General features: G+C 38.7%; 1 protein-coding gene across 2 annotated transcripts; it reads right to left on the bottom strand.

Moving 5' to 3' along the window:
- Nucleotides 1–19638: 19638 nt before the first annotated feature.
- Nucleotides 19639–63245, bottom strand: LOC308495621 (uncharacterized protein). 2 transcript variants are annotated; one of them, XM_081080590.1, is made up of 9 exons: nucleotides 62848–63218; nucleotides 59302–59416; nucleotides 58967–59140; nucleotides 53758–53864; nucleotides 52303–52440; nucleotides 49889–49959; nucleotides 41481–41514; nucleotides 38900–38972; nucleotides 19639–19899 (listed from the first exon to the last, which is right to left on the bottom strand). In XM_081080590.1, exons 1-9 carry the CDS (start codon nucleotides 63096–63098, stop codon nucleotides 19732–19734), a joined length of 1131 nt encoding a protein of 376 aa, XP_080936716.1. In that variant the 5' UTR covers nucleotides 63099–63218; the 3' UTR covers nucleotides 19639–19731. The 2 variants fall into 2 exon arrangements, 1 of the variants encoding a protein (XP_080936716.1); XR_013993016.1 differs by lacking the exon at nucleotides 49889–49959 and having other exon boundaries at nucleotides 19756–19899; nucleotides 62848–63245.
- Nucleotides 63246–72089: the final 8844 nt, after the last annotated feature.

Raw genomic sequence — 72089 nt, 5'->3', positions numbered from 1 at the left:
AAACAATTGGTTATATGTTAAATCCACCCAAAAAATGAAACAGTAGATGATTTTTAATGTCACAGAGGCTTTCTCATTTAAAATAGTTCACCCCACCATGTCTTAAATAGTGAGCCCCTACAGTGAATTTAAGAATATCTTTTAAAGATTAATAACTGGAGAATAGGCAAACTTTAATTAGAAGCCCACATCATTAAAATCAATCAGTAAGAGAAGTAAATTCCTAAATATTAATTCACATTATACACTATGAGTGTTACACATTGTGTTATACATTGATATAATTATCTGTTGCATCCAATTCTAACTTATTCAATACCCACTAGTAAGAGCAGACAAAAAATTAAATCATATTTACTGATTTCCTACACTGAAAGGAAAGATATTAGAAAGTTACTGTTTGTGTCCTAACAACCAAAGGTCCCATCCTGAGAAGATGTGATTCTCTTAAAAAGCAGTTGAGTTGAGTGCATGACCCCATTCTCTCCCTGAATGTAGACGCAGAGTCCATTACACAGAGGTCACAAGGAAGAATCCATCTCTAACCTTGGCCTTAGTGACCAGCCATACGGAACTGCACATTTTGAACCCCTGAAAATCATGACTCCTTTCACGTGAGCCTGAATCAGTGGCCATCATTTTTACATGGTTCATAATTTCAACTGTCTCATCATGTGATTCAGTATTTGATGTTACTTTCTTTTTTATTTAAGGGAGTTATAAAAATTAAAGGAGCAAACAACATTCAGGACTTTATTATTATTATTTTTGCCTCAATCCAAAGATAAAGTTGAGCTATGAATATCTATAGATTCTAACAACATTTTAAGTTTTGTAACTAGTTCAAATGTTATAAATATCATTCAGTTATGACCTTTTGACTCTAAAAGGCTAGCATGGAAGGTAATTTCAATTGGACTCTATTATATTATTAAAGCACAGAAAACCATATTATACTAGAAATTTAAAATTAAATTTCACATACATGTGTGTAGTTCTTTTCATTTCCATCAAGCCTCGCTTGTCCTTCCTCTGATGTCATTCCTAGGTGTTGTCCTGCTGACAAATCTATGTATTAGTTAAAACGAACTACTTAGAACAATTAGATAAAAGCTATAATCTTTATAAATACAGAAAATAACATCTTATCAACTGAGACTTCAAATTAAGCGTCATCTTTTCCTGAATATTTACTTTACTTAAGAAATACTTCTAATTAGCTAACACTTCTAATTAGCTAACAAACCATTTGGGAAATATGAGATGTCACAAAGTGAAAGGCATACAAACATGTCAAAAATTCATCCACAAATTCATTCAATGAACATCGATAGAAAAACAATCAGAAAAAAACCCTACAATTTAGAAATGCAGTACAAACACATCGAGTTGCACTATATACTCTGTTCTCTACCTCGTAATATACCTTTTGAACAACACCCTAAGATTCAACTGCAATGTCATTCATTGTTTCCAGAATGACTTACTTCTGATGCATTTATCAGTGTACACCCTTCCTTATATCTGAAATGTTTTCCTCTACTATTCTGAAAATTTCTTTTCACCTTTGAGGATTCAGCACTGGGGTTTAAGGAAGAAGACAGAGAAGAGGAGACAGACTGCGGACACAGCTGAGATTCCCATCACTGCTGGGAAAGTCAATTCTAAAATATATAAAGCCATAGAAAATCCAAGAAATATTTGATTGTTGGTTTCGGAAGGTGCTTTTTCATTTACAATACATACAGTTTTAACTGATACTTTTGAATTCAGAATATAAAACTAAAGCTAAGAAACTATGTTTTGTTTCACTAGGCAACCTTTAGATCTTTATGAAGTTTTCCCATCTGGTCCTAATGTTCTAAGTATAATTCTGCTGCCCACTCCCCAGAGTATGCTAAATACTAGTCTAAAGGAAATCACGCTTTCACCTCATTATCTTTCTTATTTCCATATGTTATTGTGGTTCAGGAAGAATGCCAATGTATTGCTAAAAGTCATTCTGTTTGGCTGTTAAGTTCCATAAACAGAGTAAACATGAAGTAGATTTTGACACAAAATGACTATTGGAAAGTCAGAACTACGATCAACCTACATAGAGGTGGGCTAGAGTTGAACACTTTCTGTTTCTTTATTTCCTTCTTTGCTTTCTCTGTTTTCTGGTAGCTGTGATTCACTCAAGTCATGGAGCCTATAATTACATAACAGAAACACACCTACAATCTGAGTCTCTAGTTTATCTATTACGGTCATCTGTCCAAACTCTGTGGATGCTGACAGAGTTTTGCTCATGGAGTGTGATGCAAATGGCCTTTTATCACCAACTTTCCAATCCCTGCATCTTTGACCAGTTTCATGATTGGAGGTCAAAGAAGTAGAATCCCAATCTGAATTCTGGGATTAAGTTTTCATTTATCAGGATGTAAAAATAACACAAAGTTGACTATCTTGTAAAACTTCCTTTTTCAGAGAAGCAGTCACACGTCCTCTTTTCCCCCAAACACACTATTCCTTCAGAATACATTTTATTTTAGGTGTCCTACACTTGCCATTTACATAGGTAAGTTTAATTAACTATTGTCACGCAGCAATTTCTATTACATAATGTGTTTCCAATTAAATATTTCCTTCTTAATAGTTAAGATGGTGCAGGGTATGCTTTTTTTTGTTACTGTCAAAAGTTATGTGTAACCACTTAAGTTTAAATATGCATGACAAACATGGGTTTACAAAAACTTTTAATGAATCGTACTACTTCAAATAAGAAACTATTTATTATAAGAAAATGGTCTTTTCTAAATGCTCCAATATCTTCAGAATTCGTTTTTAAACCTTAGATAAATAGATATTCATATGACAAATTACAGTCCTGGGCGACCTTATTGTTTCCAAGGAAAAATGGGATCAAACTGGGTCCCCATGAGCTCCAAAGAGTACAGGGCACCATGAGACAGAAAACAAATACATAACAAAACATTTTCCTTTTGCTTTTTAAACACAATCTCAGCTTAAATCTATGAGACAAGTGAAAGAAAACCACAACAACTGTAGAAGTGAAGCTTTAAAGCCTCTTTTATCACTTCACATCCAGGAAGCCCGTACATCATTTAAAACGGTGGTTTCCAATGTCATGTGAGAATCCGTGAAGTCCCAAGGTCTGTCAGTCGAGGGGCCCGAAAAGGTCAAAGCTATTTTCACAGAAAGACTGAATGTCATTTGCCATTTTCACTCTCATTCTCTTCTAAGTGTACAGTAGAGTTTTCCACAGCCGTGATATCACAGCTCTGATGGTGACATCATAGCTCTATGGTTACTGGGTCGTAGCTCCAATGGCTCACGCAATGCATGACTGTGTGTGCTCGTATTTTAAATTGTTCAGTTTTTATTTCTAATATTGTAACTTTCTATGGAGACTACCGACTTAAAAATATTCTTTGGAATTCTCAATAATTTTTAATAGCATAAAAGCATCCCAAGGCACAAAAGCTTCAGAATGCCTTTTTTCAAAGATTGTGTCTACCAAATATTTATTATCATTAATTACTTCTCCCATTTTTAATAATCGAAGACACCATAGGCGCACGTACACACATAGCCAGTGTCTGCTCAGCAGAACATCTGGTTGGCTTAAGACCATCAGTGTCACAACACTAAGAGGAAGTAAAGTTAAAACACAAATGACATGGTAGCAACTGAGGCTTACTTGGGTAAACGTCAAAATTCAAATGACCATTTGAAACGCTGGAAGTATCTTCCAGTTTGATTATTAACCTCTGAGAACCCCTATTAAGTACAGGGGTTCCAAACTGGGACATTTAGGATATCGAAACAAGAGGAGAAACATTTTAGTGAAGTCACCCTTTTAAAATCTTGTTTTCTTATTCCTGTCGATGTCTTTTTTCTCAAACATCGATACCAACAATGACATCACGTTGTTTATGTGAAATACTTCAATTAAATTTGTAACAAAGGAAAGTAAGTCTGAATAGAAGACTGTGAGCATGTCAAATGTCCTTGCGTACTCCTTCCCAAAATTAAATTGGTATTACACAGTGTACCTGGTCTGAAGGGTTGCACATCGTCCATTCCTACAGCTCTGTTAGGAACAGGATCTTCCACTTCAAAGCTCGGCTGAAGGGGTTAGGAAACAAGATGATTAGTAATTAATGGACACTTCACACCATCTCTAGTTAATAATTCAGGATGAAAATGTTAAAGTTATTACCTCCAAGAAAAGGATTTTTTGAAAAATATGTGTTTAAGCATATATTAGGTTCGTGCAAACGTAATTGCAGATTTGCAATTTTTTTTAACCTTTTAAACCTCAATTACTTTCACAACAACCTAATACTTTGATAAGTGTACTTGATATAACTGTTAAATATTTCTAATGACAGATTTGTTTTTTAGTGTTAAAACAAGATACTTGCTTGACATGGTAAGAACCCTTGGTGTATGTCCAGTTGAGTTTAGACAGAACATTTTAGAACCTACTTCATCTATGTCAACAAGAGCTAGGAAAAACCGAACTCTTATTTGACAAAAAATTTGATAGAAAAACATGATTGAACCAAGTGGCAAAGAGATAAGAAAAACTTTTCATTAAATTGTGTTTCAATAAATGATAGGGAAAATGTTATATATAGTTATGCAACTTTTCAAAAAAGTATAATAATTTCTAATCAGGGAAAAATAAGAACATTTATTTATTATAGTCATCTGAAATGTACCAGACACTTACTATGCACATTTTATTTCTTTTCCACCCAAAACAACAAATATGAAAACAGTTTGATGATGGTTACCCCACTTCCTGCTTGGTGGCCATTCCAAGACATTAGAATGAAATGATGAACAGATGTGATCCATTGTTGTCTCTGCCCAGCAGGTTTTGCTCCTAGATCTTCACATGACTGGCTCCTTCTCATGCTTCACTTGGCCGTTTTTGTCACCCTCAGAAAGATCTTTCCTGACCACCGAAACTGCACTCCCACTCCTATTCCAACTACAACCGTGCCCTCCCCATGACAATATTCTCTAACCCAGCATTCTCCATTCTCTTTAAATGACCCAGATATAGTGACTTACAATGGACTGTTCATTTGTTTTTCTGCTCCTACAGCTACAGCTGAACCCCTGAACTTCCCCATTCAGTGTCTAACTGCCCAGCACAAAGCTGGTATCTAACTAGAAATTTACTCAAGGTGAAACACTGAGCTCGCACCAACAGAGCCTCAAGTACCGAAACACTACACATCTACAGGGTATCGCCTATCACAGTCTCCTGAAGTTTAGCATCCCCCAGATTAGAAATCCACATGCCCCTTCTAACTTTTCCACTCTATTCTTGACACTACTGCCATTTGATTGTCCTTCAGGTTTACAGAAAGTGTCCTCACCATTTAGTAAGTCACTACGGCCCACTGTGATCATTGATTTTATATTTCTATAGCTCCCTTTACACTTCGCAAAGTGTTTTCACATTTGTTACCACATTAGTTCATTCCACATACTGAAAGGTAGGCATAAGTACCATTACGACAAATGAGGTCACTGACATCCGACAGGTTAAAAAGAAGTTTCCCCAAGATCCCACAGCTAGTAAGTGACCGATCCAGGATTCTAGTGTGTTCTTATCGTCAAACACAGTGTCTATACCAGTAGGCAGCCGCTGCCTATATCAGAAGATCACACCTTTCTTATATCTTTCCATAGCTGTCATCTCACATTGGCTCATCATTACATTGTACTTCTAGTACTACGAGTACGGTCGCCATCAAGTTACTCAATGCTTGCTATTTTAACTGAACACGACAGTTGTTACATATTAAAGCAGCACTCAGCCAAATTGTTGTTAGTGTAATCCAACATATTATTAGTATTCACCAGGCTTTTCCTACTGTAGAAAATGTCCTTGCGGACCTATTTGACAATACAAATATAATGATACTTTGATATCCCAGACATTATGTTTCCTAGTTCCAAGTTACAAACAAACCCTACTATCCAAATTCTTTCTGAATTTCATTAGGATATTTACACATCCACAAAAACCACAAAGTCATGCATTTGGGCATAGTTCGAACTGGAATAACTTTAATTTTTAGGTAAAGTTAACTTCACAACCCAAACCGATTCCTTATGACTTGGAAGCCTACATGTTTTATACTATTCCCAAGATTCTGTAGCTATTGAGTTACCCATCCAGGATTCCATTCTGTTCTTTCCTCAAACACAGTGTCTAGACCAGTAGGCTGCAGTTGCCTGTATCAGAAGATCACACCTTTCTTATCTCTTTCCAAAGCTGTCACCTCGCATCAGCTCATCATTACTTTGTACTTCTATTACTACAAGTATGGTTGCCATCAAGACACTCAATGCATGCTATTTTAACTGAACAAGACAGTTGTCCTGTATTAAAACAGCGCTCAGCTGATTACTGTTAGTATAATCCTACGTATTATTACTATTCACTATGGTCTTTTTTCATTGGAACGGTTTCTTGCAGATCTATTCGACATTACAAATATAATAATACTTTGATGTCCCAGGCATTATCTTTTCAAGTTCCAAATTATTAAAAAATAAACACCCTACAATCCAAAATCTTTCTTTCTGACTCATTAGGACATTTGCACATCAACAAAAACCACAGAGTCATGCATTTGGGCATAGGTTGACCGGGAATAATTCTTTAGCTTTTAGGTGAACTTAACTTCACAACCCAAACTGATTCCTTATGACTTGGAAGCCTTAGTGTTTTATGCTATTCCACACTGACTTTCTTAAGTGACACTTGCAAGTTAGCAGAATTGTACTACGCTGTCTTATTATATTACGCACATAGCTAGTTTATTCATTATAGGATAAACCATAAAAAATGATTTGTATGAGGAAATGCAGAGGCGAGAAAGTAAAGTCAAAGCATACCTTTTTCATTTTAACATCACTCAATGGTGATATTTAAAATAGTAATGATAATAATAATAGTGTAAGACAGTACCTCAGAATCCCAAGGTGATTCTTCATCTTCATCTTGTCCTAATCCTAATGATGACTTTATAACTATAAAATGTAGTCACAGGTACATTAATGTGAACATATATTACTATGCATTTTAAGTACACATTCAGTCGTGCTTATTTCCATAAAAGTAATAGCAGAAAAGAATTCAGGGGAACGAAGCATTTGCAAGAAGAAGCAGTTGTTAGTAGTGGGGATACTTTTGCCCAAAAGATAGGAAAAAATGCTTAAAAGAAATGAATATCACATTTGGATCGACACATGTTAGATTTCTTTATAGCAGAGCTTAAGCTAGAAAGAATTCATAGATAGTCACTAAATTACCACTTATATTATTCTGGTGTGCTCCATCAACACAAGTCAAATTACCATTGTTTGCTTGGTCTTGTGGAGCACTTTCAATAATATCCACACGATTTTCTCTTTTTCAAATTGCTGGCTTGGTTGCTTCTTTCTATTAAAAAAAGAAAGAAAAAAGAAAAGAAAAACCCAACTTCAGAAAACATCCTATTCATTTACTCATTGACTCACTCACTCAGTCCATCCGTAGGTAAGACAAGAAAACTTTACTGTAGCCGTCATAGGCACAGACCCAGGGGAAGCTGGAAATAGAAATGAAACATTTTGTCCTACATTCTAGTAGGAGTAGAGATATTATAATACATGAAAAATAACAACAGAAAAGTACCGCTCTCCACTTCGACACCTGAAGTGAATAAAGTATAGTAAGGGCACAAAAGAGACGACAATCCGTTGTATCAGGGAAGCTCAGCAGATACTGCAAAGATAGGGCTGCATCTTGAAAGTTATACAAGGTGCTGAGGGAAGGCATGAAGGGGATTCCAGAAGGGCAGCAGGAGCAAAAGCCGGAGGTGTGAAACAACATATTGTAAGTGAGGGCAGCAAAGGAATGAGGTAAGCCTGGAACTCTGAGAAAGGGATGGAGAGACAACTGCAGAATCAGAACCAAATCAAAGAAGGCACATGTTATGCTAGCAGATGAATTCTACCCTCACGTAATGGGGAGTCACTCAGGAAGCAGAGGTGTTGCATCATCACAATTCTAGTTTACAACAGCCACTCGGGCTGCAATTTATGATATTGAGGACTTCCGTTTCTTTCTAGGATCCTATCCATCAGCCTGTCTTGTGTCACAGCATAGCCTCTCCCCGGTGCCTCCAAACCCACAAAGGCAGCTGCCAACAATAGGTCACTCTGTAGCTTCCCCTAGGTGGCTCCCGGTTGGGCACAAGCAGCAGCTGACTTGGGCCTGCCCCACAGCCCCTCCCAAGAGGCCCCAAATCCAACACACCTGGGGATCAGTTTCAGCAACACCAGAACATCACCAAAATAGCTCCATAATGACACGCCCAAGCCATGGACTGAGCAGACACCGGAGCCCTGCTACAGCCGATCTCACTCTGTGGGGTCAGCCCACACACAGGGGTTCATCTACTGTAGTCACAGCCAGTCGTCCTGAGGGTCAATTCCACACCCAGATGTGCCAACAGCAATAAGGCTCAAGTACAACAGGAGGGCACACACCACCCACACGAGCTTCTGGAGCACCCGGCTCAGGTGACCGGGGAGACTGTACCACTGGGCCCCACACGACACCTGGTATGTAAGGCAATACTGTCAAGATGAGGAGAATTAGCAGATCTACAGAATACAGGAAAACAAACACAGAGAGGCAGTGAAAAAAGAAGAGAGAAAGAAACATTTCTCTAATGAAAGAACAGGATAAAACTCTAGAAAAAGAGGTAAACCAAACGGAGACAAGCAATATACCAGATACAGAGTTCAAAATACTGGTTATAGGGATGCTAGATGAAATTAGGGGAAGAATAGACAAAGTAAGTAAAACTTCAACGGAGAGACAGCAAACATAAAAAGGACATAGAAATCGTTTAAAAAAAGTCTGAAATGAAAAATACAATATCTGAAATGAATAATTTATAGATGGAATCAGCACCACATTTGGTGAAGCAGAGGTTCAATAGTGATTTGGTAGACAAGGTAGCACAAACACCCAATCAGAACAGAAAAAAAATGAATATAAATAAAAAAAAATAAAACAGAAAGTGCTTTAAGGGATTTCTGGGACAATATCAGGTGTAACAACATCCGTAAGGCTATCTAAAGGAGAAGAGAGAGAGAGAGCAGGAATTGAAAACCTATTGGAATACACAATGATGGAAACCTTTCCTAACCTGGAGAAGGAGATAGACACACAAGCGTAGGAAACACAAAGAGTTCCAAACAAAATGAACCCAAACAGGTCCACACCAAAACATATCATAATTAAAATTCCAAAGGGTTAGGACATGGAGAGAATATTAAAACCATCAAGAGAAAAGTAGTTAGTCACGTACAATGGAGATCTCATAAGACTGTCAGGTGATCTCTCAAGAGAAAATTTGCAGGTCAGAAGAGATTGGCAAGAAATATTGAAAGTGATGAAAAGCAATAATCTACAACCAAGATTACTATTACTGCATCCGGCCAGGCTCTCATTTCGAATCAAAGGAGAGGTAAAGACTTGCCAGAGAAAAAGATGATGGCATCAGCACCAACAAACCAGTATCAAGAAATGTGAAATGAGGACTTGAAAAAAGAAGTAGAAGTAGAAAGAGGAAGAGGAGGAGGAGGAGGAGGAGGAGGAGGAGGAGGAGGAGGAGAAATATGAATAATAAAATGGCAATAATTACATACGTATAAAAATTACTTTAAATGTAAATAGGTTAAATGTTTCAGTCAAGACATAAGGTGGCAGAATGGATAGGACTACAAGAGCCATATATATGACATCAAACTCAAAAATTTTTGCACAGTAATAGAAACCATCAACAAAATGAAAACACGACCAGATGAATGGGAGAAGATATCCAAAACACATAAGGAACTCATAAAACGTAACACCAAAAGACAATGCAATTACAAAATGAGAAGAGTACTTGAATAGACTTTTCTCCAAAGAGGTCACACAGATAGCCAAGAGACATACGAAAACATGCTCAGTGCCACTAATCATCAGAGCGATGCAAATTAAAAGCACAATGAGCTACCACCTCACACCTGTCAGAATGGCCGTCATCAATAAATCAACAAACAACCAATGTTGATGAGGATGTGAAGGGAAGCCCCGTGCACTGTTGGTGGGACTGCAAATCTGACCAGACACAATGGAAAACAATATGGAAGCTCCTCAAAAATTTGAAAACAGAACTACCAGGTGGCATAGCAATCCCACTTCTGGGTTTTTCTCCGCAGAAATCCCAAACACTGATTTGAAACATGTATGCATCTGTATGGTTCTATTTACATAATTTACAATACTCCAGATAAAGAAATAACTGAAGTATCCATCGTAGTGGATAAAGAAGAAGTGGTACATATACACAACAACATACTACTTGGCTGTAAACAAAGAACAAAATCTTACCATTTGCGACAATGTGCGTGGACCTAGAGGGTATTATTCGAAGTGAAAAAAGTCAGATAGAGAAAGGCAAACACCACATGATTTCACCTATTGGTGATATGTAAAAAAAAATAAATGAACATAGAAAAAAGAAACAAACTCATAGGTGCAGAGAACTAACTGATCGTTGCTCAGAGGGAAGAGTATCGGGGAACAAACTGAAAAGGTTAAAGGGTTAAGAAGTACAAATTGGCAGTTATAAAATAGTCATGTAGATGTCAAGTACAGCACAAAGATATAGTAAATAACACTGTAATAACTAAGTATGGTGTCAGGTATACCACACTAATCAGGGTACCACTTTACACATTATAGAAATGCCTAACCACTATGCTGTACACCTGAGGCTGACATCATTGAATGTCAACTGTAACAGAAATGAAAAATTTTACATTTAAACTAAAAACTTTCTGAAATTTGATATTTTATTATGTAGTTTTTAAGAATCACTGCTTTTCACCAGAGTAAAGAAAGGATCCTGTCTTTTGCAGACACGGCTCCTTTCTTTACTTTGGTCAATGCATCATGGTCAATGGGCATAAAATCTCACGGACATGTTTTTATAGGGAGCAGCTAAGAGCATCATCAGCTTTGGAGCCAAGTGGATTTTGCATCAAACCCTCAAACTTCTCCCTGGCTACTGCAAGACATGCTGCCTAGATTGCCTTGGACTCCATTTCCTTATCTCTGAACATGAGGATTCCCTTCCTTGACAAAGCTATTCTGAGGATTAAATCAGATCATGCTTGTTACAGAATAGGTACAGAACAAGTGTTGATTTGACTATGGAGTATTTCAGCATATCAGTTAAATGAAAATCTGTGTCGCTCTTGCTTATACGGGCGCAGGGGCCCACACATCAAAAACCATGTAATCAAACACGCCATTAAAACACTAAACTTGAAAAAAAAAAGAATCTCTGCTTTTCAAATTGGTTATTATTTTATACCAAACATATACTCTTCAATTAGATAAAGACATTTAAAATATTCACAATGCAATGATGTAGAACATAGTGGAATCCCTTTGTAATATGGGTTTTGAGATAGACAACATGAATTCTAAACTTTCAAAACTTCTACTATTATTTTAAGTCTAAATGATGAACCTGGTATACGGGAAACTAATATAAAATAATATGGAATGTCCACGGGATGTAAGTGAAAAAATAATGGAGAAAACACTCCCTCCTAACAAGTATACCCTACCAACATACAAAGCGTAAAAAAATAAAACTATATGTCATATGCTATATAGTTTTAAAACTGAAAGGTATCAGGAAGAATTCATGACTGTTACAATGAGTACCTGATCCATTAAAGATTTCATTTCGGGACGAGTATGATAAAAGTCAGGCTGGTATAACGTAAAAGTCACATTAAGAATCCTTACCTTTAACCAAATTGCATATCTCCGTCACTGTGGGAAAACTCCCTATAGAATTTTACTATCACTATACATTTCCCAGACCCTTCTTTTCTCAGCTCCCAACTTCGATACTTACTAAAGTTAAAAGAACAACAACAAAACAACGAAGCATCAAATGGTCATATGTTATAAAATGGTTCACGCTGACCAATTTTCCATAACAAACTTAAAACAATGATAGGTGGAGCACTACTAAATTTTACAACTCGGCGCTACACAAAACTATATTAAGAGCACAACAGTTAATTTCACACAGGAGCCTTTTACCTTGGTACCAACATCGAAGAGTCCATCGTCTGACGTAGACCATGAATCATCACTGCCAGGTTTCCAGGAAAGACTTCCGGGGAAAGATACACAACAGACACAAGTGAGTTCATTTCTTTACAAAGGCAGCAACAACAACAACAAAAAGAGTACAATTCAGCTATCTGCATATGAAATGAAGTTTCTTGATATGATTAAAATTTAGAGGATGTTCTAGAAAAGCTATCAGTTATCTATTGCTGCCTCCACCACTCCCAACTCGTGCAATATTTAATGAAGAGACACTCTAAGTTTCCATAACAAAGAATGACAGCAAACATGTTGGCAACACCTGAGAGTACCTTGTTTTCACCAAAAGTCCTGAAGGCTGAATTGAAAACGCAATTAATAGCTGACAATAGAAACCTGAACTGGGACAAAAGCAATGACCTAAATCAAGGTAGAACGATACACTGAGCCTTCTCAAAGGTCTGTCCCTGGTTCAAAGATTAATCTGTGTGGGTCAAAAACGGCAGTCTTGCTTCTTTAACATAGAAAGCAGTTACTAAACTTACCCCATTCCTTGTTTTCACTCAAAAACACTACAGTGAGGTCCCTGAAATGCATGAAATGTTTGCAACTTACATGTACAAAAGTCAAAGAACAAATATGTACGTTGTTAGCCTCCCCACTCCCAGATCACTTGTCCGCAAAGCTTCCTGGCAATCTCCAACCTTGAAAACTTCAGCCTACGAAGGCATAGACTCCTGAAACAAGGTTGGGCTCAAATGACCCACAGTAGGAGTTCTCTATTTCCCTGTTCCTGGAAAACAAGCTAAATGGAGCCTCAGTCATCCACTCCCAACACAGGCATGTTACCACCTATCCAACTCCATTACTGGTTTCACAATCAGTCCTCCCTCTGCCCAACCCTCCATCTCCATGGGAAGGACATCAGCGCGTTGGGCAAAGAGGTAGAGGTGACAAGACACCTGCCGTGGGCCATAGATCTATGTAGTTCAGCAATCTCCAGTGCCTTTGGACTCAAGGGGACCCCCTCTGTAATTTCGGGTGCAGGTGGATGATACCACATTCCTACTTGCTATAAAGAGAATGTTTCCAGAGGCTCAAAGGTTTAATATGTTTTCATACAAACCTTAAATTTTGCTGGTTCCTCCAATTCAACAAACAAAACAGCAGCAACCTGTTCAGGCAGGACGCCCTTGAGCCCCTTATTTTAATCTGCTTTTTTAGACAACTACCAACATCCTGTGTCCTTCCTTCCTGTAATTTCTCTTTACCTTGTCATACCCTCCCATTCTGATCTCTTTTCCTTCATCTGATCTCTATCTAATCTCTGCTCTAAGAGCCTTATTCCTATCCCAACCTGTGTTGTTCCTCTTGAAATAGATCCCCCTGCTAATTCCATTCTTAGCCTCTTCCATTGCATTCACTAGAGCTTTCCATAATTAAAACACTCACCCAAAGGATGATAAAGAAGGAAGTGTACTGGGCTTAGAAACCTATACTAATCTCATTTCATCACTCACTGTACTCAAAGAAGTCACTTCAATCTCTTACAGTTCAAACTCCTCATGTGATCAACCACTTGACCAAAACATTAATGGCAGCATGAAGTACTAGGGGGTGTTTTGAATAATTAATTGATAACATTCATTCAACACCTGGAATTCTATGTACTTTTGGTTCTGTCTAGAAAAATGGAGAATACTTAGCTGGCAGAAGTGGAAAAAAATAACACAACAACAGCAACAAAACTACCCCGAGTAAAGCAGAGAAAAAGGTAAAAAATCAAGAAAAGTCATGGAAGAAGGAAGAAAGACTCTGGAAAAAGAGAAAAAACTTCCTAGAACAAGGTAAAGGTATTAGCCAGAAGGAAAACACAGTCTGAGGAGTCAGTAAGTAGAGAAGTCAATTAGAAATATCCTCTCAATTTGTGCTGAATTAGCACAACAGTCTATACATAGATGATCTTCACTTACAGAACAACAATTCGTCCCAAGAAGGGTACATCGCATTATACCTGAAAACATTTATCTGATTAGGTCTTGCTTATGTACAACCTGTGGTTCTGTGGCCACAGCGAACTGACATCTGCCCTCAACACTGATGGTGAAAACAAGGTTCTCGTGACTGCTGCAATTGTCAAGTACATTAAGACAAAAGCTTGGGCTAACTGGGCTTGGTAGGAAACTTCTAAATCAGCATTAAGGCATCACTAAACGGGACTCTCTGAGGCCACCTGACGTGCACCTGAATCTTGAATCCAGACCTGTCCAGGCACTTCTCAGTACAGGCTGAGGGACAAGAGAACGGACTTGGGAAGCCAAGCAGGCTGAAGGTCACATCACGGGTCACCCACTTGGTAACTATGGAACCAAGTGTCAATTAATCCACCTCCTGGAACCACACTCCTCTAATGAATAAAAACGGCCAAACAGCACAGCTACTTTGCAAATCTACTGTGCCGACGACCTGGGATAACCAATGTTAGGCACATAGTATAGGGTCTAGCCCAGAGCAGAACACTCATTAAAGCTTACTGGCTTCTCTCCGCAGTCTCTTAGTTAACATGCAATTTTAGAAATCCATAAAATCCTACCTGCTTGCAGGGTCGCATTGAGAACACTCATTCACTGTTAAAAGAAAAAAAATTCAAATACATTGTAAATACACAATAGAAAAACACAGAACTTTGAAAGCGTCAGATTCAAGTGATGTAAAAATATTTGTTTGGGAACACCCCTGAAGACTATAGTAGAGTGAATGTTACTGATACAACTGGTGGGCAATTAATACATGAAGAACTTTTACTTCCTCTGCTGTATATCTGTGTGTGTGTGTGTGTGTATATTTATATTTATATATTTATATACATACACATATACACAGATATATATATATACACATATATACATATGTACCTATATATGTGTGCATGTATGCATATATACTCCCCAGGGTACGTGAAATACTAGTCTAAATGGATTCACCCTTTCTCCTTATTCCCTTTCTTATTTCCTTATGTTACTCTGATTGAGGAAGAATGCCAATGTCTTGCTAAAACTTATTCCATTTGGCTGTGAGTTGCGTAAACATAAAGCAGATTTTGCTACAAAATGACTATAGGAAATTCATAACTACGATCAACCTACACAGAGGTGGGCTAGGGTTGAACTCTTTCTGTTTTTTTTATTTCCTTCTTTGCTTTCTCTGTTTTCTTGTAGCTGTGATTCACACAATTCATGGAGGGAAGAATTATGTAAGAGGAACACACCTACAACCTGCGTCTTTCGTTTGTCTATTACGGGCATCTGTCCAAACTCTGTGGGTGCTGACAGAGGTCTCATTGAGTGTGTGGCAAATGGCCTTTTATCACCAAATTTCGAATCCCTGGATATTTGACAAGTTCCATGATTGAAAGTCAAAGAAGTAGAATCCCAGCTGGAAAAATCTGAAAATAAAATTTTCGTTTATGAGGAGGTAAAAATAACACAAAGTTGACCATATTGTAAAACTTCCTTCTTCAGAGAAGCAGTCCCACGTCCTCCTTTCTCCCAAACACTCTACTCCTTCAGAGCTCATTTTATTTTAGGTGTCCTATACTTGCCATTCACGTAAGTTAAGTTGAATTAACTATTGTCACTCAGCAATTTCTGTTATATAATGTGGTTCCAATTAAAGCTTTTCTTCTTATTACTTAACATGGTGCTGTGTGTGACATTTTTTATCATTATCAAAAGTTATGTCTAACCGCTTATCTTAATTTTAAATATGTGTGACAAACATGGATTTAAAAAACTTTCATTGAATGGTACAATTCCAAATAAGAAACTACTTATTACAAGAAAATGGTCTTTTCTAAATGCCCCAATATCTTCAGAATTCATTTTTAAGCCTTAAATAAACAGATATTCACATGACAAATTACAGTCCTGGGCGACCTTATTGTTTACAAGGAAAAATGGGATCAAACGAGGTCCCCATGAGCTCCAAAGAGTACAGGGTACCATGAGACAGAAAATGAATATATAACAAAACTATTTTCCTTTTGTTTTTTAAACAATATTCTCAGCTTATAACTTTTTAAGACAAGTGAAAGAAAAACACAATTGTAGAAGTGAAGCTTTAAATCCTCTTTTATCACTTCACATCCAGGAAGCCCGTAAATCATTTAAAACGGTGGTTTCCAATGTCATGCGAGAATCCGTGAAGTCCCAAGGTCTGTCAGTCGAGGGGCCCGAAAAGGTCAAAGCTATTTTCACAGAAAGACTGAATGTCATTTGCCATTTTCACTCTCATTCTCTTCTAAGTGTACAGTAGAGCTTTCCACAGCCGTGATATCACAGCTCTGATGGTGACATCATAGCTCTATGGTTACTGGGTCGTAGCTCCAATGGCTCACGGAATGCATGACTGTGTGTGCTCCTATTTTAAATTGTTCAGTTTTTATTTCTAATATTGTAACTATCTATGGAGACTACCGACTTAAAAATATTCTTTGGAATTCTCAATAATTTTTAATAGCATAAAAGCATCCCAAGGCACAAAAGCTTCAGAATTGTTATTTTCAAAGATTGTGTCTACCAAATATTCATTACCATTAATTACTTCTCCCATTTTTAATAATCGAAGACACCATAGGCGCACGTACACACATAGCCAGTGTCTGCTCAGCAGAACATCTGGTTTTAAGACCATCAGTGTTACAACACTAAGAGGAAGTAAAGTTAAAAAGAATTGTCATGGTAGCAACTGGAGATTACTTGGGTAAATGTCAAAATTCAAATGACCATTTGAAAACGCTGGAAAAATCTTCCAGTGTGATCATTGGTAACCCGTATTAAGTACAGGGATTCCAAACTGGGACATTTAGGGTATCGAACAAACGGAGAACTATCTTAGTGAAGTCACCGTTTTAAAATCTCATTTTCTTATTCCTGTGAATACCTTTTCATCAAACACCGATACTAACAATGACATCACGTTATTTATGTCAAATCCTTCCATTAAATTTGTAACAAAAAAAAGGAATGAGGAAGAGAAGACTGCAAGCATGTCACATGTCCTTGCGTACTCCTTCCCAAAATTAAATTGGTATTACAAAGTGTACCTGGTCTGAAGGGTTGCACATCGTCCATTCCTATAGGTTTGTACGGAACAGGATCTTCCACTTCAATGCTCGGCTGAAGGGGTTAGGAAACAAGATGATTAGTAACTAATGGACACTTCATGCAATCTCTAGTTAACAATTCAGGATAACAATATTAATGTTATAATCTCCAAGAAAAGGACTTTTTGAAAAATATGTATTTAAGCAAATATTAGTTTGGTACAAATGATAGTGCAGTTTGTGCAATTTTTTTTAAACGTTGTAAACCGCAATTACTCTTGCACCGAACTAATACCTTGAAAAGTGTATTTCCTATAACTTGAAATATTTCTAATGATACATTCTTTTTGTTTGTTTGTTTTTTTAGTGTTAAAACAAGATACTTGCTTGACATGGTAAGAAACCTTGGTGTATGTCCTGTTGAGTGTAAACAGAACATTTTAGAACCTACTTCATCTAGGTCAACAAGAGCTTGGAAAAACCAAACTCTTATTTGATAAAAATTTTGATAGGAAAAATGATTAAATAGAATGACAAAGTTGTAAGAAAAGCTTTTTGTTAAATTATATTTAAATAAACAATAGGAAAAACATTATATATAGTTATGCAACTTTTCAAAAAAGTTTAATAAATTCTAATCAGGAAAAGATAAGAACATTTATTTACTAACCATCTCAAATATACCGGGCATCTGCCATGCACAGTTTATTTCTTTTCCACACAAACAACAAATATAAAAATGGTTTGATGCTGGTTAGCCCTCTTCCTGCTTCCTGACCATTCCAAGACACTAGAATAAAATGATGAACCCACACGATCCATTGCTGTCCCTGCCCAGCAGGTTTCGCTCCTAGACCTTCAAATGACTGGCTCCTTCTCATGCTTCACGTGGCAGTATCCCACACAGACATTTACTTCAGGTCAAAACACTGAGCTCGCACCAACAGAGCCTCAAGTACCGAAACACTACACATCAACAGGGTATCGCCTATCACAGTCTCCTGAAGTTTAGCATCCCCCAGATTAGAAATCCACATGCCCCTTCTAACTTTTCCACTCTATTCTTGACACTACTGCCATTTGATTGTCCTTCAGGTTTACAAAAAGTGTCCCCACCATTTGGTAAGTCACTACCGCCCACTGTGATCATTGATTTTACATTTCTATAGCTCCCTTTACACTTCGCAAAGTGTTTTCACGTTTGTTACCACATTAGTTCATTTCACACCCTGAAAGGTAGGCATAAGTACCTTTATGATGAATGAGGTCACTGACATCCAACAGATTAAAAAGAAGTTTCCCCCAGATCCCACAGCTAGTAAGTGACCTATCCAGGGTTCTAGTGTGTTCTTATCTTCAAACACAGTGTCTACACCAGTAGGCTGCAGTTGCCTATATCAGAAGATCACACTCCTCCTCTCTCTTTTCACAGCTGTCATCTCACATTGGCTCATCATTACTTTGTACTTCTATTACTACAAGCATGGTTGCCATCAAGATACTCAATGCATGCTATTTTAACTGAACAGGGCAGTTGTTGTGTATTAAAGCAGCACTCGGCCGATTGTTGTTAGTATGATCCTACATAGTATTACTATTAACAATGCTCTTCCTTCCCTGGAAAAGTTCCTTGCAGATCTATTGGAGAATACAAATACAATAATACTTGCATGTATCAGGCATTATCTTTTCAAGTTCCAAGGTATAAAAAACCCTAAATTCCAAATTCTTTCTTTCTGAATCTCATTAGGACATTTACACAACCATAAAAACCACAGAATCATGCATTTGGACATACTTCAAGCTGGAATAATGCTTTAGCTTTTAGGTGAACTTAACTTCAGAACCCAACTGATTCCTTATGACTTGGAAGCCTTCTTGTTTTATACTATTCTACACCGACCGCCTTAAGTGAACCTTGCAAGTTAGCAGAATTGTACTACGCTGTCTCATTATATTAAGCACATATGTATTTTATTAATTATAGGCTAAACCGTAATAAAATAATTTAGGTGGGGAAATGCAGAGGTGAGAAAGTATAGTCAAAGCATACCTTTTACGTTTTAACATCACTGAATGGTGATATTTAAAATAATAATGATAAAAAATGACAGTACCTCAGAATCCCAACATGATTTCACAGCTCCTTTTCCGAATCTTAATGCTGATATTTTAACTATAAAATGTAGTCACAGAACATTAATATGAACATATATCACTACGAATTTTAAATACACATTCAAAAATATTTCCATAAAAGTAATAGCAGAAAAGAATTTCGGGGGGCCGAAGCATTTGCAAGAAGAAGGAGTTGTTAGTAGTGGGGATACTTTTGCAAAAAAGATAGGAAGAAATGCTTATAAGAAATGAAAATCACAGTTGGATCTACACGTGTTAGATTTGTGTATAGCAGCACTTAAGCTAGAAAGAATTCATAGATAGTCACTAAATTATCACTTGTATTATTTTGGTATGCTCCATCAACACAAGTCAAGATATCAGTTTTTGTTTGCTCTTGTGGAGCACTTTCAATAATATCCACACCATTTTCTCTTTTTCCAGTTGCCGGCTTGGTTGCTTCTTTCTATTAAAAAAAAGAAAAGAAAAACCCAACTTCAGCAAACATCATATTCATTTACTCGTTCACTCGCTCACTCAGTCCTTCTGTCAGTAAGACAACAAACCGCTATCGTAGCCATCGAATCATAGGCATAGACCCAGGGGAAGCTGGAAATAGAAATGAAAGATTTTGTCCTATATTCTAGTAGGGGTCGATATATTACAATTCGTGAAAACAATCAGAAAGGAAAGTACCACTCTCCAGTTCTACACCTCAGATGAAGAAAGTAGAGTACGGGCACAAAAGAAACAACAATCAGTTGTACCAGATGCTGCAAAAATAGGGCTGCATCTTGAAAGACATACGAGGTACTGAGGGAAACCATGAAGGAGAGTCCAGAAAGGGCAGCGGGCGCAAAAGCCTGCGTATAAAATAACATATTGTAGGTGAGGGCAGAAGAAGAATGGGGTTAGCCTGGAACTCTGAGAATGGGATGGAGAGACAACTGCAGAATCAGAACCAAATCAAAGAAGGCGCATGTCATGCTAGCAGATGAATTCTACACTCACGTCATGGGGAGTCACTCAGGAAGCAGAGGTGTTGCATCATCACAATTCTAGTTTACAACAGCCACTCGGGCTGCAATTTATGATATTGAGGACTTCCGTTTCTTTCTAGGATCCTATCCATCAGCCTGTCTTGCTTCACAACATAGCGCCTCGCAGGTGCCTACAAACTCACAAACGCAGCTATCCATAGCAGGTCACTTTGTAGCTTCCCCTAGGTGGCTCCCGGTTGGGCACAAGCAGCAGCTGACCTGGGCCTGCCCCACAGCCCCTCCCAAGAGGCCCCAAATCCAACACACCTTGGACCAGCTTCAAGTGACACCAGAACATCACCAAATTAGCTTCACAAATGACACGCCCAAGCCATGGACTGAGCAGACACCGGAGCCCTGCTACAGCCGATCTCACTCTGTGGGGTCAGCCCACACACAAAGGTTCATCTACTGTAGTCACAGCCAGTCGTCCTGAGGGTCAATTCCACACCCAGATGTGCCAACAGCAATAAGGCTCAAGTACAACAGGAGGGCACACACCACCCACACGAGCTTCTGGAGCACCCGGCTCAGGTGACCGGGGAGACTGTACCACTGGGCCCCATGCGACACCTGGTATGTAAGGCAATACTGTCAAGATGAGGAGAATTAGCAATCTACAGAATACAGAGAAACAACAATAAAGATGCAGTGAAAAAAGAAGACAGAAAGAAACATTTCTCTAACGAAAGACCAGGAAAAAACTCTAGAGAAAGAACTAAACACAAGAACTAATGGACACAAGCTATCTACCAGACACAGAGTTCAAAATACTACTTCTAAGGACGCTCAGTGAACTTTGGGGAAAAATAGATAAACGTTGTAACACTTCAACCGAGACAGCAAACATAAAAAATGGACATGGAAATCATTAACAAAACTCAACTATGAAAAATACAACATCTGAAATGAGTAATTAATAGATGGAATCGGCACCAGATTTGGTTGAGGCAGACGTTCAAATCAGTGATTTGGAAGACAAGATAGCAGAAAACACACAATCAGAACAGAAGAAAAAGATATGAAAAATGATTATGAGTAAAAAAAAAAAGAGAGAGAGAATACTTTAAGGGACTTCTGGGACAAGATAAAGTGTAACAGAACTCGTAGGGCTATCAAAAGGAGAAGAGAGAGACAGAAAGGAATTGAAAACCTATTTGAATAAATAATGACGGAAATCTTCCCTAACGTGTTGAAGGAAACACAAGTGTAGGAAACACAGAGAGTTCCAAACAAAATAAAGCCAAACAGGCCCACACCAAGACATACCAGAATTAAAACGCCAAAAGGTAAAGACACAGAGAGAATATTAAAACCAGCAAGAGAAAAGCAGTTAGTTATATACAAGGGAGCTCGCATAAGACTGTCAGGTGATCTCTCAAAAGTAAATCTGAAGGCCAGAGGAATGGGCAAGAAATATAGAAATGTGATGAAACGCAATAATTTACAACCAAGAGCACTGTATCCGGCAAGGCTCTCATTTAGAATCAAACGAGAGGTAAAGAGCTTGCCAGAGAAAAAGGAGGTGATGCAGTTCAGCCCCAGGAAACCACTATTACAAGAAATGTAAAACCATGACTAGAAAAAAAAGGAGGAGGAGAAGTAGGAGGAGGAGGAGGAAGAGAAGGAGGAGAAGACGGAAAAAGAGCAGGAGGAAGAGCAGGAGGAGGAGAAGAAAAGTGAATAATAAAATGCCAATAACTATGTACCTACAAATAATTACTTTAAATGTAAATAGATTAAATGCTCCAGAAAAGACATAAGGTAGCTGAATGGTTAAGAATGCAAGACCCATATACACGACAATCAAACTACAAAATTCCTGCACAGCAAAGGAAACCAACAACAACATGAAGTCACGAGCGGGTGAATGGAGAAGATATTTGCCAATGATATATTTGATAAAGGGTTGACATCCAAAACATATAAGGAACTCATAAACCTTAACACCAAAAGACAAACAATGCGATTACAAAATGAGAAGAGTACCTGAATAGACTTTTCTCCAAAGAGGTCACACAGATAGCCAAGAAACATACGAAAACATGCTCCGTGTCACTAATCATCAGAGCAATGCAAATTAAAAACACAATGAGCTACCACCTCACAACTGTCAGAATGGCCATCATCCATGAATCAACAAGCAACAAGTGTTGTTGAGGATGCGAAGAAAAGAGTCCTTGTGCACTGTTGGTGAGACTGCAAATCCGAGCAGACAATGGAAAACAATATGGAAGTTCCTCAAAAATTTAGAAATAGAAGTACCATGTGGCACAGCAGTCCCTCTTCTGGGTTTTCCTCCACAGAAACACAAAACACTAATTTGAAAAGCAATATGCATTTCTATGGTTGTTGCCGCATTATTTTCAATAGTCCAGATAAGAAAGTAACCAAAGGATCCATCATCTTGGATAAAGAAGAAGTGGGACATATATATAACAAAATACTACTTGTCTGTAATAAACAATAAGTACTTATCGTTTGTGACATGTGTGGGCCTAGAGGGTATTATTCTAAGTGATAAAAGTCAGATAGAGAAAGACAAATACCACCTGATTTCACTTATTGGTGATATGCAAAAAATAAAAAATAAATGAACATAGAAAAGAGAAACAAACTTATAGATGCAGAGAACTAACTGATCGTTGCCCGGTTCGAGAATTGTTGGGGGAATGCTTGAAATGGAAAAGGATTAAGAAGTACAAAGTGGCAGTTATAAAATAGTCATGAAGATGTCAAGCACAGCACAGAGAATACAGTAAATAACATTGTAATAACTAAGTACGGTGTCAGGGATACCACACTAATCGGGGTACCAGTTTACACATTATATAAATGCCTACCCACTATGCTGTATACTTGAGGCTGACATCATGGAATGTCAACTATAACAGAAATGAAAAATTTTACATTTAAGAAGCGAAACTAAAAACCTTCTGAAATTTGACATTTTAGTATATGGTTTAAGAACCTCTGCTTCTAAAATTAGTTATTATTTTAAGCAAAACATGTACTCTTCAATTAGATGAAGACAGTTAAATATATTCATAATGTAATGATTGAGGACATAGTGGAATCCCTTTGTAATATGGGTTTTGAGATAGAGAACTTGAGTTCTAAATTTTCAAAGTTTCTATTATTTTAGTCTAAATGATGAACCCAGAATACCTGAAACTAATATAAAATAATATTGAATGTCAACTGAATATAACTTAAAAAAAGAAAAAAAAAACATAGAGAAAACACTCACGCCTACCAACTATGTGATACCAAAATACAAAGTGTAATAAAATAAAAACTATATATTACATGCTACATAGTTTTAAAAACTGAAATGTATCAGGAAGATTTCATGACTATTACAATAAGTAAATGAATCCATTACAGATTTCACGTAGGCACGAGTATTATAAAAGACCCACTGATGTAATGTAAAAGTCACATTAAGATTCCTTACCCTTAACCAAATTGCATAGCTCCATCACTGTGGGAAACCTCCCAATAAAATTTAACTATCACTATGTATTTCCCAGCCCCTTCTTTTTTTCAGTCACCATGTTCAATACTTCCTAAAGTTAAGGGGAAAAAAGAAAGAGTGATGTCGTGAAAATGGCAGTGTGAGGTGTGCCTCTTGAAATCTTCCCTGGAATTTACAACAAGTTGAACAACTATCACTCCACAAAGGACTCCCTGCGCAGCAGACCGGCTAGACTAAGGGGCGTACTACTGCAATAGCCTACAGGTGGACAAATTGCTCGAGCGGTGGAGGAGAGAAGGGAGAAGTGCGGAGACGGGGCCATGCAGGCTCAGGACCCAGACCTAGCTTAGTGCTCCGAGCTCCCTGAGTCCCGGAACTAGTACAGCTACAGAAGAGGAAAGAACTCGTGCTACTAGGGCTCCGCTTATGGCCCACAGGGCTGAGAGGACAGCATATAACACAGCTGAACCCAACGTTAATGGCAGAGACCTCAGAGCAAAGACTGAGGGAAGAAGGATGAAAACAGTGGTAAGCCCTCACTGCAGAGTAAAGAATGGAAGACTCAGACACTGAGACTAGCTGCCCCCTCCCAACCCTCCCAGAGCTCGACCCGCCCCCACCTGCCCAGTGCTAGAAGCAGAACAGTAGCAGTGTCAGATCAAAAGAACAGAATATTTGCAGTTCTGAGAACTGTGGTCTGCAGTCAAGGACTCACAGCCCAAGTACTTCCAGCAAAGAGGAGGGAGCTGTGGAAGCAGGACCCGCTGAGGTGGTTGTCACCACCATTGCTCTGGGCCATCTCTCACAACCCACCGGTGCCACCCCTGTCCCCACCTATCTGGGTGGACCCCTGCAGGAATAAACAGAACTGCTGAAATGCAGGGGCTCTGAATCTGGTGCAGGAAGAGCTTTGGAACTTCAGAAGTTCTCCGCATTTCCCCACGGAGGCAGGGCCTTGTGACCCCAGCGAACTGTTCACAGAGGAGACGCCCGCCTTCCAGGGAATCCCACCACTGTGTGAGAAGCCGGAATAGCGCACAGAAAACATAACACTACAGTGTGAGACAGAACAAACGGCTGCAGTCGCACAGAAAATAAAACATTATCCCAAAACCTACTGGAAAGCAAAAGAAAGACCTCTTTCTATCAACCTGTTGCACAACCCACTCCTATAGATGTCTAGGAAGAGAAATAATAAATCATCAATTGCCATGAATAGCCATGGCAACAACACAGCTCAGAAAGAAATTGAAAAGTCTCCAGAAAATAAACTTAAAGATATGGAAATATGTGACTTAAATGACAGAGAATTCAAGATTAAAGTTCTGAAAAAACTCAATGAGATGCAAGAAAACACAGACAGGCAGTTTAATGAATTCAGAAACATAATCAAGAACAAAATGAGTATTTTACAAAAGAGACTGAAATTTTAAAAAAGAACCAAATAGAATTTCTGGAGATTAAGAAATCAAAAGAAATGACAAATGAAACAGCCAGTTTAGGTCGTAGAGTTGACCAGATGGAGGAAAGAATCGGTGACATCGAAGCTAGAAATCTGGAAATCACAGGGATGGAAGAAGAAAGAGACTTGAGACTTAAAAGAAATGAAAGAACTCGACAAGAACTTTCTGACTCCATCAGAAAGAGCAATATAAGAATAATGGGCATACCAGAAGGGGAAGAAAGAGAGAAGGGAACAGAGAATATATGCAAACAAGTAGTCGATAAGAACTTCCCAAACTTATGGAAAGAACTGGATCCTTAAATCCAACAAACAAATGGAACACCTAATTATCTCAACCCCAACAGGCCTTCTCCAAGGCACATTATATTGAAGCTGTCAAAAATCAATGACAAAGAAAGAATCCTCAAGGCAGCCAGGGAAAAGAAGATGGTAACCTACAAAGGAAAGCCCATTAGATTGTCATCAGATTTCTTTAGCAGAAACTCTACGAGGCAGGAGGGAGTGGAACCAAATATTCAAACTATTGAAAGAGAGAAATTATGAGCCAAGAATAATATATCCAGCAAAAACATCTTTTAGATATGAAGGAGAAATAAAGACCTTTCCAGACATACAGAAGCTGAGAGAATTTTCTAATACACGACCTACACTACAAGAAATGCTGAAGGAGGCTATTCGACCACCATCAACAGGGACAATTTGTGGCAACCAAAACATAAAAGTGGGGAGAGTAAAGGTCTGAACCGGAAAATGGGAATGGAGAAAGTAAGCATGCTGAAGAAAATGGAATACTCTAAATATCAAACTTTCTTTTACATAAACTTAATGGTAACCACTCAAAAAAAATCCAGAACTGAAATACATAATGTAATAAAAGAAGAAACAGAGGGAAAAATCATAGAATACCACCACATAGAAATAAGAGACAACAACGAAAAGGCAAAGAAACAATGGAGACACAGTCTTACCAGAAAAGAAAAGATAGAATGATAGGAAATCCTCACATATCAATAATCACCCCAAATGTAAATGGATTGAACTCACCAATAGAAAGGCACAGAGTAGCTGATTGGATCAAAAAACTAAACCCAACCATATGCTGCCTCCAAGAGGCACATCTCAGCTACAAGGACAAACATAGACTCAACGTGAAAGGATGGAAATTGACACTCCAAGCAAATGGTATCCAGAGAAAGTCAGGTGTAACCATACTGATTGATATCAGATGAAACAGACTTCAGGATAAAAAAGGTAACAAGAGACAAAGATGGACATTTCATAGTGATGAAGGGGACTATACAACAAGAAGACATAACAGTCATCAATATTTCTGCCCCCAATCAGGGAGCACCAAGATATACCAAGAAACTACTAACAGAACTAAAGGGAGAAATTGACCAAAACACAATTATACTAGGGGACTTAAATACATCATTGACAGCTATGGATAGATCATTCAAACAAAATAAATAAATAAATAGCAGCCCTAAATGACACATTAGATGAACTAGACATAATTGACATTTATAGAGCACTTCATCCTAAAACATCAGACTAAACATTCTTTTCGAGTGTACATGGAACATTCTCAAGGATAAATCATCTATTGGGACATAAAACTAGCCTCAGCAAATTTAAGAAGACTGAAATCATACCAAACATATTCTCTGATCACAAGGCTTTGAAATTGGATATCAACTGCAAAAAGAAAGCAGGAAAAACCACTAATACATAGAGATTAAACAACATACTTTTAAAGAACGACCTGGTCAAAGAAGAAATAAGAGGATAGATCAAAAGATACACAGAAGAGTGACATCATAGGAATGGCAGCAGCGAAGAGTGACATCATAGGAATGGCAGCAGCGAAGAGTGACATCATAGGAATGGCAGCAGCGAAGAGTGACATCATAGGAATGGCAGCACTCTTCTATGTATCTTTTGATCTATCCTCTTATTTCTTCTTTGACCAGGTCAATGGACTCTGCTCATCACACAGAAAAGGTAAGAGACTCGTTCGAGGATTACTTGAAGCTGGGCAAATTGGGCGAGCAGGGGAAGACAGAAGGGGGCGGAGTGGCGACCTCAGCCCGCATCTGCGGCTGTGGAGACACAGAGGATCCCAGGACAGAACAGAGACCACAAGAGCCAAGACATAGGCTCTTTCCCTGCATCCCACAGCTGATCTCTCCTGCCAAGAGAGCAGCATATCCAGCATTTGAGGCAGTCACCTCAGCTGAGACCTCCAGCTGGGCCCTAGGTCGGACAAAGGACATGATCAACACACCTGGGCCCCTCCGCCCACTCTCCCAATCCTACCCCTGCCTTTCCAGAGACTCAAGCTGGCCCCTGAGCTGAAGAGCAGTGTCAGTTTACAGAGGAGTCAGAGCACTCAGGATCTGGGAGGACCCGGTTTGCAGCTCTGACTCAGGGAAGAGGCTGGGAAGAGTGTGACGCTACTGGGTTGGGAGAGAGAAGACTCCTCCATCTCCAGCTCTCACCTTTTCTGGCCTGCCTAAGGCAGGGCAATTACAACTGCGGAGGCACTCCCAGGGATCAGCAGTAGGCGGCAGACGCAGCTCTGGGCTTTCATCAACTCAGAAATCTCCTGCCCTCCACACACACATAGGGAAGAAGTACCCTAAGACTCAGGAGACCTGGGCACAGGGCTGGCTGTGTTACTCTCAGTGCGCATATGTGCAGGCAAGAGAGGAAAATGCACTGACTTTGTAAAAACTGACATCCAGAATTTATGGCACCACACATCTAAAACTGCCGTCCCAGGGTCACTCTGGGCACCAGGTGAGCGTCTCTGCCTGCCCAAGACGCAGAGGACTCTTTGGTACAGGAGAGGACAACCTGGAGATTACTTGGTAGGCTTAAGCAAAGACTGACGCTGCTTTTTTTATTTTGTTTTGTTTGTGTATTTTTGATATTTTTGCCGGTGTTGAGTGTGGGTTATCAGTTGTTTTTACATGGGTGTATTTGTTTTTTCTTTGCTGTTGGTGTTGCTGTTGTGCTGGGTGATTTGCTTTGTTCTGAAATTGCTCTATACCAGGGCCCAGCTCAAGAGGCACAAGATTCAAAACACCCTGAGGCCGACTCCAGACCAAGTTAGAGTATTATCGGGTTTGACCTACAAGTGACACACCCAGAAGGAATTCTCTACAGGCACAAGAGCCCATAGGGGCCAAGCCTCATGTGAGCAGTCAACCCTCACTCAGCAGAACTACCACTGTGGGCAGAGCCAAGATTCACAACTAGGCAGCCTAGGAGTCAATCCCACCTACTGACCAGCCAAAAGCAATTAAAGATCAACTTTAACAGGACAATATACACAAAACGAGAGTCACCTTTGGTGCACACGCAGAGGAGAAGAAGGAAGTCATGCAAGTCAAATATAAAGGACGCATACTACGTAAGATAACCAATAAAAACAAAGACCCATAAGGGACCTACCTAATACATCAAAGCAAACACAGAGAGTCAGCCAGAATGGGGAAACAAAGAAACATGTCCCAAATAAAAGAACAGAAGAAACCTCCAGAATTGGAACCAAATGAAATACAGGTAACCAACCTGTCAGAGACAGAGTTCAGAACACTGATGATAAGAATACTGAAGGGGTTTAGTGACGACATAAAGAAGGATGGAGAAATCATAATGAACAACCAGTTAGAACTAAGGAATACAATAACTGAAATAAAGAACCCATTTGAAGGAATTACAGCAGGCTAGATGAAGCAGAGGATCGAATCAGCGACATGAAGACAAGTCAGCAGAGATCACCCACATGGAACAACAAAAAGAAAAAAGAGTAAAAAACAACGAAAATGGCTTAAGAGTCCTCTGGGATAACATCAAGCGCAACAACATGCGCATCACAGGAATACCAGAAGGTGAAGAAAGGAAGCAAGGGATCGAGAACATATTTGAAGTTATAATGTCTGAAAACTTCCCTAACCTGGTGAAGGAAACCGACGTATAACTCCAGGAAGTGCAGAGAGTTCCAACCAGGATAAACCCAAACAGGCCCACACCAAGACACATTACAGTTAACACGGTAAAGATTAAAGACAAAGACAGAATCCTAAAAGGAGCAAGAGAAAGATAGCAAGTTAAATACAAGGGAACTCCTGTAAGACTATGAAATGACTTTTCTACAGAAACATTGCAGGCCAGGAGGGAGGGGCAGGAGGTACTCAAAATGATAAAAAACAAGGGCCTACAACCTAGATTGCTTTATCCAGCAAGGCTATCATTTAAAATTGAAGGAGAGATAAAGAGCTTCCCAGAAAAGAATAAGCTAAAGGAATTTATTACCACTAAGGCAGCATCGCAGGAAATATTAAAAGGGCTTCTGTAAACAGAAGAAAGATGAAAACAATCTAACGACAAATTTAAAAATGGCAATAACTATGTACCTATCAATAATCACTTTAAATGCAAACGGATTATATGCTCCAATCAAGAGACATAGGGTGGCTGAGTGGATAAGAAAGCAAGACCCTTGTATATGCTGTATACAAGAGACTCACCTCAGATCAAAAGACACACACAGGCTGAAAGTGACGGCTTGGAGTAAGATATTTCATGCAAACAGAAATGAGAAAAAAGCTGGAGTTGCAATACTTATATCTGACAAAATAGACTTTAAACTGAAGAATATATTAAAAGACAAAGATGGGCACTATACATAATAAAGGAATTGGTCCGACAAGAGTACATAACCCTAGTAAACATCTATGCACCCAACATAGGAGCACCTAAATATATAAAACAGATATTTACTGACATAGTGACAGAACTCAACAGTAATATTATCATAGTAGGGGACTTCAACACACCTCTGACAAGGGACAGGTATTCCAGACAGAAAATCAATATGGAAACAATGGCCTTAAATGACACATTGGACCATTTGTATTTTTTTTTTTTTCGCCTAAGCTTATACGCACAGTTTAACAAAAGCAACAAGCCATAAGCATGAAGAAGTTCACTGTATGATCTGCAATAATGGAAAACTGGGAGCAAATTAAGTGTGTAAGAATAGAGTATAATTAAGTAATTTCACAGTACATTCACTTGGACCATTTGTATTTAATCAACATTTTCAGAGAATTTCACCCCAAAGCTGCAGAATACACGTTCTTCTCAAGCGCACACGGGACATTTTCCAAGGTACACCACGTGTTAGGCCAGAAAACAAGTCTTGATTAATGTAAGAAAATTGAAATCTTACCAATTGTCTTCTCTGACCACAGCGCTATAAAATCAGAAATCAACTACAGGAAAAAAACTGGAAGACAGACAAATTCATGGAGCCTGAATAACATGTTACTAAATAACGAATGGATCAACAATGAGATCAAGGAAGAAATCAAAACATGTCTCGAGACAAATGAAAATCAAACCATGACAAACCAAATCTATGGGATGCAGCGAAAACAGTCCTAGGAGGGAAATTCACAGCATTGCAGGCCTACCTAAAGAAACAAAAAAAATCACTAATCAACAGTTTATTTTCACACTTAAGGGATCAGGACAAAGAACAGCAAAATAACCGCAAAGGGAGTACAAAGAGGGACATAATAAAGGTCAGAGCGGAAATAAATGAAATAGAAACCAGAAAAACAATAAAAAACATCAATGAATCCAAGAGTTGTTTTTTAGACAAAATAAACAAAGTCAACAAACCTTTAGCCAGACTTATCAAAAAGAGAGAGAGAGAGGACCCAAATTAATAAAATCAGAAATGAAAGAGGAGAAGTGACAACAGACACCACAGAAATACAAAAATATTTAACAAATTACTATCAGCATCTATATGCCAACAAATTAGACAATCTGGAAGAAATGGAAAATTTTCTAGAAGCATACATCCTTCCAAGGCTAACTCAAGAAGAAACGGAAAACCTGAATAGACTGATTACCACCAGGGAAGTTGAATCAGTAATCAACAAGTTCCCAACAAACAAAAGTGCTGGACCAGATGGCTTTACAGGTGAATTTTACAAAACATTCAAAAAAGAATTATCACCTATTCTCCTCAAGCTATTCCAAAAAATTCAGAAGGAGGGAAGGCTCCCAAAACCTTTTTACGAGGCCACTATCACTCTGATCCCCAAATCAGACAAAGACACTACAAAAAACACACAAACAAACAAAAAACTATAGGCCTGTATCTCTAAAGAACATAGATGCAAAAACCCTCAACAAAATATTACTGAACACAATTATGCAATACATTAAAAAAATCATACACTATGATCAAGGGGGATTCATTCCTGGTATGCAAGGGTGGTTCAACATCCGCAAATCAATTAACGTGATACACCACATTAACAAAATAAAAAATAAAAATCATATGATCATATCAATTAGATGCAGAAAAAGCATTGGACAAAATCCAGCAGCCATTTATGATAAAAACTCTTAAGAAAATGGGAATAGAGAGACCATATCTCAACATAATAGAGACCATATATGATAAACCCACAGCTAACATCACACTCAACGGGGAAAAGCTAAAATAGTCCCCTTAAGATCAGGAACAAGGCAAGGTTTCCCACTTTCTCCACTTCTATTCAACATAGTGCTGGAACTTCTAGCCACAGCAATCAGACGAGAAAAATAAATAAAAGGCATCCAAATTGGTAAGGAGGAAGTAAAATTGTTATTATATGCAGATGACATGATACTATATAGAGAGAACCCTAAAGACTCCACCAAAAAACCATTAGAACTGATAAATGTATTTAGTAAAGTAGCAGGATACAAAATTAATATTCAGAAATCAGTTGCATGTGTATATACCAATAATAAAGTATCAGGAGAAATTAAGAAAAGAATCCCATTTACAATTGCTTCAAAGACTATAAAATACCTGGGAATAAATTTAATGAAAGAAGTAAAACATCTATACTCAGAAAATTATAAGACACTGAAGAAAGAAATTAAAGAGGATACAAATAGATGGAAGCACATAATATGCTCATGGATAAGAAGAATTAATAGAGTGAAAATGTCCATACTGCCTAAGGCAACATACGAATTCAACGCAATTTCTATCATATTACCAAGGATGGTTTTCACAAGAATAGAACGTATAATCCTGAAATTTATATGGAACCATAAAAGATCCTGGTTGGCCTCGGCAATCTTGAGAAATAGGAATAAAGTGGGAGGTATAACGATACCTGACATCAAATTATACTACAAGGCTACAGTAATCAAAACACCACGATACTGGTATAAAAACAGATACATTGATCAATGGAACACAATAGAGAGCCCAGCAATAAATCCATGCCTATATTGTCATTCAATCTATGACAATGGAAGCAAGAATTTATGGTGGGGTAAAGACAGTCTATTCAACAAATGGTGTTGGCGAAACCTGGACAGACACATGCAAAAGAATGAAGCTGGACCACTTCCTTACACGATATACAAGAATAAATTCAAAATGCATTAAAGACATAAGTGTAAGATCTGAAACCATAAAATTTCTAGAAGAAAATATAGGAAGAACCTTTATAGACATTACCTGGAGTAAGATTTTTACTGATACATCCTCTCAGCCAAGAGAAGTAAGAGAAAAAATAATCATGTGGGATCAAATCAAACTAAAAAGTTTTTTCACAGCAAAGGAAACCATCAATAAAACAAAAAGGGATCCTACTGAATGGGAAAAGATATTTGCCAATGATATATCTGATAAGGGATTAATATCACAAATCTATAAAAAACTTACTCAACTCAACTCCAAAAAAACAAACAACCCAATTAAAAAATGGGCAGAGGACTTGAGGAGACATTTTTCTAAAAAGGACATACAGAAGGCAAGAAGACATATGAAGAAATGCTCAACCTCACTAACCATCAGAGAAATGCAAATAAAAACCACAATGAGATACCACCTCACCCCAGTCAAAATGGCTATCATCAATAAATCAACAAACAACAAATGCGGGCGGGGATGTGGAGAAAAGGGAACGCTAGTGCACTGTTGGTGGGATTGCAGATTAGTGCAGCCACTATGGAAAACAGTATGGAGGTATCTCAGGAATCTGAAGATAGAACTACCCTATGATCCAGTAATCCCACTCCTAGGCATCTACCCGGAGAAATCCAAAGCTCCAATTCAAAAATCTGTATGCACTCCTATGTTTATTGCAGCACTTTACACAATAGCCAAGATACAGAAACAACCGAAATGCCCATCGGTCGATGACTGGATTAAGAAGCTGTGGTACATTTATACAATGGAGTACTACGCAGCCATAAAGAAAAAAGAAATCTTATCATTTGCAACAACATGGATGGATCTAGAGAACATTATGTTAAGTGAAATAAGTCAGAAAGAGAAAGACAAGTACCATATGATCTCACTTATATGCGGAATCTAAAGAAAAGAATATGTGTATGAACTAATCAGAAACAGTTTTGGGGACACAAAAAACCGAGAGTTGTTAGATGGGCAGGGGGGAGGGGGTTGGGGATGGGGGGAAGGGTGAAGGGATTGGGGGGCGGCTGGTGACCACAGGATGGCCTCAGGGTTTTTTGAGAATTACTTTGGGGAACTTATTCAATAGTGTTTGGGGATTTTGTTGGGTGTCCGATGGACATGTGTCCTGTTTGGGAGACCACCTCAGGGATGCTGTGGATGCCTGGTCATGGCATTGTACACCAGAGACTGGACATTAATGAATGCCAACTATAATTTTATGTGTATAATGTGATGGCTCGGTGTGAGGTCGGGGTGGTGGTGGATGGGGGGAGGGGGGTTCACGGTGTGAGGGATGTAAAAATAAAATAAAATAAAATAAAACTATAAAAAATAAAAAAAAATAAAACAAAAAGGGATCCTACTGAATGGAGAAGATATTTGCCAATGATATATCTGATAAGGGGTTAATATCCCATATTTATAAAATATCTCAGTCAACTCAACTCCAAAATAACAAACAACCCAATTAAAAAATGTGCAGAGGACATGGAGAGTAATTTTTTTAAAAAGGACATACAGATGGGAAACAGACATATGAAAAAATGCTCAACTTCACTAATCATTAGAGAAATGCAAATAAAAACCGCAATGAGATACAACCTCACCCAAGTCAAAATGGCTTTCATCAACAAATCAACAAACAAGTGCTGGCCTGGATGTGGAGAAAAGGGAACGCTTATGCACTGTTGGTGGGATTGCAGATTGGTGCAGCCACTATGGAAAACAGTATGGAGGTATCTCAAAAATCTGAGAATGGAACTACCCTATGACCCAGCAATTCCACTCCTAGGTATCTATCAGGAGAAATCCAAAACTCTAATTCAAAAAAATTTATACACCCCTATCTTTATTGCAGCACTATACACAATAGCCAAAACATGGAAACAACCGAAATGCCCATTGGTAAACGATTGGATTAAGAAACCGTTACAGTTATACAATGGAGTATTTCACAGCCACGAAGAAGAATGAAATCTTACCATGCAACAATATGGATGGACGTAGAGAACATTATATTAAGTGAAATAAGTCAGACAGAGAAAGACAAATACCATATGATCTCATATGGGGAATCTAAAGAAAATAATAAATGAATGAACTAATCAGAAACAGTCTCAAAGACACAGAGGAAAAACTGAGGGTTGCTAGATGAGGGGGTGGGGATAAGGGGGAAAGTCAGGGGATCAGAATGAACAGTTGGTAACCACAAGAGTGCCACGGGGATACGAGAGTCAATTTGGGGAATGTAATCAATAATTTCGTAAAGATTTTGTAGGGTATCCAATGGATACTTGTCTCATTAGGGAGACCACCTCAGGGATGATGTAGATGGCTGATCACTGCACTGTACACCTGAAGCTGAATAATGAATGTCAAGTACAATTTACATGTACATATAATACATATACATATTTTATATAAAATATATATATATACATACTATATATATATATCTTATATAAATATATATATTACATATATATTACATATAGTTACAAGAAGCGGAGTACAGCATTAGGAATAGAGACAGTGGAAATGTAATGGCTGTGTGAGATGTCAGAGAGGCAGTGGAGGGGGGAGGGGGTTATGACTGTGTGAGGGATATAAATGATACATGTCTAGCTATTACATTGTTTTGTGCACCGGAAACGAATAAAAGAATGTGAAAAACAGAAAAAAACAGTAAACTGGAAAGGGAACAATGAAAAGCTTCAAAAAAAAATAAAAAAACAAAAACTATCTTACAGAAGGAAAAAAAGATACATAGAAACAAAGGAAAATGAAAATACATCCTACCAAAATTTTGGGGATGCAGCGAAAGCAGTTTTAAGAGGGAAATTTATATCATTACAGGCCTATCTCAAGAAATAAGAAAAATCCCAAATAGATAACCTCATCTTTACATCTTATGGAGCTAGAAAAAGAAGAACAAATGAAACTGAATGTCAGAAGCAGAAAGAAAACAATAAAAATCAGAGCAGAACTAAATGAAACAGAGAACAAAAAGAGAATAGAAAAAATTAATGTGACAAAGAGCTGGTTCTTTGAAAAGATTAATACAATTGACAAATCCTTGGTAGACTCAGTAAGATAAAAAAAGACTAATAAAATCAGAAATGAGAAGGGAAGTTATCACGGACGCCACCGAAACACAAAGCATCATCCAGGAATACTATGAGGGACTACATGCCACCAAATTCAATAACCTAGAAGAAATGGACAGGTCCTTGGAAACATATAGCCTTCCTAGGCTGAATCATAAAGAACTGGAAAATCTAAATAGATCGATCACCACTAAGGAAATTGAATCAGTCATCCAAAACCTTCCCAGAAGCAAAAGTCCAGGACCAGATGGCTTCACTAGTGAATTCCACCAAATCTACAAAGAGGATATAATACCTGTCCTACTCAAACTCTTCCAAAAAATTGAAGAAGAGACAATACTCCCTAAATCATTTTATGAGGCCAACATTACCGATACCAAAACCTGGTAAGGATAACACAAAAAAAGAAAACTACAGACTATTATCTCTGATGAATGCAGATGCAAAAATCCTAAGAAAAATGCTAACAAATCGAATGCAACAATATGCTAAAAAGATTATTCATCATGACCAAGCAGATTCATCCCAGGTGCACAAGGATGGCTCAACATTCAGAAATCCATCAATGTGATTCATCCCATAAACAAAATAAAGGACAAAAATCATATGATTATATCAATTGATGCAGAAAAAGCATTTGACAAAATACAACATCCATTTATGATTGGATCACTTAATAAAATAGGTATAGAAGTAAAATACTTGAACATAATAAAGGGCATATATGACAAACCCTCAGCTAATCTCATAATTCATGATGAAAAACTGAAGCCCTTTTCTCTACGTTCAGGAACACCGCAGGGCTGTCCCCTATCACCTCTGCTTTTAAGCATAGTGTTGGAAGTCCTCGCCAGAGCAATCAGGCAAGACAAATAAGTAAAAGGCATCCAAATTGGGAATGAAGAAATTAAATTGTCACTCTTTGCAGATGACATGATGCTATATATAGAAAACCCTAAAACTCCACCAAAAAGCCATTGAAAACAATCAACAAATACAGTAAAGTTGCCGGCTACAAAATCAATGTACAAAAGTCCATTGTATTCCTATATACTAACAATGAAATCTCAGAAAAAGAAAGCAAAAGAACAATTCCTTTTGCAATTGCAAGAAAAAGTATAAAACACCTAGGATTAAACTTAACCAAGGATGTGAAGGATTTATACGCTGAAAACTATAAGACATTTTTAAAAGAAATTGAAGAAGACACAAAGAAATGGATAGACATTCCATGCTCATGGATTGGAACAATCTACATAGTTAAAATGCCCGTATTACCAAAACAATATACAGATTTAATGCAATCTCCATCAAAATCCCAATAGCACATTTTAAAAAATAGAACAAAAAAATCATCAGATTTGTATCGAACCACAAAAGACATCAACAGCCAAAGGAATCCTAAGCAAAAAGAACAATGCTGGAGGTATCACACTCCCTGACTTTAGCTTGTACTAAAGGGCAATAATAATCAAAACAACATGGTATGGGCAGAAAAACAGACACATAGACCAATGGAATAGAATTGAGATCCCAGAAATAAACCCACATAAATATGGACAGACAATTTTTGACAAAGAAGCAAAAAGCATACAATGGAGAAAAGACAGCTCCTTCGATAAATGGTGCTGGTAGAATTGGAAAACCACATGCAAAAGAATGAAACAGGGCTGAAATCTGTCACCGTGTACCAAAATTAATTCAAAATGGATCAAAGACTTAAGCATAAAACCTGAAATAATAAACTGCATAGAAGAAAACATAGTTACTAAACTTATGGACCTTGGGTTCAAAGAGCATTTTATGAATTTTATGACTCCAAAGGCAATGGAAGTAAATGCTAAAATAAATGAATGGGACTATATGAAACTTAAAAGCTTCTGCACAGCAAAAGAAACCATCGATAAAATAAAGAGACAACCAACTGAATGGGTGAAAAAGTTTGCAAACAGTGCCTCCGATAAGGGGCTAATATCCAAAATATACAAGGAACTCATGCAACTCAACACACAAAAAAACAAACAACCCAATTGAAAAATGGGCAGAGGACCTGAAGAGACATTTCTCCAAAGAGGACTTACAAATGGCAAATAGACATATGAAAAAATGCTCCACATCACTAATCATCAGAGAAATGCAAATAAAAACCACAATGAGATATCACCTCACCCCATTCAGAATGGCTATCATCAACAAGACAAATAGTAACAAGTGTTGGAGAGGCTGTGGAGAAAAAGGAACCCTCATACACTGTTGGGGGGAATGCTGGCTGGTGCAGCCGCTATGGAAGGCAGTGTGGAGGTTCCTCAAGAAATTACAAATAGAATTACCACATGACCCAGCAATCTCTCTCCTGGGTATCTACTCAAATAATCTGAAAACTTTGAATCATAAAGACAAGTGTGCTCCAATGTTCATTGCAGCTTTACTTACGGTGGGTAAGACAACGGAAACAACCAAAACGTCCTTCGATAGATGAATGGATAAAGAAGTTGTGGTACATATAAATAATGGAATAGTATTCGGTGGTAAGTAAAGATGAAATAGGACTATTGCTAAATGGGGTCTAATGGGGTGATGGAAAGAGAACTGGCTGGCTGGTGACCACACAATGTGAGATATAGATAATATATTACAGAATTGTACACCTGAAATCCATGTCACTTTATTAACAATTGCACCCCAATAAACTTTAATTTAAAGGAAAAAAACCCTCAAGTGGTGATATATTATAAAATGGTTCACAGTGACACATTTTCCATTACAAACATAAAACAATGGTAGGGGGAACACTATTAAATTTTACAAGTGCTACACAAAACTAAATTCAGAGTAAAAAAGTTAATTTCACACAGGAGCCTTTTACCTTGGTACCAACATCCAAGAGTCCATCGTCTGATATAGCCCGTGAATCATTCCTGCCAGGTTTCCAGGAAAGACTTTAGGGTAAAAATACACAACAAAAACAGTGAGTGCATTCCTTTACAAAAACAACAAACACAAAGGGAGCAAAATTCAGCTATCTGCATAGGAAATGAAGTTTCTTGATATGATTAAAATTTAGACGATGTTCTAGAAAAGCTATCAGTTATCTATTGCTTCCTCCACCACTCCCAACTCGTGCAATATTTAATGAAGATACACTCTAAGTTTCCATAACAAAGAATGACAGCAAACATGTTGGCAACACCTGAGAGTACCTTGTTTTCACCAAAAGTCCTGAAGGCTGAATTGAAAACGCAATTAATAGCTGACAATAGGAACCTGAACTGGGACAAAAGCAATGACCTAAATCAAGGTAGAACGATACACTAACCCTTCTCCATGGTCTGTCCCTGGTTCAAAGATTAATCTGTGTGGGTCAAAAACGGCAGTCTTGCTTCTTTAACATAGAAAGCAGTTACTAAACTTACCCCATTCCTTGTTTTCACTCAAAAACACTACAGTGAGGTCCCTGAAATGCATGAAATGTTTGCAGCTTACATGTACAAAAGTCAAAGAACAAATATGTACGTTGTTAGCCTCCCCACTCCCAGATCACTTGTCCGCACAGCTTCCTGGCAATCTCCAAACTTGAAAACTTCAGCCTACGAAGGCATAGACTCCTGAAACAAGGTTGGGCTCAAATGACCCACAGTAGGAGTTCTCTATTTCGCTGTTCCTGGAAAACAAGCTAAATGGAGCCTCAGTCATCCACTCCCAACACAGGCATGTTACCACCTACCCAACTCCATTACTGTTTTCACAATCAGTCCTCCCTCTGCCCAACCCTCCATCTCCATGGGAAGGACATCAGCGCGTTGGGCAAAGAGGTGGAGGTGACGAGACACCTGCCGTGGGCCATAGATCTATGTAGTTCAGCAATCTCCAGTGCCTTTGGACTCAAGGGGACCCCGTCTGTAATTCCGGGTGCAGGTGGAAGATACCACATTCCTACTTGCTATAAAGAGAATGTTTCCAGAGGCTCAAAGGTTTAATATGTTTTCACACAAACCTTAAATTTTGCTGGTTCCTCCAATTTAACAAGCAAAACAGCAGCAACCTGTTCAGGCAGGACGCCCTTGAGACCCTTATTTTAATCTGCTTTTTTAGACAACTACCAACATCCTGTGTCCTTCCTTCCTGTAATTTCTCTTTACCTTGTCATACCCTACCATTCTGATCTCTTTTCCCTCATCTGATGTCTAATCTCTGCTCTAAGAGCCTTATTCCTATCTCAACCTGTGTTGTTCCTCTTGAAACGTGGATTCCCCTGCTAATTCCATTCTTAGCCTCTTCCATTGCATTCACTAGACCTTTCCATAATTAAAACACTCACCCAAAGGATGATAAAGAAGGAAGTGTACTGGGCTTAGAAACCTATACTAATCTCATTTCATCACTCACTGTAGTCAAATAAGTCACTTCAATCTCTTGGAGTTCAAACTCCTCATGTGATCAACCACTTGACCAAAACATTAATGGCAGCATGAAGTACTAGGGGTGTTTGCAATAATTAATTGATAACATTCCTTCAACACCTGGAATTCTATGTATTTTTGGTTCTGTCTGGAAAAATGGAGAATACTTAGCTGGCAGAAGTGGAAAAAAATAACAGCAACAAAACTACCCCGAGTAAAGCAGAGAAAAAGGTAAAAAATCAAGAAAAGTCATGGAAGAAGGAAGAAAGACTAGAAAAAAAGAAAAAACTTCCTAGAATGAGGGAAGCGTACTAGCTTAAATGGAAACACAGTAATGGGAGTCAGTAAGTAGAAAAATCAATGAAAAATATCCTCTCAATTTGTGCTGAATTAACACAACAGTGTATACATAGATGATCTTCACTTACAGAACAACGATTCGTCCCAAGAAGGGTACATCGCATTATCCCTGAAAACATTTATCTGATTAGGTCTTGCTTATGTACAACCTGTGGTTCTGTGGCCACAGCGAACTGAGATCTGCCCTCAACACTGATGGTGAAAACAAGGTTCTCGTGACTGCTGCAATTGTCAAGTACATTAAGACAGAGCTTGGGCTAACTGGGCTTGATAGGAAACTTCTAAATCAGCACTAAGGCATCACTAAACGGGACTCTCTGAGGCCACCTGACTTGTACCTGAATCTTGAATCCAGTCCTGTCCAGGCACTTCTCAGTATAGGCTGAGGGACAAGAGAACGGACTTGGGAAACCAAGCAGGCTGAAGGTCACATCACATGTCAGCCACTTGGTAACTATGGAATCAGGGTTAAATTAATCCACCTCCTGGAACCATACTCCTCTAATGAATAAAAACGGCCGAACAGCACAGCTACTTTGCAAATCTACTGTGCCGACGACCTGGGATAACCAATGTTAGGCACATAGTATAGGGTCTAGCCCAGAGCAGAACACTCATTAAAGCTTACTGGCTTCTCTCCGCAGTCTCTTAGTTAACATGCAATTTTAGAAATCCATAAAATCCTACCTGCTTGCATGGTCGCATTGAGAACACTCATCCACTGTTAAAAGAAAAAAATTCAAATACATTGTAAATACACAATAGAAAAACACAGAACTTTGAAAGCATCAGACTGAAGTGATGAAAAAATATTTCTTTGGGAACATCCCTGAAGACTATAGTAGAGTGAATGTTACTGATACAACTGGTGGGCAATTAATACATGAAGAACTTTTACTTCCTCTCCTATATATATGTGTGTATATATATTTATATTTATATATTCATACATATATACGTACACATATGTATGTACATGCATGTACTTATGCATGTTTGTATGTATTATACATTTATATCTAATGAGAGAAAAATAAACGGGATGTGCAATCATTTGATAGCTACAAGTCAAGTGCTACTTACAATGATTGTAATCCTTACCAAACCCATCGGAGTGAACGAAAATGGTATCAGTAGTAAAATCAGTATCATAAACTAACACGGTCCAATTTAAATAGCATGATTTTTCTGCACTTCTGTCATGAAGAGCAGTTAGAAGAGAGTCCACTTGTTTTGCTCTGACACAGTACCGCTGTGCCGCTCTTCAGTCAAGGGTGTTCAGTTTAGGATGAAACACCCTGTCATTAGCAGCTTAGTCAAAGGCAGTCTACTTTGCAGCACGGCAAAACACAGGAAACAGACTCTTTCTGGCCCTCTCTCCAGTGCAGGATAAGTATGAAAGACTTTGCGATTCCAGTTTTATCAAGTCTAACCCCTGAGACTGTTTCCCTCCATTGCTGGAGAATCTATCCGGCTCACCTCATAGAACAGGAAGGTCCAAAGAGTTATTGCTGTACAGCAGCGTGTGATGCCATTTTTCTCATCCCTCCCCATAGTGGCAAATGTGTATAGAAATCATGGTTTTTTACCTTGTAAGTCATATGTCATCAAATCCTAAGCCGATGAATAACAGCAAACAAACAAACACCCCCCCCAAAAGACAAAGAGGTTATCTTGAATAACTACCTTCAATGACCCTGGAGTTTTAAGTTTTTAAACAGTCAAAAAGATGGCCACTGTATGATTCCAACTATATGATATTCAGAAAAAAACAAAACTATGTAGCAGTAGAAAGACGTGTGGCTTCCGGAGGTTAGGGAGAAGGGAGGGCTGAGGAAACGCCACAGAGGGTATCTAGTAGTGGATCTAGTCTGGGTGAGACTGGAAGGGGGGAGACCTGTCATTATACGTTTGTCAAACCCCACAGATTGGACCACAGCAAGAGTGAACTCTAACGTCAAGTGTGTGCTGTGAGTGGTCATGCTGAGTCAGTGCAGTTCATGGGTCGTCGTGAATGTACCACCCGCGGGCAGGGTGTCAACAGTGAGGGAGGCTCTGTGTGGACGGGGACATGGGTTTTGAGGGAACTTTCTCTACTCTCCACTCAATTTTGCCCTGAACCTAAACCTGCTCTAAAAACGAAGGCTTACTAATTAAAAAAAAAAAAAAGTTTTCCACTGAACCTGCTATTACCAGATATGAACACATTAATGCTATTTTCAAAATACAGTCACCTTGAAAATGAATATAAAGATCCAGTATCAGAATATGATTATTCACCCAACCGAATGAAGCATATGAAAAGCCATAAACAAAGCAAGTGATTTTTGGAATACTTACACAAGAAAATCACTGATAAACGTGACTGAACATCTCGCTTTAGCATGCTGAATAGGGATGCCAAGTGAATCAAAATGGAATCGTCCCTGTACTTACAGTACAACTTTGATTCTCATTGTAAATCAAAAATCATTGTGCTGATTTTATTCAAAAGCTATATTGAAACATTAATCACACAAAAAGATTGTAATTGCCATGGTTATTGCCATAGTAATGTATGTACAATACCTTTGAAATACTCACGAAAAGGCAAAAAAGTAACCAGCACTGCAATTTTTAATGGATGATACAACCAAAACCAGTACCAAGGCACATCACCATATTACTTGCTATTAAAATAAAATTTTAAGCTACACCAAAAATTAAGTCATGCCTATAACTGCTGTGCAGAAAAGATTTCATACAGCAGGCCTGACTGCTATCCTTTGAAAGTCCTGCTTGAATGGCTGGCCCTTGGCTGGTATCTGGAAACCTGCATATGGGGAGGGTTCCCACCATTCCCTAACTAAGTGTGGCTCACCGTGCCTGAAATGCTTGTACAAACAAGGTGGTTCATGCTGGACACTCGCTTTCCTTCTGGGAATCAGGAATGTTAGCACCTGCTAGGGGGACGCTGCCTATGTGACTGGCGTGCCATGAAAGCACTCCATGAATGCACTGAGTCTAATGAGACTCCGGTACCACTAGACAGCATTTCACATGTGGTGCCAGAATTTAACAGTGGGGAATTAAGCACATCCTGCTAACTCCGCAGGACATGCGTCTTAGAAACTTGCGCCTGGTTCCCTCCTGTCAGACACTGTCACATACACCTTTTCTCTTTGCTGATTTTGCTCTCACTGTAATAAATCACAGGCATTAGTACAGCTATAGGCTGAGTCTTGTAAAGTGCTCTAGTGAATAACCAAACCTAGGGGTGGTGTTAAGAATCTCTAATAAATGGCATTATATGAAATTTTCATTCTTTGGGTTGATGCTTTCTACATGATTAAGGTCAGAAGGTGATTTTGCAGATTACCTATCATTAAATTTGTTTTTTTTTTTATTCTTCTTTTGCAGATTCCTGTAGAGCTAGATATATTTGAATAAAGGCATAAAGAGGATAAATGAAATGATGTCAGAAAATACTGTAAAACAAGCAACCATCCTATTTTAATCAGAATAAAAAATAAAACATCCTAATGACAACATGTTCTATCAGTTCCTATATAGCAAATGAAGAGATCACACTGTCAATTTTCTACAACTAGGTAGGGTTTATGTCCTTTTTATAAGAGTTATGAATCAATCAAGTAACTGGGATAATTACAGAAAAACATATAACTATCACTTGTAGTATAATAATGTACACTGATTATAGAGTTCCTTTGCTTTCTAAACTTCTTTATTGCTTATAAAACTAAAAACATAGCTCTAGTATGAAAAAGCAGTGGTTAACAGAATATGTGAAAAGGAAACAAAAAATTATATCCATGTAGGATGAGTTACCCATGGATATACCAAGAAACTCAACATTCAGAGGAAAAAAACGTGTCTTCCCTATTGACCTGCTGTTCTTCTCTCTCCATCTGATAATGTCCTAGTCACTCTTCTCATGTCCCATTGAAATGCTAGTGCACATTCTGGAAACCTAGGAATCATCTTAGTTTTCTCACTCCCCACTAACTTTTTACATTCAATCATCACTAAATTGTATTAACCATAACACTCTCCAGGCTCTGCTTTATTTTTCCACAGCCACTGCCCTAGTCAAACAGGGGCTCTTAGCAGATGGCTTTCACAGGGGGAAGAAATGAAACACCACCGACTCTTATTGTTGCTTCCGAAATGAATAGGATTTATTTTCAGCAAAACAAATGAGAAAGACATTAGCCAGCAAAGACCAACATGTTAAATTGAATAAATTAACCTTCCTGACTTTTTTTTCTTTCAAAATGGATGGGTGAAAAATATCACAATGGACTGATACTAGTCCAAGGAAGTAAAAGCTTCCTTTGTCTGCCACTTATTTTCATGTGCTTTTCTTCAATCTATCCTCTATGTGAGGGGCCAGCAAACTCCAACCTGCCATCAATTTTTGTAAATAAAGCTTTACTGTAGCACAGTCTTGCCTATTCAGTTGGCCCACGACTGCTTTCACACCATGATGGCAGATTTGAGTAGGTATGACAGAGACCACATGGCCTAAAATCAGGCCCTTTACAGAATAAGCTTGCTGGTCCCTGCTTTATACCACAACCAGAGTGTCCGAATGCCGTCTCATCTTGTTCCTAGTCTGCTCAAAACTCTCCCATGATCCCTGCAGTAACCATTGCTGAGTCCCTGCCCACTTGCCATTTCTTCATCTTCATTCTCACTGGAGAACCACAATGCTGTGTGGATATTTACTGTCCCAATACACAAAGAACATGGCCTCTCTCCAGCTCCACAAAGAAAAATGATTACACTAAGCTAATCACAGTGACTGCTTTACCCCTAACTGCTGTGGGAACCAGCATGTGCTGTACCCTAGCCTGTAAATGTTAAGGGATCTACTGGCAGCCTCTCAGTCTTCTTCCTATTTAAAAGAATCACATAGCTGAACATCACCGTTTATCAGGGAAACAGATATCAAAACCACAGAGCAATACCACCTCATTACTCTCAGATGGCTACCATCAAAATGGCACCATATAACAAATGTCGGCAAAGAAGTGGAGGAAAGGAAAAACAGAGCCTGCACTGTTTTTGGATTTGTAAATTGTTATATTCACTGGGGGAAACAGTATGGAGATTCCTCAAAATATCAGAAATAGAACTGCCATGAGATCTTGCAATTCTACTTCTGGGTATTTGTCCAACAAAAACCAAAACAGTAATTTGAAAAGACACCTGCACCTCTATGTTCACTGCAGCAGTATATATAATAGCCAGGATATGGAAGCAACATAGGCGTCCTTCGATAGATGAATGCATAAAGAGGATTTGATATGTGTGTGAGGTGTGTGTGTGTGTGTGTGTGTGTGTATACAGTAATACTATAACTGATTAGAATAATTAACTCATCCTTAATATAACTGATATAATAATAACTCATCCATAAAAGATGAAATCTTGCCCTTTGTAACAATGTGGAAGTTCCTAGAGGTATTATGTTAAGTGAAAGAAGACAGAAAAAGACAAATACCTTATGATCTCATTTATATGTGGAACCTAGAAAAGCAAAACAAACAAAACAGAAACAGACCCATAGCTACAAAAAAGCAACTTGATTGTTCCCAGATGAAAGGGAGTTGAAGAGATGAACGAAAAAGAAAGTGAATGAGAAGTACAAACTTCCAGTGATGAAATATCTAAGCCACAGGGATGTAGTTGACAGCACAGGGAAAATATCAATAATATTACAGTCACTTTGAAGGGTGATAGATGCTTACTAGACATATTGTGGTGATAACCTCGCAATGTATATCAATGTCAAATCACTATGTTGTACACCTGAACTGATATAATGTGGTATGCCAACTATATACCACAGAAACGCAGTCCTTCAGCCTTTGGATATTGTCCTGTGAGAATATGATGCTTGGAGCCGTTGCTAATTAACCAGCCAGCAAATGAGACTTAAACAAAACACTGACAACCTCACAACTGAAACAGGGACAACAACAGGCAACTCATGGCATCACAGAACCACCAAAACCATCCTGGTGCCTCCTGTTGTAACCACTGTTAATTAGGTCACCTATCACCTGCAGCTAAACTATTCTAACTGATATATTTCCCAAGGCCTACAGGATAAGAGCAACTCCTTTCTCTAGAACTAAAGACTTTCTTAAGCTCGCCTTACCTAGGTGTTCACCACCTTCTCAACCATTCCCACAGCACGCTTTTTATACCATCAAAACTGAACTGCTTGTAAATCCTGCGAAGTTCACTGTGTATCTTAGCCTATGTCTGCAGTTCCTTCTGCCAAACCTGTAATCTTGATTATTGTTTCCCCTGCCCAACACGGTCCTGCCTCTTTATCTGGCCAACTCACACTCACACTGCATACTTCCCTTAAATCCTACCCAGGTTTTTACAACCGAAATCATCATCATGGACATAAAGTGTCTGGCCCACGAGATCTGACAATTAGGTTCACGAAGTCATCCTAGAAAAAGTGCTGCATACCTCATTGCTGAATATCACTATGGTCACATTCTAAGTACTGCCCTTGGGAAGCTGTGCATTGATGCTAGTGCCTAGTCCACCCTTCAAAGCAATTTTGGAACTCTTTTTCTGGAATGGCCATCAGAGCTGTTGTTGTATTACTCTTGATGTCCCGAATGTCATCAAAATGTCTTTCTTTCAGTATTTCCTTAATCTTCGGGTAAAGAAAGAAGTCATTGGGGACCAGATCAGGTGAGTAGGGTGAGTATATCAATACAGTTATTTGTTTACTGGCTAAACACTCCCTCACAGACAGCGCCGTGTGAGCTGGTGCATTGTCGTGATGCAACAGCCATGAATAGTGGGCCAAAGGTTGAGGTTGTTTTCTTCTAACATTTTCATGCAGTCTTTTCAGAACTTCCAAAAACTAAACATGCTTAACTGTTTGTCCAGTTGGTACAAATTTATAATGAATAATCTCTCTGATATCAAAACAGGTTAGCAAAATTGTTTTGATTCTTGATTTGGACTGGAAGAACTTTTTTGGTCATGGAGAATTGGCTGACGTCCATTGTGCACTTTGATGCTTTATTTTAGAATCGTATTGGTATACCCAGGTTTCATCACCAGTGAAAACACGGCTCAAAACATTGTCTTGCCTCTCCAAAAGGTCTTGGCAACCTTTGACTCTCCTTTGCTTTTGTTCATCGGTGAGCCCCTTTGGATCTATTTTTGCACACACCTTTCTCATGCCAAGATTTTCAGTTAAAATTTTCCTAACTGTTTCTGTATCGATGTTTACTTGGTCTGCTATGCTTCTCACAGTCAGCCAATGATTTTGACTCACAATTCAATGAATTTTTGCAATGTTTTCCTCAGTTCTGGTCAATTCTGGCCACCATGACGTCTCTTCATCAGTGACACAATCTTTCCCCTCAGAAAAATGTTTAATCCATTTGTTCATGGCCGTTTTCTTCATGACATTATCCCCATGAACCTGGACTAACATGTTCCTGATTTCACTTCCACTCTTGCCAAGTTTAACAAGAAATTTAATGTTTGATCATAGCTCTGATTCAAGCTCAGACAGCCTCGCAATGGCACACAAAAACATGCAACAACAACGAGCAAGACACTGCCACTCAGCAAGACACAGCCACACATCAACACAAACACAACTCTGAGACACTGATATACCAAGGTTATGAAACCTTACTGAGCTGTTTGTACAGTGCTGCCAATGTAAGCGCACGGTGGCAAGTTCTCAAACTTAATTGTCAGATCTGATACTACACACCGAATAACAAACAATAATGATAATTATAAGCTCTCAGTGGGCTCTGGCACCTAGTAAGCACTGTGTAAAGTATAATAAATAATAAAAATGACAATAATAAGAACACGCTCTTGGAGGTAGGGACTGTGGTTTTAAAATGCTTGTCTTCTACAACATCAAAATAACACTTAGTGCCTAAAAGACACCTGATGGTTACACAGCAAATGGCTGCAGAGGCAAATAAATAAATAAATGAAAAGATCGCCCTTGAAAAATCTGTTTTAAGAAACCATAGAAATAAACCAGGGACAGCTCTAAAGTCTTAGGGGCACATTAAAGATCAAATTCCGTTTCATCTCTGTGTTTCCTATAACTTGCAAAACCACCGACACAAGTGCTTTGATAGAGGTCTACTAAGTTAAAGGGGTCCTCGGGCATTTCAGATTGCACAGTGCACAAGGTGCCACATTCAGTGAGTAGAATAGCGTTTTTGTCATTGTGAAACTTTTCTGTACTTTTATTATAATCTTTTGAGTCCTAAGTTAGGCTATGGGAACATTTATTATGATTATCTTTTGACTAGTGGCTACAGAGCATATTGTTCTAGAGAAATTACACTGTCATGACAACTATCCAACTAACAGAAGAAAACATCTTCTAATGAGGTCAACATGTCTCACTCTGTTTTGACTTATGAGGAAAAAAGGTGATAATAGTGAGACCTTGTTGGCATATCCACATGGAAAATAACCCATGCTTCTCAACAAGGCACAGCTTTACTGACTTGTATCAGTAGATACGTTTTAAAAACAGTCTCACTGCGATTCCTTCACACTGGCTAAGTTTTGCAGCTCTTATTGTTTGCCATTTGTTTGTGGGACTAGGAAGGTATTGTTGAGTTCCTAGTTTTAGTTACATTATGGTGAGACAAACCACAATGTAATAACAAGAATTCAATCACTACATGTAATCCATTTGCTGTAAAATTTAAACAAATATTTATTTTTACAAGTCCAACTTATTGACCAACTTATAAGGTGATTATAGAAGCAACATACAACATACTAATTTAAAAATCATTTTTCTTATTTACATAAATATCATATGGGATTGTAGGGGTCATGACTAGATAAATGAGTTTCTTTTCTCTCAGATTTTAAATTACCTACAATTAACTTTTATAATAATTCTGAATACTAGACTATGAAGAAAGACATTAACTAACAAAGAAAAAATATACATGCAATATACACATTTTTTTTAACAGCTCTTTCAATAGCAAAACTTTCTTAGTCTTACTGTATGTCTGGTAGGACCACAAAGACTACTTCACCATTAAGAGTCTTACCTCGACTGTTACTGTCAGAAGACGTTTTACATCTCCTTTCCTTTTTATAATCAGAAATTAGTTGGGCGTTGCTATGTATAAAAGAGGTGAGAATATTACTGTTTTAATACTGACAGGAAAACATTTATCAAAACATGGAATTCTTAGAGTATTTCAGGTAATGTCTGAGCTAATATAAAAACTTGAATTATCCCATACGCTTCAATTTTGTAAGTTCTAAAGACAAACAAATGAAGAAACAAAAACTCATAGACACAGACAACAGTTCAGTGGTTGTCAGAGAGTAAGTGGAAGAGGGGATAGTAGAAAAGGGTAAAGGGGGTCAAACATATGGTGACAGAAGGAGAACTGACTCTGGGTGGTCAACACACAATGTGATATATAGACAATATATTAAAGAATTGTACATTTGAAACCTATGTAATTTTACCCCTATTGTCACCCCTATGTCACCCCTATAAATTTAAGTTAAACCCCTATGTCACCCCTGTAAATTTAAGTTAAAAAAACCCATAGTAAGTTGCACAAAATGTTTCTTAAGCATGTGATTAAAGAAGACAAAAGAGCAAGGTGAACCAGTCATGCTGAGGGCACTACAGTTCAGTCAGTGAATTAGAATTAGCAGGGGCGAGAGCTGAGAACTCAGAAATCCTAGTTCTATAGCCCACAAGATCCGTTTTCGGGGAAGTCACCGCTGTTAGGCTCAGAGCTTTCCTCTACAAACCAAGCATCTCACTGCCTTATTTTACAGGTTGTCAGAGGATCAAATAGGTAATACAGCAAAATGGTAAGGCAATGGAATAAGTATTTTTGAGCTTTAGTTTTTGAAATTATTTTGGAATTCCAAATAAACCTAATGTGTGCTTTTCATAGGTTCTATTTAACATTCAAATGTTGCAGTTTACAGAAAATGTTTTTAATTTTGGTTATCAGCTACTCTCTTTGTGGTTTGTAATTCAGTACATCTCAGCTATTATGTAATTTGTAATTAAATGCGTTTAGAAATATGTTACCTCAATAAGGTAGATAACATAACTGCCCCTATTATCATAGCTAATCACACCAGTGGCAGAAAAGTCACAGAAGTCAAGACCTGGCTTGGACTACTTCCGTCTCATGTCTACCTCCTGAAACTCTGACCTCTCAGATCTTTCTAACCTTCCTAGGCATCCCCAGTTGACGTGGAAGATAGAACACATGCACACTCATGAGGCGTGGAAGGGGTGCAGCTATTCTAACACCAAGTAACCTCCTTTAGATCCAGAGCTTTCTGTTTACTGGCTTCCGTGTCAGGCAAAACTTTAAATACTCTGAAACCTGAGGGAGAGTCAAGTCACTGGCCAGATTTTCATTATTTTGGAAAACAGATCACTGAGCCTCATCTTAACTAAGGAATCACAGGCAAGTTAGTGTCTACTACTCTGGGAAAGGCGCATGGGAACTTCCAGGACCTAAGGAAAGATACTCCATGGGATAGCAAGTGGCCTTGGGGTACAGATCTGGTAACAGGAGAAAGGAAAGTCTGATCTTCTCCTGCAGCATTACTGGCACCTCTCTGACAGCTCAGAAAGTTCCAACTAACATGTGCCGGCAGAAGACACAACAAGACACTCCAAAGGGTAAGTCATCATGGGGTTTGGGCTAAGATGTGGGCCCCGCATAGTTTTTCAGTGTTGGGGAAGGCTGTGTGTGGCTAAAGCTAGAAGTCCAGACTCCCGGGACAGGGAGCTGGTGCTCTGGAATAGGAGCTAAGGATGTAAGCGAGCATCTGCATGTCAAGTTAAAAATATCGCCACTTTGAAGTCCAAGTGTGGAAAACCATGGACACAGAGGACTCGGGATCAGCAAGGGAACCTTGGAGCATAGGGAGTCATGACGACAGGACCGTTTCTATAGCAACCGTGCAGCAACACAATCGATGGAAACCAATGAATGACCAGAATGACCTTCCTTCCCTCTCCATCTAACTTGTGAAAGAGGATGGTCCCCCTTGGACTTAGGGAACACTCTGGCTTCTTGAAAAATTCAAGAGGGGAGCATAGCCAATAGCCTCCAGAAAATAGAGAATTTCCTGCTAAACTGTACAATTTACACCCCCAAATAACTAGTTGGAAAAGTCAGAGAAGAGACATTATTGGTACCTGAAACACAGGGGTTATGCTTGGAATGAAATGGAGAACGTGGGGATCCCTAAAGATAAAGGTCTTCAAAGTTCTGGGATAAGGAATCTGTCCCTTCGCTACGTCTCACACGTCTGACTGTTTGTTTTCTGGCTGAGGATGTCTACTAACTCACTGCCATCCCCCCCCTGCCTGACCCCAGTTAGGACGTCTCACCTGTTCCCTAAGAAGTAACAGTGAAAGTGTCTGGAAGCCCAGTTTGTTGATAACTACCATTTCAATGTACACACTTACTCCGTCAAACCCTTAGATAAAGCATATTCTTCAGCAGTCCTTCCAATGTCATCTTGAGCAAAGACATCTGCACCTGCCTGAAGCAGAAGCCGGACTGTATTTGAGGACTTATTCTTTGCAGCAAGCATGAGGGCTGTTCTGAAATAACGGAGAGACAACTTCACCCTTAGGAACTTAAATTACGTAAAGAGCAACATTGAGAGACTTTACCAAGTTCAATATATTGCTTATCTGTATAGAATTGACCATTTACATGCTTAAGTGTTCATCTTTGTAAATTATGTCCAAATTGTGTCTAAAATGAAGGGACATAAAAACAACAACAACAAAAAAAGCCTCTTGCTCCACTTGGGTATTACCTAGAAGGTGCTAATTTAAAGTTCTCTAATAGACAAGTAACTCTGCTGAGGTCACTTATCTGAAGTAGGTGAAGATTTCAATGAAGAATTTCCCATTTCTTCCTTAGTCTTATATATGGTACATCCAAAGTCAGCTAGAAGTCAGGCAAGTTAAAGCTACTTGGCAGGCTCAAAACAATAATATTAGTACTAATTCTAGTAAACATTGTCATCATTGAGTTAACGGTGCTCATAAGCATGTGCTGGGCACTGAATCACATGCCAGGTCAAGACACACGACCATACTTGAAGGAGATATTATTTCCCTCGTTTCCACATCGGGAAACATGTTTGGTGATGACAGTAATGTTCCCATGGTCACACACGTGACACATAGGAAAGCTGAGCATTGAAGCCAGTCTTGAGTGAACTGAAAGCCCATCTCTTTTTTAATCACCCATCCATGACTTGTTTCATTAAAGAAGAAGTTTATTCAGTTAATGCTGTCTTTCTCCCTTCTACCCATACCAATTAAAAATGATAAAAAAAAAACCATCAAAATAGACTAGAAACGAAAAAGGATAAAAACTGAGGAATATCTGGTAGTAGTAATTCACAGTCACTTAGGGCAAACCCTATAACATCAGTATTCCTTGAAGAAAACAATTTAAAGCAGTCATCCAAACAACAAAATCAACTCCTATTTACGTTTAACGTGCATCTTTTAAGGAAACCTGAATACACAGTAGAGGTTAAAAAAAACTGTCAGAGAGACTAAATCCAATATTGTATCATAAACTAAGTTAGAGTCCATACTATACAAAACTAGTAAAGTTACTGTGAAAACCCTTTAGCTAATATAATACCATGTGACCAAAAACTGCAATGACAAATGACATCAGTCGATATCATAAATGAATATGAATCCTGTAGGCTACGGTTCTTCCTGTTCACCAGGCAGAATAATTGCTTTTCTACCTAACTGACGATGTGCTGATATTTTTCACTTTGTAATTATAGGTTAATCCTCTTCTTCTTAATTTAATCTTTCTGACTTGAGTAACTGTTACCGCTCTAAAACAGTTCTAAGTTAAAAAAAAAGAACAAACAAATGTACCTTTTCCACTTATCAACTGCATGTATGTTTGCATGTCTCTCGAGTAAAAATTCCACCATTTTCCAGCGGTCCTTATACACAGCAAATAAAAGTGGTGTAAAATCAAACTGTAAAACAGAGAAAACAGTTTATAGCTTAAAAAGCTAGATAGTTCTAAATTGAATTTGAAAACTCATAAAAGATCCTCTAAACTTGAACATACACTAGAGAAAGTAAATAAAAAGTAGCCCTCTGTGTTGTCATCTGCTGCTCCTTCCCTTTAAAATATCCTCCTCCTTCCTCTCCAACCGATGGACTTCCACCTCATTCTCCAGAACTCCCTTCAAACACTGACGGTCCTGGTGCCAAGAACTTTGCTCCCATCACAATCTCTATCGCACTATACTGCAGTTATTTTATCGTTCCCCACCTGAACCCAGAGCTTTCTGAGGGCAGGGGCTATTCTTCATCCCTGTATCTCCAAGCTCGAAAACATAGACGTAAATGCTTTAAGTCGTTTTATTGAATTGATAACCTAAATAATTATTTCTGGGGTAGAGTTTGTTACATTATATTCCAAAGAATATGTACTTTAGCAGAAATTAATTACTGTGCCCCAGTAGGAATATTCCAGAAAGATCACCGGTATTTGAGAAATATAAAACTGTGCTTTATATGGCTATTACTAAAGAAGTGTTTCAGGTCGCTTAATCCCGATTTGACAATACTTTTCTGTGGCAAACATTAACATCTGAAGTATCATAGAATTTCAGGGATACAGTTTGGAGAGCTTTCCAACAGAAGTGAAGGTTTTCTGCAGTTTATACAAACTTGCTTGCTTCTCTTCTATCCATGTTCTCAGGATCCCAGATGATAACTTCAGGCTCTCCTGCTCCAAAAGGGTCACTAAGGAAATGGACTCTAAATTAAAAAGAGTTAGGCTTCAAATGACCTTTGATTGCTTATCACTAAATGGTCCATGGGTTTTCTCCCATTATAAGACGATGGGATTTTATCTTGGCTGTTGGTAAGCTCAATGTGAAATTTTATTCTCAGTTACAAGGATAATCTTGGGACCCCAATGCCTATCTACTTTTTGAAAAAATCTGTTTTTAATTCTGTTTCTATTTTAATTGCTACTTAAAATTATTTTATAGCTCAGGCAAAATATAACTCCGAAATAAAACATCATGGCTTATCAGTTAACGTTTTAATACTGATCTATATGGATGATTTTTAGCATCATGAAAGTGACTAAATCACTTGCATTTTTAAGGAACCACGTTGAGGAGGATGATAGAATACTGCCTGGACTATGCATAACATCTACAACTATAACCATCATTGACCTCATAAGACTTAAAGACATTTCAATGGGTATGATTATTTATAGGACGTATAATGATAAAGGAAGTGTTTTGTTTTTTGTTTTTTTTTAAAGAAAAACAACTTAGGAATTCTAGCTTGAAAAACTCAGTCTCATTCTAAGGTGATTAATACAGAATACGTATAATAAATCAATATAGACTGTCTTGAAAATCTTGAAGCGTTTATCAAAATATTCTATAAAACAGGAATCGCACACTCCAGTGCTTACGGAGGCAAAGAAGGTGACCCAAGTAAGTGAAGAACCCAGGTGGGGACAGTAGCACACTAGGGAACACATGTCTCATATAAGAGGCGCAGCCTCGCCACAGGACACCCAACTGTAGTCAGGGCTCAAGGGGACCAGGCTTGATTCTTTAAGAGAAGCTTGACATCCTTATTTCTTCATGAGTCTCCAAAACTTTCGATGTTCACTCAACATATGGAGGTAAACTAAACATATCAAGGAGCCATAATTAGTCCGTGGCCCACTTGGGATGTTTTATCTGCTGTTTCCAAACATTTGTGTATAATGTGAATATTTGTATGTAAAATCTTTCTGTTTTTTAGTATCATATGCTTCATTAAAAAACTGGGCCCCAACATGCAATAAAACTGTCATTTAGACTCATTACACCCACTTCAAGAATTTTTCCCATTCTTATTCAAACCATAATCTATTTGTATTCATTTTTCAGATTGTTAATCCAATGGACAATTACATTATAGGACTGCTGACACTAAATTATTGACACTTCCCATCTGTATTGCTACTAACTTCATGGGATTTCATGTTTAAACCTACCATCGTGATTATGCCACGGCTCTATGAATTTCACAGACATACTGAGAGAATTTATCACACACTTTCGATCATTGCAGCATCATTTACGGTGGCCAAGGAGTGGAGACAACCAAACTGTCCTTCAACAGATGACTGGATAAAAAAGATGTGGTATGCATACACAATGGCATACTACTCTGCCATAGAAAAAATAAAATGCTGCCCTTTGGGACAACACGGATGGACCATGACATTATTATGCTATGCAACACAAATCGGACAGAAAAAGTCGAGGACCATCCGACTTCACTCATATGAGGGATATTAAACTGAAAGCAACAGACAAACAAGACAAGGAAACAAAAACTGATAGACACAGACAACAGTTCAGTGGTGACCAGAACGTAAGGGGGGGACGGTGGATAGTAGAGAAGGGTAAGGGGGGTCAAACATACAGTGAAGGCAGGAGAACTGACTCTGGATGGTGAGCACATACTATGACATACAGATGACGCATTATAGAAATGTACACTTGAAACCCATTTAAATACAATAACCATTGTCATCCCAATAAATTTAATTAAAAACAAAGAAAAGAAAACTGGAGATTTACAGAACAACAGGCAAAAAAAGTAGGTTCACAATTTCCTATTACTGCAGGAAAACCCCACTTGCAGTAAGCATTTGTTGATCTAACAACCTGAGCACAAACAAACATGCAAAATTCTTAAAGGGCCCGATTCTATGCATTAGGAGACCACCCATCAGCAAATTTCTAAAGATTCTCTGAGCGCCAGTGAATGACTGATGGCTGAAAGGAAAAAGGTTTTCTGCTTTAAGCCAGCAGGTACCGCCAATGATATTTCCTTCCACTTCTCGAGCCCAGAGGTACAGACAGTTCAAAAGTCAGGCGAAGAGTGTTGGGAAGGAGAGAGCTGAAGGAGAATCACCTCTCACACTCCACCTCTTCTAGAGATTTCTTAAGTATTTGAGATCTGCGAATTGATACATTGCACTAGTAGTTCTTAACCAAGAGTTGTATCAGAATCTCAGGGAGATATTTCTAAACAACACATGTCCAGGCCTTATTAGCTTTCCATAGTCAAAACCTTCAGGAAGAGCCTAGCTTGTAAATGGTTTCCAAGTTCCTAGGGTGACTGTGATTCGCCAGCAGAATTCTAGCCGAGAACTAGTCCGGGAGACGATCCCTTCGGTCTCTTCTCTAGCCTAAGTCACCAATTTCCTCTGACATTGACGATTAGGCCAAATAAAAGTGGAAGAGACATGTCACTTATGAAAACCACACTTAATTTCCTGGGTAGGAGTGGAAACGGGATTAACAATTAAAATGCAACTTGATTTCATTATTGCTAAACCCCTTACTTCTCATGGGACAGTCTACATTTCACAGCAGAGTTTAGACTCTTCCCTAGGTGGCTCTTTCTGCCAGAACAGATGACATGTCACTTAATTGTCTGTCCTTCCCTCCTTTCCCACTTAATTGCCACCTGTTCACTGCAATCTGGTGGATTCGGAGCCTTCCCAGATGTGGTCTCAGGGAAGTTTAAAACTCACTAACTCTCTCTCAAAACTAAGGATTATTATCCCCCAAAACTGAAGAGGACCTTGACTAAGCACATAAACTGAAGAAAAACAAAAATAAAAAGCCTCTTTTTTATTAATTAAACTTATTGGGGTGACACTGGTTAGTAAAATTACGTTGGTTACAAGTGTCATTTCTATGATACAGCATCTGTATGTCGCATTGTGTGCTCACCACCAGAGTCAGTTCTCCTTCCACCACCATATGTTTGACCCCTTTTTCCTCATCTATCTCCCCTCCCCCCTTTACCCTCTGGCAAATATTGAACTGCTGTCTGTGTCCATGAGGTTTTGAAAAACCTCTTCTTGTTATTTCCCTTCAATAGCCAAATTTCCAAATTGCCCTGCATATTTCTGATGGTTATTTCCTTTCCCTTTCCTTTTTCCCTCTTAGGCTTTAGCCAATGAGTACTAAATAGCTTTATATAAATCGTTCGTTTATAAAAAAAAAATTTGTCAACAGCGGGAAGATTTCTATGATATTGTAAAATGCTTTTTTGTTTGTTTGAGTTTTAAGGTAAAGCCGATTTCAAAGGCAAATTTTGCCTTCCTACATTGTTTTGCATTAATTGGAAAACAACTCGGACGTGAAAAAACACTTAAAAAAGGAAGTGTTGCCTGTAACAAGTTTTGTTTTCACACGTAATTTGTCGTAAGTGCATAAAAGAGAGCTGTGCCCTCTACTGCTACTTTAGAGGTATCATCACGTAAAGTAAAATTTTAGAAAATTAAGTTCCAACTGTTTGCATTCAGGGAACGCTTGAGCTTCCAAAAATGTAAAATTGACCCTTCCTCTGTCAACCAAGGGCATTCCTGCTGGGGTTGCAGTGGCGAGCAGTGATGTACGTCCAGGAACAAAAAGGGGTGAATGCGTCCCCATCACCTGCTCCCTCTGTACACCTAAAACCTGCCCAGCACCTCCACAAGGCTGAGCAGGAGCCCCACTCCGAGGTGGAGACCTCAAGGGGGGCCGTGGCTGGCAGAGTGGCTAGGAACGCAGGTGGATGCCCTTGCTGGATGTCCAAACGTGACTGGCCTTCCTGCCCTAATCTTCAGAATCCCCGAGGCCTGGGGTGCTCAGGGCCAGTGTCCTGCTGCTTCCCCTCCCTACCTGCACACCCCCAGCTCCCTGGCGGGACCCAGGCTCCACTCCTCCTCCCACCCACCCCCAGGAACACCCATCTCTTCGGCCCTGCCCTGCAGCAGCCACCCCCACATACTTCCCTCCCCCGGGGTCTTCAGTCCTTGGTGTGAGTGAACCTGGCACCGACTCCTAAGCAGTAACAGGACTCTTACAGGACAGAGCTGGGCCCTTTCTGTGGCCACCCCATTTCCCCTTCCTGACTTGGCTTTGGACTTGTTTCTATGGCGACAGGGCCAGGTGTACAGCATGCTGTATATATCGACTAGAAATAAAATGCTTGTGGCTGAAACACATGTATTACAAATATTGTGTAAATACAGTCTGTGGATCTATACCTCATTGGTTGCTTCCATGTCTGCCTGGTGTTGCAGCAGCAGTTCAGCTATCGCGGTGTTGTGCCCCATGGCCGCGTAGTGGAGAGCCGTGTTGTCACGGAAGTCCTTCACATGTGGATCCGCTCCATGCTGTAGTAGGATTGTTGCACACTCCTCTTCCTGGCACTCCACGGCCTGTCAGGATACGTCATTAAATAAACGGTAAATTATGGGAATTCAAAGTAAGCATTCCACAAGTTTCCACAATTAGTTATAGTTGATTGAAACTATTTCATTTTTATTCTAAATAGTTAAATAAAATCCATCTCCTGTTGACAGACCTGGCTACCACATACCTTTATTAGAGCTGTCTTGTTTCTGTTGTCACCGAAATTCATCTGGCATTTTTTCTCTGCTAGAAGAGTCACCACTTCCTCATGGCCAAAGGCGCAGGCCAAATGGAGAGCAGTCCTATGAGGGTGAGAGGACATTTAGGACATTACAGGGCACTGTCTCAAACATGCAGCTCTGCACGCAATTGTAAACATGACGCGCCACTCCAATGCCTTCAGAACCAACATGGAGTTTTCTTCTGCACAAAGTACAATATTCACGAGCTCTTGTTACTCGCCACACTAAGGACAGAGCAGCCTATGTGACTACAGAGAGCATGCCCTGGGGAATCAGCTCAACTCGGGTCTGATCCTAATTTAACTCGACCACTTATTAGCTGTCCCTTAGCCTTTGTGTGCCTCCATTTCCTCATCAAAAAAATGGGGATAAAAACTGTAGTTAACATCACAGGACACTGTTGTGGGCTTACATGGGAATCTATGCAAAGTGTTTACTTAGGTTCCTAGCACAAAACACACAGCTCAATAACTGTTTGGTAATATTATCAGAATCATTACCATCACTACTACTTTAAAAGACAACATTTCAATTAAGTAAAATGATATCATTCCACCTACTTTGCAGCTGTGTTTTAAGGATTAAGAAAGCACACTGTATTTCAGTGATTCTAAGATGCTTCTTTTCTCATATTTTAACACCTCTGACTCTGGAAGGCAATGTATAATTCAGAATGCCTTGAAAGTATAGTTGGAGCATTTAAATAATTTCTTACTGGTATTTACAAGAACGGGCATCCTACCACCCTAACGTGAAGTGAAATAATGGAAACACACCAGACCTTCCGCAGTTCTCATCATAAGTTGGCATCTAAATAAATGTTCATTCTTAAGAGCATCATGGGGAAAGAGGACTAACATCACCAAGAAATTCTTGTTTTGATTTTCAAGAAACCTGAAGCCAAAAGAGACTCAGCATTCAAGTGACTAGGGATGGCTCCTTTCATTGACTGTTTTGATTCATAGATTACATGAAAATCGGATGATTTCCAGTGATCGATACTCGTATTTAATACTATTGTACACTAGCTAAACAGCAAGTTTGGTCACTGTTCACAATGTCCTAACTGGAGAAATCCTTTTGTTTGAAACGAGGGAGGAAAAGCTTCAATGGATATTAGGTACTAATACTTCCATTTACAATTTTTCATTTCGCTCCTACTGGGCAACATAAAGTTTTTAAGGATGAAGAGGGCCTGAGAGATAGATTCTGAGAGTCCCGAGTAGACTGTGTCTGCTCCATAACAGGTATTCAGTGTATATCTGATGAATAAATGCATTGAAAGAAGGGATAACTACAGCTGGAGAGTTCAATGTTTTTAAACAAAATGTTTATAGTAATGCAGTACTTCTGCAATAGTAATAATCACTTATATGTGCTATTTTTGATTTCCATAAAGACAGAACCAAAATGATGAATCAAAAATCATTTAATATTATAGGTAGTGAAGCTCTATATAATAAAAAAATAAGTGTGTACAGAAATATAGATACATGAACTTCTACCAGCACAGATAAAAAGACTGCCTTTACTTTTGAAGAGGCTAAAAGTTGCCAGAAAATACCAATCTTTAAAAAAAAAATTTGGACATAGAAGTGAGAAATTGTTTTAATCTGTACAAGATGCATATTCCTGGGAATAATGAAATATTACCTGGGATTACTTTATTAATAACAAGCTGTTACTAGAATTCCTGTATATGTTCAGTGTAGAGATCAGATTTTTTAAAAAAGAAAATGTCACAGTACAAACACTCAGATATCAAGTTTGCACATATTTTTGGCTAAAATAACATCATAGTCTGTGTGTGTCTATATAATCAAAGGAATGCTTTCTCCTTTTCCAATCTACCAAAGTACATCTTTGCATGTAAACATGTATGTATTATCCATACCACCTTCAATGGTCTCAGGTAATTCCACCCTACAGACGCACTGCAATTTATTTACGAAATCCGTTGATGTGAATTTTTCACAAGACATTGATATTGTAAGCAGTGCTGAGAAAAGCAAATTGTATGTGATTTATCTAATTATTTCATAAAGATATTTTAGTGCTTGAAATTGATGGGTAAAGGGAATATACATTTTTAAATGTGGTACTTATCACCAAACTGCCTCTTTGAAAAGTCAGAAGCAACTTAAATTTGAAGCAGCTGTACAAGTACCATGGTTCCTCATCTTCTCAACCTTTGAGGATGGAAAAGAAGTTTTCATTTCTTTTGCAACTTTAATTCCTTTTTTTTTTTTACCTAGGACACTAAGTATTGGTCACTTATAGATACACAGAAAGAACTTGGTCAAATTCAAAATTCGACTGCTTTTTTTCTGTTGATTTCAGACACTTCTCTATAAAACAAAGATACACTTTTCCCTGATATGTGTATGCTGTACATAATTTACAAGTACCTTTTCTTGTGCTTTGTTAGTATTATTATCTGATATACAGAGACTATTGATTTCTTATATTGCTCAACCAACCTTCTGAACTCTTGGTTTTTTTGAAGTCTTCGCCAACATAAAAAAATGTATAAATAGGAATTTCTGTTTTCTTCTGGTACTTTCCTCATTTCGTATATTTATAGTTTTTAATCTACAGTACATCTGGATCTTATTTTTGTGATATGAAAATCTAACGAATTTTCTCCAAATACTTAACAGGTATTTTTCCATCATTCATGAGTAATTCATATTTTCTACTAACCCTAAATGTCATCACTATGAAGCTCTAACATCCTGCATATATTAGGGTGTTTGGGCATTTTCTGCTATATTCCAATCATTTATCTCTCTTTTCAGCTCTTAGTAAAGAAATTGTGGCAATACAGCACCCGTTGACACCTAGAAGGGCAAATCTTCGTCTACTATACAGAATGATTCTTAATTTTATCACTACAATCAAAGAGCATGTGCAACCCAAAACTTTTAAAACCCTGAGAGTTTAGTTGGCTTATGGAAAACTGATAACTAGAGGAAGAGCACACACGGTGAGAAAACGAGTCTTCCTAGCCAAGACCACAGCCATCTTCCACTGGAAGCTTCCCTTCTAAGGCCCCTCAATAAACACCATACATACATGGGTGGACACTGATGTAAAACGGATACTGGGTTTTAGCTGAAGAACTTTTAGCCCACAAGTCGCTCTATTATGGGAATTAGTTTTCTCATTACGGACTTTTCTATAGTGTTTAACAATGTGGTCTAAAACTGTGCACATCAAAAGTAAAATGCTGCATATACTTCTTTTCATTTCTATTACTGATATTTAGTTAAATTGGTTTAACATTGTCAGTAAAGTGCTTTATAAGGGGAATTATGAGTGACGGGACCTTGAGAGTTTGTCCTGGTGCTCACCACCTGGGCCTGGGCCCTGGCCCCCAGGTAAGGGCCCCGCCCAGGCTGCGCTCCTCCCGGGGGAGCCGGCAGGTGGGCCCCTCTCCCAGGCCCCCGCCGCCTCCGGCCCGTGCCCAGCGGCCCCCCAGGCCCGCTCACCTCTTCTGCCGGTCTCTGTCGTTCAGTCTCTCTGGATGGAGCGAGAGCAGCTTCTGCACTCCGGCCACGTCGCCCCTGGAGGCAGCTCTGTGGATTTTTTGGAGATCTTTGTCTCGGATGCAGTACCCGGACTCCGAGGTGACCCCACCTCCGGTCTCAGGCTGCCAGCCACCACCATCGCTCTGGGGTCTCCTTCGGAAACCCAAGCCGGACCTGACCTTCAGAATCCCTAAGCCAATGAACCTCCTCATGGCCAAGCCACGGGCTTCAGAACCTCCTCCGCACTTCTCACGCCTGTTTTCTCCGCGCCCAGCCAACAGTAGCCTCTAGAGCAGCCAACTCCAGTCGCCACAGTATCCCCGCAGGACAGCAAGGCGGTTTGGAATCTCTCCGCCCAGAACGGCCGTCACCAAGCAACGGTGCACGGGGCAGAGGCCGAGGGCTGCGCGTGCGCACAGAGCCCCGTGGCCAAGGTCAAGGGCACCCGGAGCCCACGTGCAAGGCCCAGGCGCCTCAAGCTTCAGAGGTGGCCTGTGGGCAGCGCTGAGTTCCATTCGGACCTCGGTGGGCGCTGGCCCAGGCTTCTGCTGGGTCGTCTGAGCAAAATGAAATAGGAAATTTCATTTCCTGAATTAAGAAAACAGGTATGTAACAGGCAGAGAACTTGGGGGAAGCAAAAACCATAAATGAGAGAAGAAAAAATACCTTTATGTACCCTAAAACTGAAATGTATTAATTTCGATTTATAAAACACAAAAGCATTTAAAAGCTTGATTTCCCAGAGAAAACTCTTGTATTTTTTTTTTTTGGGTGAAAATTGCTTTAATCAAGATATTTCACTGAATTATAAAAATATGATACTTTGTGTTTTTGATTTTTGGAGCCTAACCCCTTTTGTAGGAGCTCTTGTTTCGCATAACACGGCAGTTTTAGGGCCCTGGCAGCCGTGCCGCACGGGGGCCACCTGTGCACCACACGTCACAGGGGTGTGGCCTGCCTCTGAGGCCTCCGTGGCGCGGTTCTCCCGTGGGGATCCCGCTGACAGCGACAGCACCTCCGAGGGTGCCCTTCGCGGGCCTGTTACCTCCAATGACCGCGGAGCCATGTCCGTCCGCTCTGACCCAGGGCTCGCCCCCATCTGTCGGTCCAGAACGACCTACAGTAGAAAAAGGCAGAACGACAGGGGGGGTGGAAAGGCGGACTTTTGAAAATCCACAAACAGTTGAAAGCAGACAATCGCAGCCATAGAAATGAACGAGAGCCGAGGCACTGAGACTGGAAAGGGCAGAGAAGGGGAAGGCGGACCCACAGAGGACTTCGGGGAGCCTCGGGACGCAGAGCGGCTGGCAGGCCGCGGGCGGAGGGCCACGCACCTGCGCCCCCTGCGGGCGGCCGGGTCGCCGCGCACGCCGGGGCTCCGGGCCCCGCCCCCGGGCACAGCGGGACGCGGCCACCTGTCGCGGACGGCGACTGGGCCCGGGCGGCCGGGGAGCAGCGCCGCCTTCAGCGGGGTGGCGGGGCCGAAGCGCACGGCGGAGAGGCAGCCGGTGAAGCCCCGCGCGCCGGCTCGCAGCGTGTCCGGGTCCGCGCCGGGGGGCTCTGCGGGCCAAGAAGAGGGCACACACGTGAGGCGGGGCCGCGGGCGGGGCCGCGGGCAGGGACCTCTCTGCGAAGCCTGGGCGCGGCCTTCCTCGGGAGACGCGACAGGGCCCCCTGTGGCCTCGGCCGAGGACCCGCGGGACGGCCTGCCCGCCGCCAACTGCACTTTCCCCAGCGGCGTTCACCGTGACAAACCAATGAAATCCCCCGCCACTTCCGTTTTCAAATGATCATTAAAGTGGGCAACCTAAATGAGCAAACTAAACAGAAACAGTCTCAGAGATATAGAGGAAAAACCGAGGGTTGCCAGATGCTGGGGGGTGGGGGTGGGGGAGAAGCCGAGGGGACCAGAAAGTGCAAATCAGTAGCCACAACATTGCCACGGGGATACATACGAAAGACACTTTGGGGAATGTAATCAACAATGCCGTGAAAACCCTGCAAGCGTCAGACGGGCACCCGTCCCATCAGACAGACCGCCCCACGGACGGTGTAGACGCCCGACCCCTGCAGTGTACACCCGAGGCTGAACAATACTGAATGTCAACCACAATTTAACACATATATAGCCACAGGATGTGGAGTACAGCATAGGGAATAGTCAGTGGTACTGTAACAGCTATGAACACTGCCACAGGGGTAGTACATTGGGGGCTTATCACTTTGTGAGGGAAACTCTTGTATTTTGAAACGTTTTATTTTCAACCTCAATATCTATCACCTTAGACCCAAAAATCTTCTTTAAAAATTGGAGTATACTTTGTACTTATCTGCTTTTTGAATAAGGCCTGTGAAACTAGAAATCTCTTTCTGTTTTCAGTATGTATGTTAAGAAAGAAAGGAAATTTGCTGTTTTGCCTCAGGATTTCACCAATTTATTCAGTCTAGAATGGCCAGAAAAGATCCACATTTCCAATCCTTTCTTTAGTTGGTATTATATTCACTTGTCAATTTGTGACAACTGGACCAGTATTATTATAGCCGGTTTGATTTTCAAACACCTTTTTAAAAACCCACCTTAAATTTGTCACTTAAATCCTTCAGTTGTCTTTCCAAAGGTGAGTTTGCATTAAGTTAATCGATTCATAACTAACCACACTACTGACTGTTCATTTTTGGCAGTGTCAACACACTTGTCTGTACAATTATTTTGCCAATATTTGAGTATTTAATCATTTTTTGTCATTATAAAACTGAGTGGGAAATATAAAAATGAATTTACCAACACCCAGAAGCACAGATCATACAGACATAATACAATTATTAAACTTAGACATGATTAGGCATTCTGAGAAACATCCTTACGTTAAGTGAAACAAATTAAATATGTAAATCATTAGAAATAAATCATGGAAGATTATAGCTAAAAATCGAGGTAAAAATCGAAGTAATCGAGGTAAAACCAGTAATAGCTCTGACAACTTTCTTGGGATGAAACCCTTACATTATAACACGTTAAGGCTACTATTAGGTTTTTGTGCTTTTAAGTTGCATATACATTTGAACCTAAAATGCTATGAACTAATAATCACTTCTCCGTAATCACTACGTAAGTTTGGCAGCTAGTGGAAAAAGTATCTACTATTATTCTAATCTACCATTTCAGAGGAAAGAGTCCAATTTTAGCTGTTGCATTTTTCTGAGTTTTCAGAAATGGATTCCAGCAGAGAAAGACTATTTCTGATGCTCTGGAGAGTATTTTGGCCTTTTTGTCACAAGCACTGAGTGCAAGTTTTTGGCAGTGCTTCTATATATTATGCACCTCCTAAGTAGTGGACGTAGCTGTTTCCAAGCGCAGAAATTTTCGATCTTTGAAATTTAGCAAGTTACGATTCTACATGACACAATATTTTACTCTAGATGAAGAGTATTTTTCAGATTTTTATGTTATGCTTGCATAGAGTATTATTTTCATTATATTTCCAATATGCATTATTACGTAAAAGTTCAACTTACATTTTCTTTCAATCTGGGGCTTTGCTATGCATTCTTTTAGAGGTGTATTTTGATGAACTAAAGTTTTTAAAGTTTTGAAATCCCATTTTTCTTCTCTTTCTCCTCCTTCTCCATCTTCTCCTCCTCTTCCCCTTCGTTCTCCATTTTTGGTTAGAGCTCTCTGTGTCTTCTCTAAGAAAATGTTGCCTATTCCAAGATTACAAAAAAATTCATCCCTGTGTTGTTCTCAAAACAGACACCGTCTTTCCCTGAAAATAAGACCTAGCTGGACAATCAGTTGCAATGCATCTCTTGGAGCAAAAATTAATATAAGACCCGGTCTTATTTTACTGTAATACAAGACCGGGTCTTATATAATATAATGTGATATAATATAATACCCAGTCTTATATTATTTTTTGCTCTGAAACATGCGATAGAGCTGATTGTCCGGCTAGGTCTAATTTTGGGTGAAACACGGTAGTTTTGATTTTACATTTGATCCATAAACTTGTGTTTGTCAGGAAGTATGCAAAGAGATTCATTTATTTCCATAATAGTTTTCTGGTTTTTCCAGCATCATTAGTAAAAAGACTATCCTTTCCCTAATTAATTTGGATTAACTTGGTACCTCTGTCAAAGAATCAGTTGACAATTTATGTGTGGTTTTTTTCTAATCATTGATCTTATTATCTGTACTAAAGCCAATACCACACTGCCTTGATTATTAAAGCTGTACAGTAATTCTTGAAATTAGGTTGTGTAAGTTGTCCAACATTTTTCTTCTTTTCCAAATTGTTTTTGCTATTCTAGTTTCTTTAGATTTAAATATTCATTTTAGAATCACCTGTCAATTTATCCAAAAAAAAAAAAAAGAGAGAGACAGAGAGAGAGAAAGCCTTCTGGGATCATGACTAGTTTATGGTGAATCTACAGATCAAGTTGGAAAATAGCCATTTTAGCAATATGGATTCTTCCATCTGTGAAAATAGTCTATGTGTGTATTGACTTATGTCCTTAATTTGTCTCAAGAACATCTTATAGATGTAGGCATATTTACTTCCAAGTATTGTTTATTTTTATGGCATTTTGAATAATACTAATTTTAAGTTCCTTTCCCATGTTATTCTAGTACATAAAAATACAATTGATTTTGTAAACTTACCTTATATAGTGTAACTTGACTATGTTCATTTATTCTTGCAGATTTTAGTAGTATATCTATACAACTATGGGAAGGGCACATAAAAGCCATTTTATTTCTTCTGATATAATCTTTATTTCTTACTTGTCTTATTATATTGGTTTAAAACATCCAGAAAAACGTGGGAAAACATACTAAGTGCAGGATCACTGCCTTGTTCCCATCTCTATGGGAAACATCAAGTATAATAATTACCTGGAGGTATTTCATAGCGGTTTCTATCAGGTTGCGAAAGATTCTCTCTACTCTGAGTAAGCTGAGATGCTTTATCACGAATAGATACTGAATTTTATCATACAATTTCCATCCATCTTTTAAGATTATCATGTCATTTCTTACTTTAATCTAATTCTCTTTATGTTGAATGACTTCTTAATATGACACCAACATGGGAATCCACACTGGTGCAGACGCTATGGAAGGCAGTGTGGAGGTTCCTCAAAAAATTACAAATAGAATTACCATATGACCCAGCAATCCCTCTCCTGGGTATCTACCCAAAGAATTTGAAATCATTTATACATAAAGACACGTGTGCTCCAATGTTCATTGCAGCTTAGTTTACGGTGGCCAAGACATGGAAACAACCAAAATGTCCTTCGATAGATGAATGGATAAAGAAGTTGTGGTATATATACACAATGGAATACTATTCGGCGTTAAGGAAAAATGATATAGGAACATTTGTGACAACATGGATGGATCTTGAGTGTATAATGCTAAGCAAAATACGTCATACAGAAAAAGCAGAGAACCCTATTATTTCACTGATATGTGGTATATAAACCAAAAACAACAAAAGAACAAGACAAACAAATGAGAAACAAAAATTCATAGACACAGACAATAGTTTAGTGGTTACCAGAGGGTAAGGGGTGTGGGGGGAGGGAGATGAGGGTAAGGGGGATCAAATATATGGTGATGGAAGGAGAACTGACTCTGGGTGGTGAACACACAATGGGATTTATAGATGATGTAATACAGAATTGTACACCTGAAATTATGTAATTTCATTAACAATTTTCACCCCAATAAATAAATTAAAAAAAATATGACACCAACATTGCATTCCTAGGATGACTCACATTTGATCATGTCATATGATGATTTTCAATATTGCTCTGTTTTGTGACTACTTTGTCAATATTTGTTCCTGTGATGATGAGAGATATGGGTCTGTACTTCCATTTACTTGTACCATCTTTCTCAAGTTTTGATATCAGGGTTATGTTGCCTTCAGGAAATGAGCTGGTCAATAATCCTCCTCTTCTATTTTTTGAAATTTATGATGTATAATTAAAATCATTTCTTTATTTTTCCCTTAAATATTTGCAGAATTCACCAGTGAAATCATTGGGGCCTTCAGTTTTTCTGGGAAGGCTTTGCATTTCAAATTCATTTCCTTTAACAAATGTAAGACCATTCAGATGTCGTGTTTCTTACTGGGTCAGTTTAGGTATGTCTTATCTTAAAGGAATTTACCCATATTCATAAGTGGCCATTAATTATTTTCTTAGCATCATTTTAAAGCTCCCAGTGATGTCTCCTGTGCAATTCTTGATATTGACCATGAGTATTACATCCTTTTATGTCTTGATCAAGGGATTACTGATGATATCATATTTTTCCAAGAACCAAATTTTGGCTTTCTGAATTTTCTTTATGATTTCTCCATTCACTAATTCATTGATTTCTTTTCTTTATTGTTTCTTGTTTTCTACTTTTACTTTAATTTTCTTTCTATTTTCAAGCTTTTTAATGTGGTAGTTCAAGCCATGGATTTAAACATTTATTCTTTTCTCTGAAAGCCTTTAATGTTACACATTTTGTTTTAAATGCAGTTTTAACTATACCGAGAAATTTTCATACGATGTGTGTTCATTACCATTCATTTCAAAATAAGTTCCTATTTCCCTTGTGATTTCTTCTTTGACTAGGGATCAAACAATGTCTTTATTTCCTCTTTCTTTTTAAAGAATTCTTTTTTTTTTTATTCATTAGTTTCAGGTGTACAAGACAAGGTAATACTTAGACGTTCATCATTTATATCCCTCACACTGTGAATCCCCCTTCCCCCATCTATCCCTCCGACCTCACACTGAACCATCACATTATATATATAAAATTATAGTTGGCATTCATTAATGTTTAGCTTCTGGTGTACAATGCCATGATCAGGTATCCACAGAATCCCTGGGGTGTCTCCCAAATAGGACGCATGTCCATCGGATACCCAACAAAATCTTTACAACATTATTGAATACTAAAGAATTCTTTAACTGGGCATAGAATTCTATGTTGGCATGGTTATTTTCTTTCAGTACTTTGAAAATGTCATTCCATTGTCTTCTTGATGTAATGATTGGATTAGAAGTCAGCCTTCCCTGTTACATAGTTCTTCTCAATAAAATCTGCCTTTTTTATTTCTCTCGCTACTTTTTGAGATATTTTTTCTTCATCATTGGTTTTCAGGAATTTGACGATGATGTGGTTGTGTATGATGTGTTTTCTATTCAGGCCTCTAAGGTTCTCTTTGAGCTGTTGAACCTGTTTGATACTTTCCATCATACTTGAAAATATTTTAACCTTTATTTCTTCAAATATTTCTCCTCCCTTTCTGGTGCTCCAACTTGTTATTTTTAGTTGGTTTATAAAATGGCAATATTCTTCAAGTTTGCATTTTATCATTAATGAATTTGAATGTGTTGATGCCTTTAATCGACACTTCTCTGTAGCCCATATTTTATTGAAAAAAAATGTTGTTTCTACCTATGGTGAGATTCCTGGAAAGCTCAAGGAAATTCTACTATGTGGAGCTTATGATTTATGCTTTTATATGTGAAAATGTTTAAATATTTTAGTCCAAATATTTTCGTCAGCATTGTCTTCATTATTTCATTGACACTGCCATTCTTAGGTAAATATTTTATGCCATAAAACTCAGCAAATAAGTTGTTTCCATTTCTGATTATCTTGAATGTTTTGCCAAACCAAATGGAGATGTTGCAAAATAACAGGCCTTTTCTATTTCATTCCATTCAATACAAATGCAAATTCATCCCCAGGAAGCTCATCAAAAAATTCTTCTCAAAAGGGAGGAAATTACAAAACACAGTTATAACATTTCAAACTTAAACCAGATACACCGAGCTGTCTGTGTTTAATTCACATCCTTCCTCGCTTTGGTAGTGACAAATTCAATAGCTTCCTATTTACACACTCTGTTTTTAATAATTCCAATTTGCTAAAGGCTTCAAAACTTTCAGTTTCCAAGGTGTTCCCTTCACTGAATGCTTTGATTAAAGATTCACAAATGGTTTTGAAGAGATTGCAGCAAAAATGAATAGAAGACGCACTCACAAACTACTTCAATACTACTGTAAAGCACTAGATTGGTTTTCAAAGTAGTTCTTCAAAGAACTACTTGTAAAATCTGGCTCATGCCAGACAGCCAAGAGGAAAAGTTCATACAGTCACGCTTTTCAATCAACCTCAGCTTAAGCACCAAATATTTGTTTTTTATTTGTTCATCAAGTTCCTTCTTCATGTATTCCGCAGATAAATCTTTGGTTCTCCATTCGTGTTGACAAATGATGCCTATTTTGGATGGTATAGGTCATTAATAAATTTCCTATGCAATAGGTAACTCTGTTGCCTTCAGCCAGAACTAGTATTCTACTGTTGTCCTGGTATACAACTCTAATTTAAATTTGTCCTAGATGTCTTCTTTGAAATGCATTATGATGATTAATAGGTGAATTATAAGAAGCTTTGACTGGTTTGATATACCTCTGTTTTTTACTTTCAGATTCTGCCAAGTTCTGGTCTACTCATGTGGATGACACAGGTGCACTGAACAGAATTCTCACTTGAATATGTGGTTAACTCTAAAAATCACCAGCTGATAAAGCACCTCCATTCCAGGTCCTTTACAGATGCTAGGTTACTAGCAATTCCCTTTCATCGGCAGTGGGCAGAACACTCACTAAATAAAATGAAGTGTGCTCACATACGAGTGGTTAGAGATACCTATCTCTTCATTGGACTCTTTATTGGTAAAGCCATGCCAGCCACTTTAATAAATAAGCCCCCAAGATTTTAGTGGCTTATTACAATGGAAGTGTATTTCTCCTTCATGTAACAGTCACTGAAGATGTGACTGGTCACTGAGCAGTTATCTTGCCCCTGGTGATTCAGAGACCCAAGTTCCTGGTAACTTACGTCACCATATTTCAAATAGGCTCCTCTGTTGCCTATGTCTAGATGGTGAACCGGACAGAGAACTTCTTAAAAGTCTTGGCCTGTGGTGACACATACCACTTCTTTGCATATTTTGTAATTGTTTCCTGGTCACATTCGAGTCAAAAGGACTAGAAAATCCGTCCTTAATGTGGCTGTCATGTTTCCATTTCAGTTTTACATTATGGAAAAGTAACACAAGTTTTGAATGACAGCAAGCACTCAATGTCATTGATTCTTACTTTCATGTATTTCAGTAAAATGA

Source organism: Rhinolophus hipposideros (genome assembly GCF_964194185.1).
Source record: "Rhinolophus hipposideros genome assembly, contig: HAP1_SCAFFOLD_107, whole genome shotgun sequence".
NCBI classification, from domain to species: Eukaryota; Metazoa; Chordata; class Mammalia; order Chiroptera; family Rhinolophidae; genus Rhinolophus; species Rhinolophus hipposideros.
This window is presented reverse-complemented; position numbering and strand designations above follow the sequence as displayed.

Coding starts and splice junctions, on each gene's coding strand:
- LOC308495621 (XM_081080590.1), bottom strand. CDS start 63,098: ATGAGGAGGTTCATTGGCTTAGGGATTCTGAAGGTCAGGTCCGGCTTG. Junction 53,865..58,966: donor ACATGGAAGCAACCAATGAG/GTATAGATCCAC, acceptor TCTGTTTTACAG/TTTGATTTTACACCACTTTT. Junction 52,441..53,757: donor GCAGTTGATAAGTGGAAAAG/GTACATTTGTTT, acceptor CCGTTATTTCAG/AACAGCCCTCATGCTTGCTG.